Here is a 72,089-nt window from a genome sequence, read left to right as displayed (position 1 = left end):
ACCAAGGCCATAGATGAAGGGAAGGTAGTCCACACTGCCTACCTGGATCTCGCAAAAACCTTCGACACAATACCCCATACGGGCATCATAAATAAGCTCACCAGCTTAAATATCAACCCCTTTGTCAAAAGATGGGTTGCAAACTGGCTCAGGGATAGAACCCACATGGTCAGAATTGCAGGTGGCATGTCAGACTCTAAACCAGTTACAAGTGGCGTCCCACAAGGCTCAGTCCTGAGACCTCTCTTGTTCGGTATATATGTCTCTGAGGTGCAGGCTAACACGGGAGGACTATGGCTGACCAAGTTCACAGATGACTGCAAACTGGGTGCCATAATCAACTCACCGACTGACACAAGCATCCTCCAAAAGGGTCTCACAGAGACGGATAACTGGTGCCAGAGCCATGGCCTAAAGCTAAATGCCAAAAAGTGCATAGTCATCCCCTTTGGGAAAAACAGCCCACCTTATCACGAAAGGGTTCACATCTAGATCAAGAGAGGTCATTGTGCCCCTCTACTCATCAGGCCCATAATTGAATACAATGCCCCATTTGGGATGTACCTTACCCGACACCTGCAGCAACTGGAAAGACCCCAAAATACCTCACCAAGAGGATCAAGGGACTCAAACAGATGCCCTACACAGTTAAGCTAAAGAAATTCCAGCTCTATCCAGTTGCTTACTGCCTACTCAGAGGTGATCTGTGCCTGATGTATAAAGCCATGTCCAACCCAGAATTAATGGACATGCTCCACCTCAGGAAATCCAAATCCCTTAGAGCTACATGCTCCAGGGACTTAAACCTCAGCACAGAAATAAATAGGACATGTTGGAGGGACAGATTTATATCCCAGAGGCTCCCCTCACTCTGGAACAAAATTCCAATCCATGTTAGGCAGAGCCCCTCAATGACCCTCTTCAAGAGAAATCTTGACGAGTGGATGGGAGATTGTAGGTTTACCCCTGGGATCTCTTCTGTGTCCCTACTAGACAGAGGCACAGTAAACTAATCTAAAAGGGTGGCGAAAGCCAAACACACTCTGGCTAGGCTTATAAATGCCCTGGGGCAGATAGCCTAGTATCAACCTATGAACCTATGAATGGCCACCACTCTTTAACAACATTGACCCAGTTTACCAATATACACCATAAAAACTTTCATAACTGGAGCGGAAGATGACTCAAAGATACTTTTGTCTAACAACAGATATTAAGAGTTCTCCTAAGACATTTAACCAGGCTTAGAAGTTATCGAATGAAAACTCACAACATAGTAATTATAGATCATTGTGTGTATTGTATCTAGTCAGCCACTGTAGCTGGATAGCATGTGCATATAACTTACTGAGCATGTGCAAGATCAGTGCCATTTTGTGTAGCCAGCGCAGAGTGAATGCAGGCATGAATGGAGATGCACATGCAAGTGTGTTTGAAGTTATCAGTCAGTTAGCTTGAATACATGTTCCACTTACTGCTCCTGATGTGTTTATGTACAATAAATAACTGGAACCCATCACAGTGCCTCAGTGTCTCATTTGAATAGAGAGACATGCGACAGTAAACTCCACCAAAACCTCCTTGGTTTAAGAAAACACAGCACAATAGCAACAAATACTACTGAGGAAACATGCTCCAGAAACAACGGTAGCATTAGAATAAACACAAAACTGTTTTTAAAGGCAATAAAGCATTTGGGATGGCACATAAGCACAATAAATCAGAAAGGTAACTTACATAAAATAATTATTTACAAAGATTATGACATTAGCAAGGGTGGATACATACAATACAGCATTAGCTAAGCTTAATATATAATTCATCTGCTTCCACAAATAGACACAGAACATCTGCATCCAGTCTTTCATCTTAAAGAATTTTAACCAAAAGTCAGCTCTTAAAAATCAGTATGAAAAGGTTCAGTATTTATTATATTACATCTACTCTTCCTCAAAATTAATGTCCCAGTAATAGCTAAATCTTTTACATTTAAGTTCAGCTTTTTCCCCCAAAACTGGAACCGTGCTGTTATGCCTGTATATAACTTTAGTGCCTAAAGTAACCACACCTTCATCTCCGCAAGACTATTACCTTACTATGTATGTCTGCTCAGCCATAAAAGCTTTGGACAAAATGAGAAACATAATGATTCAATGAATATAACCTTATCACATGGACAAGTCTTCAAGACAGTGACTTTTATTAAGCTACATGTTTCCTTTTGCCTCAAGGTTGTGCAACCTATGTCAAAGACTGTCAGTGCAATCCTCCTCAACACTAATGACCAATGTTTCTTTAAGGGCAGAAAAAAAAAAGCATTTACCAAACTTCATTATTTCAATGAGGTCAGTTTGCAATAACTTTGGAATCAATAATTCTTAAGGACGTCAAAAAAATGATATACTGCTGATAGATGTGGGTTAAGAGTGATGAGAGATGGAAATGATTTCTGAACCTGAAAAAGAGTTGAGTCACTGAGCAGTACAGAGAGCAACACCTGAGCAAGTCATACCTGTGGTGAATGATGACTGTGAAGAACCTTTGCATGTGCATGTTGTGACAGAAGAAAAAAATTCCAGAGAAATGCAAGAGTTTCCATTTTCACCTTGGCTAATGCTCTGCTTATGAAATCCCTATCTCCCCTCAGCTAGGCGGCTTATGTTAGATTGTAATTCAACCTTTTTTTTTCCTGGAATGAACAAGAATGTGTTCTGGTTTCACTGAAAACCTGTTGTTGGCTTAGAACTTCTTTACTGTACAATTATATTGAATTATATTGTGGAGCCAGGTATGATAATATACATAATAATTACAGTTTATTAAGGATGTTCGTGGCATAAAAAAGGTAGTATAATATCTCTGATTAATAGTTGCAACTTTTATATTATTTTTCAGTGCACTGTGGAGTACATTTGATTCATATCCAGTCCTAATTGGTTCTGAGCCTTAAACTTTCTACCAGTCTAGAAAAAATGAGTAGGTGACAACTTTACCATAACTTTTGTTCTGCACCCTTTAAAGCTGTTATGATTAGGCCACACTACAGCACACATGAAAGATCATCTGGAAATATACTGTAGTGTACAGCTTTAAACATTGTAATTCACATCATGTCAACACAAATAGCAGCAACATGACAGGGTTAAGACTGACAGCTTTTAAAGCTGTCCAATATGTGTGTGGCAGTGGTAACTAAAGCTTTATATTCAGCAAAGAATTATGACTGGTTCTCTTGGACTATAAGTTACTTATGTATTCCTAACATACTTGTCAAGATTCACCTTTCAAGCTTTGTTTCACTTTACTCTTCAGGTGAATTTCTTGACATTCACATCTTGAACACACAGACTGATTATGTTTAGGAATCTGATCATAAGCCTTTGTATTAACATTGTCTACTTCTCATGATGTGGTAAACAGTTACTATTATGCTTTTCTGATCAGCTTGAACACTACTGTTTGGTCTAGTAGGCCACTACAAGTCTTGCATGCTTTACACACCTCTTAGTACTTCTACCATAATAGTAAAATTGCAGGGTTCACCTGGCACTAAAACTGCTCACTGACCTCTCTTAAGAGAGTACCATAGGACCATGATGTCTTATAGCTGCTGTTTGAAATTCCATTGAAAAACACTGAAATTGGGAGGACCCCCATTTTTGAAAACTGAGGACTTGCATTTAGTTGCAGAAAGATGATGATGCTTCAGGCTCTGTATCGAAATATTGGCACTGAAACTGCTGAGTGCCGACATGATGAAAAAAAAGAACAAAAACAGAAGGAGAATGAATCTCAAAGATCAGTCTTCTCCTTAAAACTTCTTTTTGCAGGGAAGACAAGCCACCCCCTGCACCCTGCTATGTGGGGTGCATGCCCCCCCCGGAACTTATATATGCCAACTCTGAGATCGCCATATCTCAGAGAAAAGGGAATATTCTGAGAAATGGCATTTAAGACTTAGTATATGTTAGTCCAGTCATTAGGCCATTCAGTCTCCATATTTTGGGAGTCACTATAGCGGGTCCCTACATTTCAATTGGTTACCACTGTCCATTGTGGCTATGTAGTGCTGTAGGTGGAGTGCCTAAACCAGAAGCAATGACTGGAATTTACAAATGAACATGATGGGTATGTTTTCAGTTTTTGGATTTTGTAAAATAATTAATTGTACTTTTTGATAAAAGGATAAACTGAAGAGTTTTTTCCCCATCCACTTATGCTATAACTACACATAGGAATGGGAATAAAATGCATTTCTTTCTTTCTTACTTAAGAATAATAAAAAATGTTGCCTGTAATAAAAACGGAACTAAGATAAACTTGTATTGATGCAGTGAACATCACCTTAATGCAAAAAGATAATTTAAGCCATTCTTGTACAGAAATCCGAATGGCAGCAAGTGCTGTGGGGCTAGTAACTAGATCTAGAACGTGTAACTAGATCTAGAACGTGTAACTAGATCTAGAACGTGTCTTGTACTTCTGTCAAAATTCTTCAGGACAGCAAAATTACAACTGCCACTAGACTTAGGTTTTTTTGTGTTTGTATGTGTATATAGCTTTATATCTGACAGTTCAGAAGCATCCATCAGTATGCAGCTGACTCCCACCATGTCACCCCAATCCAACAAATACATGCACTCTGCTACATTTTCAATAAAATAAATTAGGTCTCTGATTCCTAACAAATGCCACCTTCCTTGTTTCATAGGTTCACAGGTTCATACTAGGCTATCTGCCCTAGGGCATTTGTAAGCCTAGCCAGAGTGTGTTTGGCTTTCGCCCCCCATTTAAATGAATTTTACTATGCCCTTTTTCGAGGTTTAGTTTACTGTGCCTCTGCCTAACAGTGACACAGAAGTGATACCCGGGGTAAACCTACGATCTCCCATCCAATCATCAAGATTCCTCTTGAAGAAAGTCAGTGAGGGACTCTGCCTAACCTGGACTGGGATTTTATTCCAGAGTGAAGGGAGCCTCTGGGTTATGAATCTGTCCCTCCAGCATGTCCTATTTATTTCTGTGCTGAGGTTCAAGTCTCTCGGGCGCGTAGCTCGATGGGATTTGGATTTTCTGAGGTGCAGCATGTCCATTAATTCTGGGTTGGACATGGCTTTATACGTCAGGCACAGATCGCCTCTAAGCAGATGGTATGCAACCGAGTAGAGCTGGAGTTTCTTTAACTGGGCAGCATATGGCATCTGTTTGAGCCCTTTGATCCTCTTGGTGAGGTACTTTTGGGGTCTTTCTAGCTGCTGCAGGTGTCTGGTAAGGTACATCCCAGAAGGGGCATTGTACTCAATTATGGGCCTGATGAGGGATGAGTAAAGAGGCACAATGACCTCCCCTGATCTAGATGTGAATCCCTTCATGATTAGGTGGGCTATATAGAATGTTTTTCTAACCACTTTGGCCACGTGGTTGTCAAAGGAGAGATTGCTGTCAACTTGGGTCCCCAGGTCCCTAATTACTTCTTCCGTACTAAATGGATTACCACCTATGTGGTCATTTGTGGGCACTTTGTTTTTGCCAAAGGGGATGACTATACACTTTTTGGCATTTAGCTTGAGGCCATGGCTCTGGCACCAGTTGTCTGTTTCTATTAGACCCTTTTGGAGGATGCTTGTGTCAGCTGGAGAGTTGATTATGGCACCCAGTTTGCAGTCATCTGCGAACTTGGTCAGCCACAGTCCTTCTGTGTTGGCCTGTACCTCCGAGAAATATATACCCAACAAGAGAGGTCCCAGGACTGAGCCTTGTAGGATGCCACTTGTAACTGGTTTGGAGTCTGACATGGTTCCAGCAATTTTAGCCATGTGGGTTCTGTCCTTGAGCCAGTTTGCAACCCATCTAGTGACATAGGGGTTTATATTTAAGCTGGATAGCTTATCTATGATGCCTGAGTAGGGTATAGTATTGAAGGCTTTTGCGAGGTCCAGGTAGGCTGTGTGGACCACCTTCCCCTCGTCAATGGCCTTGGTGACTGTTTCAAAGAAATCAACCAGGTTTAAGAGGCAGGATCTGCCCTTAACAAAGCCAAACTGGGTAGGATCCAGTGTCTGTAGGTCCCCAATATCTTTATTTATGAGTTCCATGATGATCCTTTCCATAGCTTTGCAGACCAAGCTAGTCCGGCTTATAGGGCGATAGTTTCCAGGATCCGTTGAGGCACCACCTTTGTGGAGAGGGACCACTGTTGCTGTACGCCACTCTTTGGGTACATATCCTGTAGTAAGGCAGAGACTGAACAGTAGTTTTATGTTTGGGTTCAGCTCATCTTGGAGTTCATGTAGGACGCAGCCCGGGACACCATCTGGTCCCATTGATGCTGTGTTTTTTGCTTTGGAGAGGGCGGTTCTTACCTGAGCATCTGAGATGTCAGGGGGGGCAGCACTCTGCTGGAATAGATATTAGCTCTTTTGGTAGGGGGGGGGAGTTTGCGCTGAACCTGTTGGCCAGGATGTTGGCAATGTCTGTGGGTTCAGTGTATTTTTTGTCATTTTGGACTAATTCTGACCATATCTGGGAATTCCCACCCAGGTTCCTAACATAACTAAAGAAAGCTTTGTGATTATCTTTAGTGTCCTGTGCAATTTTTCTCTCGAAGCTGGCCTTAGATGATTTTATGAGTGCCCGTAGTTTTTTGTTAATACTGATCAGAGATGACTTCCCTTTTTGGGATTTTGCTCTATCATGTAGTAACTTCCTTCTTCTATTGTATAGTTTGTTTATGGCTGGGGTCCACCAGACAGGATGCCTGCCTTTGGGGGATTGGGTCTTAGTTTTATTTGGGATTGCATGATCCATGCATTCCTGAAGGTGTTCATAGAATGCATTTATAAAGGATTCTGCGGTCTGGGCTGTATTTTCCATAGGCCCGGAGGCTTTGAAGGATTCCACCTCGGTTTTGAGTAGTGTGAAGTTTGCTTTAGAGAATTTTTTCACTGTGGTTTTCTGGGCAGGGGGTGGGGTCGGGATGTGGATATCCAGTGAGATTAATTTATGGTCTGATCTTACCAGTGAGGGATACACTTCTGGTCTGGAGCATAGAGTCCCCATGTTGGTGATGATCAGGTCCAGTATTTTTTCCCCTCTTGTGGGAGTGGTCACAAGTTGTTCCATAGCATTTGAGTTTATAAATTCTAGGAACCTTTGGGCTATGGTGTTGGAGCTAGAGTAATGCTCCCAGTCTATGTTTGGGTAGTTGAAGTCGCCCAATATAATGGTGTTTGGAGAGACCTTAATATTTTCCAGTGTTCTCAGGAAGGCTGAGTGGGGTTCCTGGGTTTGGGAGGGTGGTCTGTAGCAGGCTATAAACTGGAAGGCAGTTTTACCCACTGTTAGTTGCACATGGATAGTCTCTGATGCTTCGTGCTGTGCCACCAACCTGGAGATGTGCGTATCTTTGATGAATATTGATACTCCCCCTCCTTTTGTGGTTCGGTCTGAATTTTGGGGCCGAAAAGCATGGTATGAGGTATAACCTGGTAGTACTGGGGTGCTCTCGGGAGCCTTGAACCAGGTTTCTGTTACTGCACAGATATCGATGTTCTCCATGCTAAGAAGAGTTTTGAGTGCGTGTATCTTGAGGTTTAGACTTCTGGCATTGAGTAATATTACTCTTAGTTTCTTATCCCTTGTGATACCTATGGAGGTGGGTTTGTCTTTTGAGCCTTGCCTAAAAAAGGCACTATGGGGGTGGCAAGAGCCTTTGCCAATATCCAAAAGCCCAGGGGTGACAGGTGCAAGTCATCCCTAGCGAAGCAGCGTGGCTTGTCGAGTATGTCATCCCAGGCTGACAAGCATTGGATCCCCTTTGAATGACACCAATACTTAAGCCAATTGTTGAATTTGATCATCTTGTCTTCATATTGTGGCATCATTCTTTGTGAGGGTAAGATGCTACTCAAGGTCAGGGTCATACTGGCCTGGGCTACATGCTCAGAAAGCTCCTCTATGTCTCTTTTCATGTAGTCCAGGGAGGTACGTCTCAGGTCATTCACACCAGCATGGACAATGACTGAGTCATATTTGTACTTGCCTTGGAGTGACCTGAGTGCTTGTGTTATGTGGCGGATCCTAGCGCCTGACAGGCAGCTCACCGTGACCTTCTCCTTGTTCAGCCTGGTGAGCGGGACGTCAGTCTGCCTGACGATAGAATCACCTATTGCAAGTGTATCAGGTGTGTTGTTTAGCCTTAAGGGCTGTGACTGTTTGGCACACCGGATTTGTGAACTATGTGTTGCACGTGTTTTGTTTTGGGGTAGCGGTTGCTTGGGTGTCTGCTTTGGAGGTCTCTGCTGCTTAGGCAGATTTTTATTTAGAGACTCCGAGTATGTTTTTGTGTGTTTATGTGTTTGGTTTGCTGTCGTGGTAGGTCTATGTGAGATTGGAATTGTAGTGAGTGTGGATACCTTCTCCTTCTGACTGGTTACGCGAGTACTGAGCTGAGAGTGCTTAGCGTCCAGTTTGGCTATATGGTTGCATCTCTCACATATGTTGGAACTTGTTGGGAGGAGGAGAGGGTTGTCTGTGTACATGAGGCAGTTGTAACATTGCCTCAAGATTCCCAGATTTACCAGCTGGACCAGAGAGGAGACTGCCAACTGACCTTTGGACATGCTAGAATAGTACAGGGAACTCCTTTAAAATTGAAAAAAGGGCCAATAGGGAATATGGTACTCAAGGGGAGTTTGTGAGGGTGTAGTGCTTTTCATTTTTTAGTGTTGACTTATATAATTGCTTTAGTGAGCAAGTGCAGGCTTTAGAGTAGGAATAGGGTGTTTATTATGAGAACTAGAGCAGTTCTAAGGGAAAAAGTGAAGAGCAGACTTTGTGGAGCCAAGAATGGTTTAAACCCAATTAAGCGGTGCTGCCCAATGCTGCGCTATGCGCAAAATCGTGCAAAGCCACGCTAAAGCGGGTTTTATACAGGGGGACTTGAAAGAGCTAGAAATTGGCCCAAAACGGCCAATAGACTACCAGATTCTTGTGCTGGGAACACTCCTCCAAGGATAGATAGGCTGCTCTAAGCTCCCCACTCCCACTGGTGAACAAAGAAGCCTCCTTTTATCCAAGAAAGGAAATGGGCAACACAGGAACTTTCCAAAAGTCCAGAATACAGCAAAGCCTGTATTTGGACTACTCTAGGTCAGGAAAGGTGGGAAACAAGGATATTTTTTTTGTTTTTTTCTTTTTTTGCAAATAAACAGCAGGAAAATGCAATAACTATTTAACACAGGCTAGCGCACTTGAGTGTGTAGCCTCAACAGGTAAATGCAACAAACAGGACAACCTTTAAAAGTGCAGGTGCAAAAACAACTTTAAACAATTTAAAACAGTTAAAGAAGCAGAAATACTTGCTATTTAGCTAGATCGGACAGTCGCCCAGGTAGTAGCAGGAAAAAAACACTTTTATCAGGTAAGCAGTCACTCTTTTAGCCTCTCTGCTGCTAGCACCACTCTGCAGGACCACGAGGAACTTGGCTGAGTAGTAACAAGTGCAAAAAACGGGCCAAAGTGGGTTTTATACAGGGTGACTTGAAAGAGCTAGAAATTGGCCCAAAATGGCCAATAGACTACCAGATTCTTGTGCTGGGAACATTCCTCCAGGGATAGATAGGCTGCTCTAAGCTCCCCACTCCCACTGGTGAACAAAGAAGCCTCCTTTTATTCAAGAAAGGAAATGGGCAACACAGGAACTTTCCAAAAGTCCAGAATACAGCAAAGCCTGTATTTGGACTACTCTAGGTCAGGAAAGGTGGGAAACAAGGATAATTTTTTTTGTTTTTTTCCTTTTTTGCAAATAAACAGCAGGAAAATGCAATAAATAAGCAACACAGGCCAGCGCACCCGAGTGTGCAGCCTCAACAGGCAAATGCAACAAACAGGACAAATTTTAAAAGTGCAGGTCTAAAAACAACTTTAAACAGTTTAAAACAGTTAAAGAAGCAGAAATACTTGCTATTTAGCTAGATCGGACAGCCGCCCAGATAGCAGCAGGAAAAAAACACTTGCATCAGGTAAGCAGTCGCTCCCCTAGCCTCTCTGCTGCTAGCACCACTCTGCAGGACCACGAGGAGCTTGGCTGAGTAGTAACAAGCGCAAAAACCGCGCCAAAGCGGGTTTTATACAGGGTGACTTGAAAGAGCTAGAAATTGGCCCAAAACAGCCAATAAACTACCAGATTCTTGTGCTGGGAACACTCCTCCAGGGATAGATAGGCTGCTCTAAGCTCCCCACTCCCACTGTTGAACAAAGAAGCCTCCTTTTATCCAAGAAAGGAAATGGGCAACACAGGAACTTTGCAAAAGTCCAGAATACAGCAAAGCCTGTATTTGGACTACTCTAGGTCAGGAAAGGCGGGAAACAAGGATAATTTTTTTGTTTTTTCTTTTTTTGCAAATAAACAGCAGGAAAATGCAATAAATATGCAACACAAGCCAGCGCACCCGAGTGTGCAGCCTCAACAGGCAAATGCAACAAACAGGACAAACTTTAAAAGTGCAGGTGCAAAAACAACTCCAAACAGTTTAAAACAGTTAAACAAGCAGAAATACTTGCTATTTAGCTAGATTGGACAGCCGCCCAGGTAGCAGCAGGAAAAAAACACTCCCATCAGGTAAACAGTCGCTCCCCTAGCCTCTCTGCTGCCAGCACCACTCTGCAGGCCCACGAGGAGCTTGGCTCAGTTTTCTTAAATAATCATTTCCTTAGTGCTGTCTAACAGTTCCTGGAAGTGAAGTTATAAACCAGTGATTTAACTCTTGATGCATTGCAAGTCTGCATAAATGAACTTACAAGTAGAGAATTGAGTGTTGGGAAGACATTTTTCCATGGGAGGTAGTATGGCTTCACTGTATTACTAGCATATTTGTGTATTCAGTCTGAAATTTGAAACAGTAATGCTCATGGTATGAAGACATCATTAGATGTTATGGAGCTGCATGCAGAATCTTGTATATATTGCAAAAATATCAGTGAAGTCCTGTCAGTGAAGAAATCTAATGGCTTGGACTCATAGGTGTACATATATATAGATGGCTCTACATGTATGTGTGATGTATGTCAGTTGTATGTCTAAATACATACATATATGTAACACTTGCACTTATATAAGTGCATGTTTGTTTAAATATTCATGTATGTCTACAGTAGTCTTCAGGTGAAACCCGCAGACCAAGTTTTACTAATGCTGGACTGTTCTCTGAATAAGGAATGACTGAGCGCTTCAGGTAAACACAACATATTATTACTCTCTTGAATACAGTTTTCAGCCGAGCTCTGATCCACACTAGAAACGTTCTCATCTGTGAGGTGTAATTGGTCCCCTAACCTGATCCTCTTCTAATATAAAACATAGTTGTGAATAATTATTGAATTGTCAAAGCCCCGACCCCATGTAATACAAAGCATAATATCACAGGATTTGCTACCCAGTCCTTGCCCTTCTCATGTTATAAAAAATTGCTTATTGGATGTTGTAACAGATTGACCCATTCAGACCAGTGGGTTCAGATCACAATTTATCTTTCCGTAGTTGTACATCTCACCCTTTCCTTATTATAATATTTCATCTCAGTTGAGTGCCTTAACACCTTTGTGTATAGCTATCCAATATATATGTATGTGTGTGTGTGTGTGTGTGTGTGTGTGTGTGTGTAATCCATATATACAAATGATTAAATACAGATGCCATCACTCAACAAACTATAGACAAAAAATGATAATGCATACAAATGAAGTCACAGACAATCAAAAACAGGCAACAAATGCTTTAATGAATCCAAAACAGAAAACATTGCAAATAAAGACAGCAACACATTAAACATAACTACATCATATCAGAAACAAAGACTCAGGACAATGACATGCAAAAAGTAGAGCAGATTATAGAACTATTACTCTCAAAGCATGTACTTCTTTGTGACCAGCCTCATTCTCTGTGCACTAAGTTGTACTCCAGGAGCTGACTGAAGCCTCAAATCCTCAACAGTGGTCAATTCCACATTGAGTATTTTCAAAGTAGCCCCCCATTCTGCTTCAAGTGGACCAAGAAGACAGCAGATCCCACCTGTGTCATCTGGCAACTGTATTCTGGGTTTGAAGCAGGCCATAAATGTGCAAATTTTAGATGCTTCAAATTGTTGAAGGAAGGACAGGTGGAAACCATGTGGTAGTTAGAACAGCGAGCTAAAACTCTGATCTGTTAATGAGTAACTTACTGATTTAATTCTTCCACCTCAATTTACCTATATGTGACTCTGAGAAAATTAATTAACCAGACAATGCTTCCAGGTTGCTCCTGAAAACAGATTAAAAAGGGAAAAAAATAGTGGAGTTTGATTACCTGATGGTAAACATATCAAATAGATAATATTGTACAATATATACTATGAAAGCATTTGCAAAGCTGGGAAACTTGGCTTTAAGCTCTGTGTATGCAGAAGTAATATCTGAAGAAGTCAGAAAGTCTAAAGCCTTCAGCTGTCCAACGGAAGGTGTAAAACTGTGCAGTTCCATATATAATAACCATTCTGTAGCTCGGTGTGAACCATGTGCAGTTCTATATATAATAACCATTCTGTAGCTCAGTGTGAACCATGTGTAGTTCCATATATAATAACCATTCTGTAGCTTGGTGTGAACCATGTGCAGTTCTATATATAATAACCATTCTGTAGCTCAGTGTGAACCATGTGCAGTTCTATATATAATAAGCATTCTGTAGCTCAGTGTGAACCATGTGCAGTTCTATATATAATAACCATTCTGTAGCTCGATGTGAACCATGTGTAGTTCCATATATAATAACCATTCTGTAGCTTGGTGTGAACCATGTGCAGTTCCATATATAATAACTATTCTGTAGCTCGATGTGAACCATGTGTAGTTCCATATATAATAACTATTCTGTAGCTCGATGTGAACCATGTGTAGTTCCATATATAATAACCATTCTGTAGCTCGGTGTGAACCATGTGCAGTTCCATGTATAATAACCATTCTGTAGCTCGATGTGAACCATGTGTAGTTCCATATATAATAACCATTCTGTAGCTCGGTGTGAACCATGTGCAGTTCCATATATAATAACCATTCTGTAGCTCGGTGTGAACCATGTGCAGTTCCATATATAATAACCATTCTGTAGCTCGGTGTGAACCATGTGCAGTTCCATGTATAATAACCATTCTGTAGCTCGGTGTGAACCATGTGCAGTTCCATGTATAATAACCATTCTGTAGCTCGGTGTGAACCATGTGCAGTTCCATATATAATAACCATTCTGTAGCTCGATGTGAGCCATGTGCAGTTCCATATATAATAACCATTCTGTAGCTCGGTGTGAACCATGTGCAGTTCCATGTATAATAATCATTCTGTAGCTCGGTGTGAACCATGTGCAGTTCCATGTATAATAACCATTCTGTAGCTCGGTGTGAACCATGTGCAGTTCCATGTATAATAACCATTCTGTAGCTCGGTGTGAACCATGTGCAGTTCCATGTATAATAACCATTCTGTAGCTCAGTGTGAGCCATGTGCAGTTCCATGTATAATAACCATTCTGTAGCTCGGTGTGAACCATGTGCAGTTCCATGTATAATAACCATTCTGTAGCTCAGTGTGAACCATGTGCAGTTCCATGTATAATAACCATTCTGTAGCTCGGTGTGAACCATGTGCAGTTCCATGTATAATAACCATTCTGTAGCTCGGTGTGAACCATGTGCAGTTCCATGTATAATAACCATTCTGTAGCTCGGTGTGAACCATGTGCAGTTCCATGTATAATAACCATTCTGTAGCTTGGTGTGAACCATGTGCAGTTCCATGTATAATAACCATTCTGTAGCTCGGTGTGAACCATGTGCAGTTCCATGTATAATAACCATTCTGTAGCTCGGTGTGAACCATGTGCAGTTCCATGTATAATAACCATTCTGTAGCTCGGTGTGAACCATGTGCAGTTCCATGTATAATAACCATTCTGTAGCTCGGTGTGAACCATGTGCAGTTCCATGTATAATAACCATTCTGTAGCTCGGTGTGAACCATGTGCAGTTCCATGTATGATAACCATTCTGTAGCTCGGTGTGAACCATGTGCAGTTCCATGTATAATAACCATTCTGCAGTTCTGAACCTTCTGCCAGAGATGGAAATAGCATCTCATTACTGCTGCAATGGATGCTGTGAACTCTAGGATTTTTATTGCTTTGGGCTCAAATATCACTATCATAGTCACAAATGATGGTCTGGCAGTTACATTGCAGTTCTTCTATTTTTTCTCCCTCAGGAATGTCCCTGCCCTACCCAAGCATTTGTCACTGTCACTTTCTGTAGTCACTCCTAGTACCTTTTTGGCATTGGTCTCTTTCTCCAAAGTGCATTGATGTCATTCAGTAAAAGTCTTGCTGCATTGATTTTTTATATTTGTATTGCAACTGCCAACTACTGCTGGAACACTAGTAGATAAGGAAGCACTTGCATTGAGGACATTTCCATCAATCACAAACTGGTGAAAAACAAGCTAAGTGAACTGCTAAAATGCAGTGTTTCAGTCTGAAACTTAGATAACATTTATTTTTAAGTGTCTTTTCTTTCCAGGAAGAAGCCCTCTGCAGCTGCCGCTATCCCCGTCCCCAATACACACACCCACACCCAAGTGAATATAATAACTTTAAGATTGCACAATACTGGGGAAAAGGGAAACTCCTTTAACCTCAGCATTCTACAGTCTTACCTGTTTTGAAGCCTTTTGCTTGATTAAAATGTTAGCTAGTGAAAACTCACATTGCATTTCCAGTTGGACTGTTTGTTTATTCATTCATTCATTTCTTTATCTATCCTTTTATTGATAGGGTAGTCCCACTAGGCTAGTAGGCTCTCTTCAATGGATACCCAAGGTGGTATTTATACTGCTGGGGGAAATTTGGCCAGGGCATCAGGAACTACCCATACTCATTTAGTAAGTGCCATGAAATTACCACCACCAACTCAAGCAGATGGGGCCTCAGTTTAACATCTCATCTAAAGGATGGCATACCCAGGAGTGCAGCACCCCCTTATGCTGCACTGCAGTGTCAGCAATCAGTCTGCCTGATGTGGGTATAGAACCCACAGCCTTCTGCACCAAAGGTGAGTGTGCTACCTGTTGTGCTACTGACATGCACTTTGATTGAAAGAAGGGTAAAAAACACACACTTCTGTGTCTGTATATTAAATATAAAAATATGTACATAAACAGTATCTCACTCTGTCTCTCGTGTGTGTGTGTGTGTGTGTGTGTGTGTGTGTGTGTGTGTATGTATGCATATTTGTGTGTGCGTCTGTTCTGAGAAAGCAACAGTCCACACAAACCACACATTATGAAATAAAACTTAAAATATCAAAACAAAAGAAATGTATATAGATAGGTATAGATACATCAGTACACACACATGCACAACATACCTTTCAACCTATAAACACAAAAAATCTGGGCAAAGCCAAAACTTACTACGGGGACTAAGGCCAAAAATTAGATACAGATATTAAACATTGCTTCTGTAAACTTAGAAAGTTGCTAGAGTAATAGGATTTTTATTACCATGCATTTTCTGTTAAGGATATGATGTCTGAAACTGAAATGTATGCCATCATTTATTAACTTCAATCATTTGCCAGAAAATCCCAAATTTTATGCGAAAGAAAAGCAAACCAATTTGGTAAAAATCTGGACATTCTACAAAAATCTGATAGTTGATAGATATGGGATATACAAACACGTATCAATATCTCTCTAGAAATACATGGTCAGAAATGACTGTTATATGAATCCTAGTTTGGTAAGGAAAGCAGTAGATAGTGCTGGTGAGCACACTAAATTCCAGGCAACATGCTGTGGTATGGATCCTAGTTTGGTAAGGAAAGCAGTAGATAGTGCTGGTGAGCACACTAAATTCCAGGCAACATGCCAGTATCTTCTCTTCTCATTGATTATACAATGCTTTTCTTAATGCAACATCCCTTTGCTACATGTGTGCGTTTTAACTGTTTTATATTTAGGTATCAAATGACAGACATTATCTGGTGAAAAATAACCACAAACAGATATCATAAAAAAATTGTCAGAGGAAAAGTATGTTAGTCCATGATATTACCCATAATTTATTGATATATCCCCTCTGAAACCTACCATACATGTTGTTTTTATATCCTGTTGCCACCTTTAGTCAGCAAGGTAATTTTATTAGCTTTACCCACTTTGTTTCACTAATTCGCTCAAAGTCAAATGATTTAGCTGTCTGTATGTGTATACCTATCTATTTATATGTGTGTGTAAAGATATATATATATATATATATATATATATAGAGAGAGAGAGAGAGAGAGAAGTGTTATTAGGCATAAGTTCCCCTTTCTGAAAGGATCAGGAACTACTGGTTGAATCGTGACATGCTACAAATCATACATTATGTAAACAAAAGTCATAGGAAATTGGATAGGTTGACAGGATCCAGCATATTTTCAACTCATTGCTCAAATGTATAGTGTTACACTATCAGGTTGCATTCATATATTCCACTTTTGTTGCCTTAAGTCATTGCTTAATGTATTCTGTTTTCTGCTACCTGCTGCGCTAAAGATAGCCTGTGCTTATTCATTTTCACCTTAGCTGAAAAAAAACTATAAAAGATAGTTTGTGTTGCGCTTATGAGCAGCCACGATTTGATTTCTACTCACACAATTTGTTCTCTACAGAATTTATGATATGTTCATGTGGTTATTATAATCTGCAATTGTTTGCACTGTGTTTTATATAGAATAAATCATTTGCTTGAATTTAGAAAGGTTACTGTGAAGTGTAAACCTGGTGTGCACCTTGTGGTAGCCATTGCCGATTCAGAGACTGCCCTACCACTGGGCTGCATCACTTTGTGACATAACTCCAGTAGGCTGTTTCTGCAACCTGCTGCATATGCTAATGAGACATTACTTTGGTGTAGCCTGTGCTAATTAGCTATGTGCTCTCCCCTAGAAATGACTGAAGTGAGGTTTCACAGAATTGCTCGTCTGTAAAAGTTACCTCAGCCACCCATGTTAATGAACACTGCTGAAAGTTTCTGTTCCCCTGACTGCATTAGAGATAAGTGCAGGGTATGTAATGTACAGTTAGTGATGGGATATGTGCAAATGTGTGTATGTTTATGGTTGCATGAGTGAGTGAGGGTACGTAGAGGTGTGAGTGGTATAAGGTGTGTGTCTCTGCTGGGAGGTCACAGTAGGGGGTTAGTTAGGGCACAGTAGGGTAGGTGGGTGTTAATGGCTGTGTGGGTAAATAGATGAGTGGGGCTGTATGTGTATAGATTGTGTGTGTGTGTGTGTGTGTGTGTGTATGGGGGGGGGTTATCATACCTAAGCACCCCAGTAAATTAATGAGAAAATCATGCAACAGTTGGGGGGTGGGGATCCTAGACACCAGCAATAACTCTTTATGTTGTACTTTAAAGGTATTTAAAAAAACATTAGAACACATGTTTGTGGCATGAAGCAAGTGGGGAGTGTGGAACATTAGACACCAAGGACACGTAGCGGAGCATGTATCCTCAGCATTAGCACACAACGTATTAGTCCTGTGCACCACCACTAGACATCAGGGATATTTCTAAAATGTTACCCAAGTATTTCAAAATGCCATGCACCCTTAAAACAGAAAGCAGCATACATGTCTGGCATTATTCAATGATTGCAAAGGTGCATGCATTTTGAGGGACAGGCTACCTATAAAAGGCAACATCAGCAGAGTTGTGTAAAATCTCTGAGAGTTGAGAAGGATGGGAGATTTGTCCATGTCAGGGGAGGTTTCAGTATAAAGTTGGGAAGAACACTAGATGACACAAGGGAGAATATTTTAACTGGTACTGGGACTCATACAAATTTAATAGAACAGCAGGTTTAGCATCAGGATGCAGTCCTAGAACTCTGAAACAGTATGAAGTATAACATTGTAATATCTGGCATTATTGACTGACTAAGGATCTGTGACCTGTTAGATCAGGGACAAAAAAAAGGCAAGACACAGGGGATTTCTATCAGCTCAGGTACAGGTAGGAGGTATGTGTGTGTGTGTTTTTGTATGTTTTCATGTGTGTGGGACAGTGAATGGCGACGGGTGTTTGAGCCAAACCAGTGCATGCAATGCTAGTGTTGTCTACCACAGGAAAGTGCTGATTTGCTCTCCTGCCAGTTAAGGGCACTTCAGACACATGCAAAATTAGTCAGTAATGAAGCTTTTCATCACTGTTTATCATGTCTCTGAATTACATTTTCCTACATCACAGAAGCCCTCCTTTTTTGGCTGCAGCTCCATCTGCAGGCAGTAGAGTCTTTCTAAATCCCTGAAATTGTCTTTTTGCTGTAATTGATCAGCATATGTTTTAGTCCATTTAAGGGTCCATTGACTAAAACTTACAGAAATGACTGAATCAGTTCAATGAAGTTCTTGTTTATTGTTTCTGTTCTTTTTAATAACCAAACTAATTTTACTTAGTCCAGAATTCTTTTTAATTTTTGTGTGTTAAAATTATAGGTACTACTTATCTAATAGCTTATTTAGTCTTTCAACCCAGGCTAAAAATCAGCTTAATGTCTGTTTCATGCATTTTGAGTTCTGTCAGTGTTAGTAATGTTGCTGTCTCTTTGCAATGACTGTTCCAGTAATCCAGCACTTTTTGAGAAAAAGAGAACCACTACTTCAGTGTATCCTCATTGATTTTCCACTTTGGAGCATTAAAATGTCAGTTTTATTTTTCTTGTATACATAGCTAGATCGATAGATAGATAGATGAAATATATTTTTCACAAGATGCACCCACATAGAGATTCTTTTTTTTGAGGTACTTAAATGTTTCTTTAATGCCTCTTGGTCTCTTTTCTGCAAAGCCATGCATATTAGGTCCTACTATCTTCCTTTAAATCACTTCCTGTTAAGAAAATATACCCTGTTTTCTGCTCTCCTATCTACATCTTGCTGAAAATGAGTTTTCCATGCCTTCATAGATGGCTGCAGTTTGGGACATACAAGCTGTCTCTACAGAAGCATAATAAGTAGTGTTTAAAAAAAAGTCATACCTCTATGCATACCAGTTCTTTCCTTGACTTCTTTGCCGGTCTTCTCTCTTGCCTTTTGATCATCTGATAGCATTATAATCAGGGCCCTTTCTACTTTTATTAATACTGTTTGCCTTCTAAACAAAATATTCATTTGGCAGGTTATTTTTCTCAGATGCATTATTTCGAATTTTGTGCATTGAATTTAATCTGTCATGTTTAAAACATGCAAACTACAGTGTGTTTATCAAGCCTATTGTATATCTTTGTTATCAGCAAAATAACGTAATTGGTCTTTCGTGCCTTTATGCACATAATGCTTTATAATGTTAAACATGTACTTAAAAGTTACTGAGTATAAAAACTAATATGCCTTTGTTTAATATGCCTTTCCAGTAACCACAAAAAATATGTAACGCGGTTACTGCGTATGCTGCTGCAGATTCATTTAACTTTTTTTGATCAATGCTTGATGTCGAACACAAGCAGCATCATAAAGATAATGCTTTGAATCCATTTCTGCTTCTTACTTATGTTACTAGTCATTGCCCATAAGATATTTTACCAGCCCAACAGCACTCCAATACTATCCGATCTCATAATCCCCTATAAAAACTTAAACTCCCTACGCTCTTCTAGTAAACTTCTAGCTAGCATTACCAAGACTAACAACATAGCTGGTGACTCCCTGTTTTCTAATACAGTGGGAAAAGACTGGAACCTACTTCCCAATGACTTAACATCACTTTCCTCCTTGTCTCTCTTTAAACAAAAACTCAAAATTCACCTTAAGACACACTGGTTATGCCCCTGCAGTAACCCAGACTAACCATCTAGTTCTGCTAATATTATCTCCACCTCCTACAAAATTTCCTATACTTCATTCTATACTTCTTGCTGCAGAGCTGGAACTGGTGAACACACTCGAACATACTAATGTATTTCTTCCTTCTGACTATCACAAAACATATCAGTTCATAGTTCTATAATCACCTTCTATGACTGGTATTAGTGTAAATATATACCTGTATAATCCCTTCATTTAATATAATACCAACATTTATCTCTATTTTTATTATGCTTCCTGCATTTTTATTGCACTGTTATCGTTTACTATGTAACAACTATGACTCACATCTTGGTATTGTTTTGTATTGTAATGTAATTTCCAATTTAAAATCAAATTGTTTACTACTGGAGCTTTTCTCCCCAGGCCTCTACTGAAAATGGAAATATATCCAGTTAGACTAGCCCGGTAAACAAATGTAAAATAAAATAAATAAAAATAAATAAATTGTTAAACTGCCACTTACAACTTTTCTGTGCATATCTTTTTTCTAAAAGACATTTCCATGCTGCTACTCCCACTGTTGTATATTTTTGTTTGTGCTGTACTGTATGTCTTTATTAAATTTCTCTCATTCAGTGCCTATCAAATAATGCTAGATAATATACTTTATAAGGCAGCAGGCAGTGTAAAGTTCCATCATATTCAAATCTGATTTTGTCCTTTTCATTCTTCCTTATTGTATAGGTTAAAGATCTGGTCTTAGAATCCCATTTGGCGACTTACTTCAGATCCAACTCTTGAGCTCCTCCTCCTACCCATAATACCCTAATCCATCCCCAATACCTCAGATCTTATTTGCTACCTCATGCATGGATGTAGGATCCTCTCTCGTAGCAAATATTTTCTTGCACTTATAACAGTAAGTGCATTTATCTCATTCTTTTTAAATCTATTATCTTTACTTTAATATGCTGTTATGCCTTGTATAATTTTTCAACGTCCATCTCGGTTTTCCAGATTTTCTCCATTAGGTCTTGTGCTATTCTCATAGTAGCCTTCTGTAACTACCATTGTTGGTAGTCTTCTTTCTATTTATCTCTAAATCCTACCCTTTCCCACGGGGTATTCTTTATTACCATTGGTGGTATTTTTTATCTAAAAAAAAATACCTTTTCTGCCTATTTAGTTTTTTTTCTGTCGATTTTTCTGTCATGGCTAATAAGCCAACAGGTTTTAAGAAATGTACTTTCTGTGGGCATAAAATCCTTAACTTGGATGCCAACAGCGAGTACATTTACCACTTAGGAGCGGCTCACTTGAATACAAATAGTATTATTTGTGCAAGGTTCAATTCCAGAGCCATAGCTGACAGGCATAACAAGCTTGTCCTCAAAGGACTGCTGCCACCTTCATCTTCATCCTCCTTAGGGGCTTAAACCCTCACCAAATCTTCAAAAGCTCCTTCGGAAGCACAGGAAACAAGCACCTCTGAAGTTTACAAAACTTCCTCAGAGCCGCCATAGGAAATTCCAAAAATTTCGGATCTGAGTTAGTCAGATATGAAAAAACAATCTATGGATCCAAAGCTTCCTAAGCCTTCAGATCCCATTCTTATTTCCACCAGTCCTACCATACAGACTATGGATTCAAAGCCGTTGGATCCTATACCTAGTACATAGTACACACCAAGGACTCACCCACCCAAGTTTACAGTGGATCCTATCTCCCCTCAGCTATACTCCCCATTTATGCAAACACCTAAAAAGCATTCCTGACATCATTCGACTACATCATCCGTCAGGTCCTCCAAGAGTCTTTCTGAAGCAGATGTGGATAGGATGATACACAAGCTTCTCAGAGTTCATATCCAGATGGAGGTTCTACTGGCTCCATCTTTCACTGTATCTGTGAGGCTTCCTGCCACTACCCATATGGTCTTATCTCCTCCAATCCATCCTTTGGTTTTTGAGTCCAAGGATCCAACAGTTCTGAGAGTTCCGTTGTTTAATTTCAAGAGAGTTACTACTTCTACTCCAGCAATGTCCCTGATCAGTTCTGTTCCATTGTCTTCAGATCGGGATGATTCCCAGACCTAAAGCATTGGTGCCAGATCCATGGGGCCAGGATCTACTCCAATTATGTCAGATCCAGCCCTGGCCCTCCGAGCCCCGGCTTTAAACAGCTCCGGTCTGGTTTCCTTCTCGAAGCACAGACTGGGTTGGAGTCATGATCTGCCTGTACTGGAATGTTTAGCTCTGGTGCAGCCACTGACAGATTCTCTGGGTCCATCTGCCTTTGAGGTTGTGGAGAGGGTCTTATCTCATTCTAGGGAAGAGGTCTGTTATGCCTCTTTGGATCCTACATCCTTTCCCGCCTGTGGTTCAGAGTTCTGACCCCATTAGGCCTACTCCGGTGGGCACAGCGAGTTCCATCTAGTTTCCAGTTGGTTCCCATAGAAGAACTACCCCTTTCTTCAGACATCTCTCCACAACATCTCACCGAGGAGGTTCATCAGAAGAAAACGTGCTAAAGGAGACACATTGATTCTCCTTTAGAATCTCTCACTGATGATAGTGATTTTGAGCAAGAGGAAGGATTGCACAGATTATCACCAGATGATGGCTCATTTGGAGACATTTTAGAGATTCGTAAGCAGAAAGGTGGTTGGTCCACTGATGATCCTTCTAATGAGGAATCAGTATTTCTGGAAGCTTTTGGTTGTGGCCCATCTACGTCTTTGGTGATTCTCTTGTCTGAGATTATGAACCTAGATTCTCACTGGGCATGAAAGGAACCAGATTCAGTTGAACCTATCCTGTGCCACCCAGACAAGATTTTAGCACCTCAAAAGTACAAACCCCACTGGAGTAAAGGAGTCCCAGTTGATGCAATGGTTCTGGTGGCAGCCACCAAAAAGGAGCTAGTGGAACAGAATTCCTCTGTCCATCCCCCTAACACTGAATCTAGGGAGCTGGGTAGATTTGGAAAGCAGCATGTATTTGCTTCAGCAACCTTTGCACTGACATCCCTGAATTACCTGGCACACTTCACAAGACTACAGAAAGATCTGACGAAATAACATTCAAAATCCCTCTTAAAAGAGACCATATCTGCAGAGGATTATAAAAGATAATCTTCTCAGCTGGCCACTCCTTTATCTATTTCCACTGCATTCATGAGGTTAATCTCTCATGTAGCACAAGGTACCTCATGGGCAGCTGGTTCAGGCATTGCCATATGGAGACATGCCTGGATGCGGCTATGCAATTTTGTGGTGGCTTACAAGTCTTATTTAATTAATGCCCCTTTTGATGGAACATCCTTGTTTGGCTCTTGTATGAAAGATGCTTTCCCACAGTAAGCAAGAAGAAAAGACACTTTCTGCCATAGGGATTTGATTTTCTACCCTTCAATGATTCTTTTCAAGGAATCAGAGAGGTGACAAGAAAAAGTGGTTCCATAAATCCCAGGGATATTTCCAAGACCCACATGGAAACAACTCCTTCAGGGGCAGAGGAGGGAGTTCAAGTGGAAGATGCTGTCCTCATGGCAAAGGAGGTCCACAAAATCAGAGTTCCAGAGTCTCCTTTCTGGAGAGACCCTTTCAGCGTTCCTGAAGTGCTGCCTGACTGCCAACCTCTGGAGGCAGTTGGAGGGTGCTTGGCATTGCACCCAGAAGCCTGGACTGCTATAACTAATGAGTCTTGGGTGCTAAAAATAATAACCAGTGGTTACTTCATACCCTTTTCCCATATCCCCACTTCCAAACAAAGGATGCTCTCCAATGTCCCACCCAGTAAGCGAGAACTTCAGCACAAGAAATTCAAAAGCTGTTAGACAAGAGAATCATTCAGGAGGTCCCATCAGATCAAACGGGTTTCAGAAATTGCTCAAGATTCTTTTTACTGACAAAGAAGACAGGGAACCCGAGACCAATTTTGGATCTAAGCAATCTAAACCAATTTGTGAATAAATTAAACTTCCAGATGGTCATGGTCCAGTCTATTCAACCTCTTCTACACAATGATGATTGAATGTGCTCCATCAGTCTTCAGAATGTGTACTATCACATCAAAATAGATGCTCCCAGAGATATTTACTATTTTAGCTGGGAGCCAGTCACTACTAGTTCAGAGCCCTGCCTTTTGGACTCACCACAGCCCCCAGAGTGTTAACAAGGTATATGGCAAAGGTAGCAGCTCACCTGAAGCTACAAAGATTCTGAGTGTTTCAATATCTAGATGATTGGCTTCTTACTGCCTCAACCATGCATCTCCTAGAAAATCCAGGGACTATTTGCTCCAGATTTTTTGATCAGTAGGCATAACAATCAATATTGCCAACTCCAAATTAACATTAGTACAGAGCCTGGAGTTTATTGTGGCCCATCTAAACTCAAGAAATCAGATTGTTTTCTTACCAGCTCACTGTATATGCACTCTTGGATCTCAAGTTGATCAAATTCTTTCTCACCCTGCTCCTGCTGCCAAACGTGTTCTACAAGTATTCAATCCATGGCAGCGTCCATGCTATTAATTCCATTATTACTTTACCCACATTTTTCAATGGACTCTAGCTGCTCAGTGGCTTGTTCTTTGATAGCCCCCATCCTTTCCAATCAAACTTACTCAAATTTGCAAAAAACATATTCATTGGTGGATACAGTCAGACAGCATTGGATTGGACACACTACATTGGCCCTACGTGTGAGTGTGTGTGGTACAGATGAGCTACCGTAGCAGGGCTAGCCACCCGGCAGTGTAAACCTTGGCATTAGATGATTGCCACTGTTGAAGTGACACCATAACCCTATATGCAAAAATGGGAAAAGGAGTTAAGGATGGATGGATAGATGGATCTTTTGTGCTATCCTCCCCAGTGGCCACAGTGACCACAGACACCTCCCAACTTGGGTGGGATCTTTATAGGGAAGGATGATTCAAGGCACTTGTTCCCCCAAAAGACCAATATCACTATTTCTACCTTACAGAAAGGCTCATCCAGACTCTGCTACACTTTGCTGTGAAGGAAAGGTTAGTTTGCTTTTATTTTTTGTATTACTGTATTGCCTTTCTATATTTTGAATACTGTAGTTTGTTTTCTTTACCTTGCGTTTTGCTTGCATTCTGTTTTAACAGCATATTAAAACTTCAGAAGAGACCACAGCTCTCTCTGTTCTGAGTCAGGCAGAATTTTTTCCCGCCGTCCCACCCATTTAAGTTGTCTTGTTAAATACCACTGTCTTTCTAGTTGCCCGCCTCTTATGTTAATCTGACCATATATCTCATTTCTCTCTACTTTCACTGGCTTATGTGAGTAATCACAAAATCATCATTTTTGAAATCCCACCCCTTCAATTATTTAAATTTATTGGCCATCCTACAGTATTTCATAGTACCAAAATACAAAAGTGACCACCCCTTTCAATCCATCTTGCTGTTTTAAAAATAGTAACTCTCCACTAAACCTTAACTTTTTAAACAGGTAAAACTCAAGTTACCTACTTTCACATCTAACTTCTCTAGTGCACACTGCAGAGTGCATTCTTTTCAATCTTACCTTTAAGCATCCCTGTGACTAGCACTTTCTCTAATACCTGCTGGAAAGCACTAGGAAGCCTTAAACTCATACAAACACTGAACTCTCCTTGTTAACAAGGAGAAATTAATAGTAGGCACTAAACAGCCTATAATTGCAAAGTACCTTGCTAAGGAAACAGCTCCTATACTTTACAAAGAAAAAAAAAAAGCCCCAAACCAGGCATGTCCAAGGATCAGCTTCCGGTGATTTCTCCTGTCCACCTGGTGAATCTGGGCATACTGGGGCAATGCAGCAATTGCCTCATGTACACAGACAACCCTCTCCTCCTACCACCCAACACTACAACCTGTGAGAGATGTACTTACATAGCCAAAATGGAAGCAAAGCTCTCTCCACCCAAGATTGTGCTAAACAGTCAAGAGGAGAAGGTTAACACCCACACTACACCTCAAGCAACACATAGCCCTTCTAAACCCGCACCACCAACACCCACATATAGCAACACTAAATCCACATATGCAGAGGCCCTTAACTGTAACCTGCCCAAGCAACAAAGACCTCTGAAGCTGAAACGCAAACAAACACCAATCACAACCAGTGTGTCACATAGTTCACAACACCAGTGTGCCACCCAGCAACAGCCCCTAAGGCAAGACAATGTACCTAACACTTTAGTCATAGGTGACTCTATAGTCCGGCACACTGATGTCCCTCTCACCAGGTTGAATAAGGAGAAAATTACAGTCAGCTGCCTGTCGGGTGCCAGGATCCGCCACATAACACATTCACTCAAGTCACTCCACAACAAGTACAAATATGACTCTGTCATTGTCCATGTTGGAGTGAATGACTTGAGACGTACCTCCCTGGACTACATGAAAAGAGACATGGAAGAGCTCTCGGATCATGTGGCCCAGGCAGGTATGACCCTAGCCCTGAGTAGCATCCTGCCTTCGCCCAGAATGATACCACAATATAAGGATAAAATGATTGACTTCAACAATTGGCTAAGCTTATGGTGTCATTCAAAGGGGATCCAGTATCTGTCTGCCTGGGATGACATGATTGACAGACCACGATGCTTTGCCAGAGATGGTCTGCACCTGTCGCCCCTGGGATTCAGGTTACTGGCTAAGGCTCTTGCCACCCCATAGTGCCTTTTTTAGGCAAACTTCAAAGGACAAAACCACCACCGTAACAGGTACAAGCATGCAAAATCTGAAGATAATGCTACTCAATGCTAGAAGTCTAAACCTCAAAATGCACTCCCTCGAGGCACTCCTAAAAATGGAGAACATCGATATCTGCAGTAACTGAGACCTGGTTCAAGGCTCCAGAGAGCACCCCTGCAATACCAGGCTACAACTCTTACCACACTTTTCGGCCACCAAACCAGGACCGAAACACTAAAGGTGGAGGAGTGTCAATATTCACCAAGGATATTCACACCACCAGGCTAGTTGGCCAACACAATGTGTCTGAAATTCTCCAAGTGCAACTAACACTAGGTAAGACTGCAATCCAAATTGTAGCTTGCTACAGATCCCCCACCATACCCCAAGATTCTCACTACACCTTTCTAAACATACTGGAAAATATTAAGATAGAACCAAACACCCTAATACTGGGTGATTTTAACTACCCTGCCATTAACTGGGAAAACTACTCATGTCCCAACACCTTTGCACAACGGTTCTTGGAATTCATAAATTCCAACGCCCTGGATCAACTAATCCATAGTCCCACCAGAGGCTCCAATATCCTAAACCTGGTCATTACCAACATGGGAAATCAATGCTCCATACCTATGGTCACCCCCTCGTTAGTCAGGTCTGACCATAAGCTAATCACCCTTAACATCCACATCCCACCCCCCCCCCAGTAAAGAAACCACCATAAAAAACTTCTCCAAAGCCAACTTCATGCTACACAAGTCAGAAGTGACAAACTACATGACAGCCATGCAGACGGGAAGAGAAAGATCAACTGCTGAATCCTACACTAAGGCACTGTACGAGCACATCCACTCATGCATGAATCGTGGCATCCCAAATAGAACCAAAATGCTCTCATCCAAAAAAAGGAAGCCAATCTGGTGGTCCCCTGCCATAAACAAATTTTACAACAAAAGGAAGAAACCTTTGCAGAAAAGAGGAAAATCCCAGGATGCAAAAAACTCCCTTACTAGCCTCAGTAAGAAACTGAGATGCCTCATAAAATCCTCCAAAGCTAGTTACGAAAATAAAATTGCCAAAGATTCCAAAGACAACCACAAAGTATGCTATAACTATGTCAAGAATCTAAATGGCAATGCTCAGATCTGCTCTATGCTAAAACAGAATGGCATTAAATATACTGATCCGAAGGATATTGCCAATATCCTGGCAGATCGATTCAGTGCCAACTTCACCCCCCTCTCACCCCCTAAATGGCCCATCTCAATACCGGAAGATTGCCAAATTCCAGTAATAACGGCCACACAGGTACAAAACACACTCTCTAAAGCCAAGAATACAGCATCCATGGGACCAGATGACATCCCGGGCTGTGTACTACATGAACTACAATATGAACTGGCACCTCACCTAAGTGTCATGTTTAATCATAGCCTCACCTCAGGTTTCGTGCCCACTGAGTGGCGCAGAGCTACAGTTATCCCAATCCACAAGGGGGGGATCCACCTTAGATCCCGGAAACTACCGTCCCATCAGTCTGACAAGCCTTATCTGCAAGGCCATGGAGCGTATTATTATGGAACTTATAAACAAAGACATTGGCAACCTTCAAACACTGGACCCCACCCAGTTTGGGTTTGTGAAGGGCCGATCTTATCTCCTGAACCTGATTGACTTCTTTGAATCAGTCTCCAGAGCCATGGACAAGGGTAAGGTGGTCCACACAGCCTATCTAGACCTTGCCAAGGCCTTTGACACCATCCCCCACTCTGGAATCATAGATAAACTTACTAAGTTGGGCATTAATCCCTATGTCACCCAATGGGTTGCTAAATGGCTTACTGATAGAACCCACACTGTAAAAGTAGCCGACTCCAAATCCAGCTCCAGACAAGTGACAAGTGGAGTACCTCAGGGTTCAGTCCTGGGGCCACTCTTGTTTGGCATCTACTTCTCTGAAGTACAGGTCAACACTAAGGGACTCTGGCTAACAAAGTTTGCAGATGACTGCAAACTGGGAGCCATTATTGAATCCCTAAATGATGTGGATACTCTACAAAGGGCCTTACAGAAACAGATGCTTGGTGCCAGAGCCATGGGCTCAAGCTCAATGCCAAGAAATGTAGTGTTATCCCCTTTGGGGAAAAAACATGTATCCATGAATTACCATATAGGTGGCAGTACACTAAACACAGAAAGTGTGATAAGAGACTTAGGGACGCAGGTGAACAGTGGTCTCACCTTCGATAACCACATCGCCACAACAGTCAGGAAATCCTTCTATGTGGCACACCTCATCACGAAGGGCTTTTCATCCAGAAAAAAAGAGGTCATTGTCCCACTGTACTCATCCCTCATTAGACCCATTATAGAATACAATGCCCCATTTGGTATGTACCTCTCAAGACATCTGCAACAACTGGAAAGGCCTCAGAAATACCTCACTAAAAGAATCACAGGCCTAAAGCAGATGCCCTACGCTGACCACCTTAAAAAACTCCAGCTATATTCTGTCGCATATCGTCTACTCAGAGGCGATCTCTGCTTAACATACAAGGCCATGTCAAACCCAGAGCTGTTGGACATGCTACACTTAAAGAAATCCCAATCCCTCAGAGCTACACGCTCCAGGGATCTAAACCTTGTCATCATAATAAACAAAACATGCTGGAGGGATAGGTTCCTGACCCAGAGACTCCCCAGACTCTGGAATAGATTGCCCATACATGTCAAGCAGAGTGCCTCTTTGGACCTCTTCAAGAGGAACCTTGACGATTGGATGGGAGAAAGGAAATTCACCCCAGGGATCACGTCAGTCGCCCTGCTAGACAGGTGTCCAGGAAAGTAAATAATGTGGGAAGAAATAGCCAGGGAATTGTTATGGCTAGGCTTGTATAGGCCCTAGGGCTGATAGCCTAGTACCAACCTATGAACAATTATTTACAATTAATTATGTATTTATTTACTATTTGGACTTAACCTTATAGCATTCAACAGTTTTATGTGTTAGGCTGTCTCAGTAGTTCCAACAGTAATGAATTTTATCAGAAATATTGTGTTCTTTTAGCTAATAACTTTGGTGCTTTTTTAGCTAATATTTGTGTTTTAGCTAATACTTGTATAGTTGTTTATAGAATTTTAACTGATTCATTTAAACTTGTAAAGTTTTTTTTTAAAAAAAATGATACTATTGTGTATTCATGTCACTTTAAATAAAGTACAGCCAGGGTATCGTGATCAATGGAGGGATATTTACAAATGTGTTTTTAATTTATACTGTTATCTGATGAAGTCCTGTAGGTTATGGAATGAAAGTGCTCATTTAATGGATTATTAAAAGATTTATGCAGAGTCTACAAGGGTTTGTGGTGTCCTTTGTAGAATTTTATCCATTACTAGGGAAGGATGGTTCAAGGCATTTGGTCCCCCCAAAAGACCAATTTGCATATCAATGTCCTGGAGATGAAGACATTCCTTTTAGCACAGCAGGCATTCCAAGATGCTCTCCCTCTAGGACCATTGTAATTCAGACTGATAACATGCCTGCATTCTGACACATCAGCAAACAAGGGGGAACATGATCTTACCCCTATATTGTAATAGGTGACTCTATCGTTAGGCACACTGACGTCCTGCTCACCAGGCTGAACAAGGAGAAGGTCATGGTGAGCTGCCTGTCGGGTGCTAGGATCCACCACATAACACAAGCACTCAGGTCACTCCAAGGCAAGTACAAATATGACTCAGTCATTGTCCATGCTGGTGTGAATGACCTGAGACGTACCTCCCTGGACTACATGAAAAGAGACATAGAGGAGCTCTCTGAGCATGTAGCCCAGGCCGGTATGACCCTGACCTTGAGTAGCATCTTACCCTCACCAAGAATGATGCCACAATATGAAGACAAGATGATCAATTTCAACAATTGGCTTAAGTATTGGTGTCATTCAAAGGGGATCCAATGCCTGTCAGCCTGGGATGACATGCTCGACAAGCCACGATGCTTCGCTAGGGACGGCTTGCACCTGTCACCCCTGGGCTTTCAGATATTGGCAAAGGGTCTTGCTACCCCCATAGTGCCTTTTTTAGGCAAGGCTCAAAAGACAAACCCACCTCTATAGGTATCACAAGGGATAAGAAACTAAGAGTAATGCTACTCAACACCAGAAGTCTAAACCTCAAGATGCATGCACTCGAAACTCTCCTTAGCATGGAGAACATCGATATCTGTGCAGTAACAGAAACCTGGTTCAAGGCTCCCGAGACCACCCCAGCACTACCAAGTTATACCTCATACCATGCTTTTCGGCCCCAAAACTTGGACCGAACCACAAAAGGAGGGGGAGTATCAATATTCGTCAAAGATACCCACACCTCCAGGTTGGTGGCACAGCACGAAGCATCAGAGACTATCCATGTACAACTAACAGTGGGTAAAACTGCCTTCTAGTTTATAGCCTGCTACAGACCACCCTCCCAAACCCAGGAACCCCACTCAGCCTTCCTGAGAACACTGGGAAATATGAAGGTCTCTCCAAACACCATTATATTGGGCGACTTCAACTACCCAAACCTAGACTGGGAGCATTACTCTAGCTCCAACAACTAGCCCAAAGATTCCTAGAATTTATAAACTCAAATGCTATGGAACAACTTGTTACCACTCCCACAAGAGGGGAAAACATACTGGACCTGATCATCACCAACATGGGGACTCTATGCTCCAGACCAGAAGTGTATCCCTCACTGGTAAGATCAGACCATAAACTAATCTCACTGGATATTCACATCCCGACCCCACCCCCTGCCCAGAAAACCACAGTGAAAAACTTCTATAAAGCAAATTTCACACTCCTCAAAACCAAGGTGGAATCCTTCAAAGCCCCCGGGCCTGTGGAAAATACGGCCCACACAACAGAATCCTTTATAAATGCATTCTATGAACACCTTCAGGAATGCATGGATCATGCAATCCTAAATAAAACCAAGACCCAATCCTCCAAAGGCAGACGTCATGTCTGGTAGACCCCAGCCATAAACAAACTATATAATAGAAGGAGGAAGCTACTACATGATAGAGCAAAATCCCAAAAAGGGAAGGCATCTTTGATCAGTATTAGCAAAAAACTATGGGCACTCATAAAATTGTCTAAGGCCAGCTTTGAGAGAAAAATTGCACAGGACACTAAGGATAATCACAAGGCTTTCTTTAGTTATGTTAGGAACCTGGGTGGGAATTCCCAGATATGCTCAGAATTAGTCCAAAATGACAAAAAATACACCGAACCCACAGACATTGCCAACATCCTAGCTGACAGGTTCAGCGCAAACTTCACCCCCACCAAAAGGGCAAATATCTATCCCAGGAGAGTGCTGCCCCCCTGACATCTCAGATGCTCAGGTAAGAGCCACCTTCTCCAAAGCAAAAAACACAGCATCAATGGGACCAGACGGTGTCCCGGGCTGCGTCCTACATGAACTCCAAGATGAGCTAAACCCAAACATAAAACTACTGTTCAATCTCAGCCTTACTACAGGATATGTACTCAAAGAGTGGCATACAGCAACAGTGGTCCCTCTCCACAAAGGTGGTGCCTCAACAGATCCTGGAAACTATCGCCCCATAAGCCTGACTAGCTTGGTCTGCAAAGCTATGAAAAGGATCATCATGGACCTCATAAATAAAGATATTGGGGACCTACAGACACTGGATCCTATCCAGTTCGGCTTTGTTAAGGGCAGATCCTGCCTCTTAAACCTGGTCGATTTCTTTGAAACAGTCACCAAGGCCATTGACGAGGGGAAGGTGGTCCACACAGCCTACCTGGACCTCACAAAAGCCTTCGATACAATACCCCACTCGGGCATTATAGATAAGCTCACCAGCTTAAATATAAACCCCTATGTCACTAGATGGGTTGCAAACTGGCTCAAGGACAGAACCCACATGGTTAGAATTGCTGGAGCCATGTCAGACTCCAAACCAGTTACAAGTGGCATCTGACAAGGCTCAGTCCTGGGACCTCTCTTGTTCGGTATATATTTCTCGGAGGTACAGGCCAACACAGAAGGACTGTGGCTGACCAAGTTCACAGATGACTGCAAACTGGGCGCCATAATCGACTCTCCAGCCGACACAAGCATCCTCCAAAAGGGCCTCTTAGAAACAGACAACTGGTGACAGAGCCATGGCCTCAAGCTAAATGCCAAAAAGTGTATAGTCATCCCCTTTGGCAAAAACAAAGTGCCCACAAATTACCACATAGGTGGTAATCCATTAAGTACAGAAGAAGTAATTAGGGACCTGGGGACCCAAGTTGATAGCCATCTCTCATTTGACAACCACGTGGCCAAAGTGGTTAGAAAAACATTTTATATAGCCCACCTAATCATGAAGGGATTTACATCTAGATCAGGGGAGGTCATCGTGCTTCTTTACTCATCCCTCATCAGGCCCATAATTGAGTAGAATGCCCCTTTTGGGATGTACCTTACCAGATACCTGCAGCAAATGGAAAGACCCCAAAAGTACCTCACCAAGAGGATCAAAGGGCTCAAACAGATGCCATATGCTGCCCGGTTAAAGAAACTCCAGCTCTACTCAGTGGCATACCGCCTGCTCAGAGGTGATCTGTGCCTGACGTATAAAGCCATGTCCAACCCAGAATTAATGGACATGCTGCACCTCAGAAAATCCAAATCCCATCGAGCTACGCGCTCGAGAGACTTGAACCTCAGCACTGAAATAAATAAGACATGCTGGAGGGACAGATTCATAACCCAGAGGCTCCCTTCACTCTGGAATAAAATCCCAGTCCAGGTTAGGCAGAGTCTCTCATTGACTCTCTTCAAGAGGAATCTTGATGAGTGGATGGGAGATCATAGGTTTACCCCGGGTGTCACTTCTGTGTCACTGTTAGACAGAGCACAGTATACTAACCTCAAAAAAGGGCATAGCAAAATTAATTTAAAATGGATGGTGAAAGCCAAACACACTGTGGCTAGGCTTATAAATGCCCTAGGGCAGATAGCCTAGTATGAACCTATGAACCCTCTCTGTTCAGAAGCTATGAGACTGTGGCATTAGGCACTGTCTTCCAAATGCTTTCTAGTAGCAATGCAAATTCCAGGGAAATACAAACTCGGCAGGGTCCATTCTCTTACCTCACGAGTGGTCTCGTAGTCAATCAGTGGCAAAAAATTTTTCTGCCATTGGGGCCAACCATGCTGAGATTTTTTTGCATCTCCCCATAACAAGTGCAGCAGGTATTTTGCCCTGATCTCCCTTCGGGGGGGGGGGGTGCAGAGAGATACTCAAGTCCACATTTGGCCTGCTGATCTCCTTTATGCCTATCCTCGGTATATCTAATTCCAAAATTCTTACAGAAAACCAGTTGGTGGAAGAGCTCTGTCATCTTCATTGCCCCTTTTTGGCCTCATCAGGTGTGGTTTCCTTCCTCTGGTCTCATTTCTGCTATCCTGCTTGGATACTGGACCCAAGTCCAGACCTTCTGTCACATTCTTCAGGGATGAAACATCCCAGAATTACAGCCCTCAAGCTAATAATCCATCTATTCTAATAAAATAGCTTGGAACTTGAATCCTGTCCCTCAGCATGTACAAAACTCTCCCAACTATTCTTCTTCTAAAACAAAACCAAAAGAATATCTCAGATTTACCTGGCTCTGCCACTGTAGTTCTCATTGATAATCTTTCCTCCCTCCCAGTACTTTCATAACTTCCTCTCCATACAAGTTTAAAGTTTGGCACAAGCCCTGTTAGATTTTTAACTACTGCGATAATCAGTGTATCTCTGTATTGTGCTATGACTTATCTCACTGTGTAATGCTTCTTTGTTGGTCATTTTTGTTAATTATGTTTCTTGACTTTGTTTTGGTCTCTGTCCATATTCAGATACTCATCTATCTACAGTTCTATACATATGCTCTATGATTACCTTAGTGTACATAATTCTACCAATGTATACATTTTAGATCTTACTAGCCAGACAACCCAGGCTCTCTTCCCCAGTATGCACCATTCTTTTATCCTCAAAAAGTCTCCACCAGGAAAATTTGCAGAAGCAAATGGAAAAGATTTGCTTTTTGGGCTCTGAGAAATAACATTGATCCATTTACTGCCCCTGTCTCTGCTGTACTAGACTTTTTAGCTTCCCTCTTTCAAGAAGGTGCTAGGTTTTCACCAATAAAAGCACAATTAGCAGCCATATCTAGTTTTCATTCAGGGGGCAAGAAGTCTTGTTTGGCTGCTTCAGAGTTATGTAAGGTCTTTTTAAAATGCACCTTCCTGCTTAGACCTCCATTGAAAGATCTATCCCTTCATGGCCTTATGTACACAGACAACCCTCTCCTCTTACCTCTCAACACTCAGACTTGTGAGAGATGCACTTGTATCTCCATATTTGTAAGCCATGCACTCTCCACCCAAGACTGGAATAGCTGGTGGAGAGCAGAAGGTCAACACCTGCACCACACCACACCACATGGAACACATTGCCCTCCAGAACACCCGCCATCACAGCCCTCACATAAAAACACAAACCACACATCCACCTTTGTGGAGGCTCTCAATAGAAATCTACCCAAACAGTAGAGACCCTCAAGGCATTAATGCACTCTACCACCACAACACAACACAAACCACAAGACTTATAGATCACCTACGTAGTATGCCCCTCAACCTAATCCCCTAAGGCAAAACAGCTTGCTCAATACAATAATCATAGGTGACTGAATAGTGAGGCACACAGATGTCCCACTCACTAGGTTGAATTAAGGAGAAGGTAACAGTCAGCTGTCTATCAGGTGCCAGAATCCGACACATAACACGTGCACTCAGGTCAATCCACAACAAGTACAACTCTGTCATTGTCCATGTGGGTGAGAATGACCTGAGACGCACATCCCTGGACTACATAAAAAGAGACATGGCGGATTATGTGGCCCAGGCAGGTATGACTCTATCCCTGAGCAGCATCCTACCATTGCCCAGAATGATACCGCAGTACAAACAGAAAATGATTGACTTCAGCAATTGGCTAAGCTTCTGGTGTCATTCTAAGGGGAATCCAGTATCTGTCTGCTTAGGATGACACGATTGACAGACCTCGATGCTTTGCCAGAGATGGCCTGAGTCTGTCACCCCTGTGGTTCTGGGAACTGGCTAAGGCTTTTGCCATTCCTATAGTGCCTTTTTTAGGTGGTGGTCCAAAGACCAAATTACCACTGTAACAGCTATAGATAAATGCAATCTGAGGGTCATGCTGCTCAATGCTAGAAGTCTAAATCTCAAGATGCACTCGCTCGAAGCACTCCTTAAAATGGAGAACATTGACATTTGTGCTGTAAAGCAGCAGAAAGCACTCCTGCACTACCAGGCTATAACTCATTCCACACCTTTCGGCCCCATGGACCGAAGCGCCAAAGGCAGTGATGTCTCCATATTCATAAAGGATATGCACACCTCCAGACTAGTAGCCCAGCATAATGCATCTGAGATACTCTAGGTACAACCAACATTGGGTAAGATGATGATTCAGGTTGTAGCCTGCTGTAGGTCCCTAACCATGTCCCAAGACTCTTATTTGACATTCCTAAGCACCCTTTAAACTATTATGTTCCAACCCAACACTCTCATATTAGGTGACTTCAACTACCCCTCCATCAATTGGGAAAGCTACTCATGCACCAATGCACTGGCACAATGCTTCCTGGAATTCATCAATTCCAGTGTCCTGGACCAGCTTATTCTTACCCCCACTAAAGAAAGCAACATCCTTGACCTATTATTACAACATGGGCAACTTTTGCTCTACACCAATAGTCATTTCCTCCCTGGTTAGATCCGACCACAAACTAATCACCATGGAAATTCACATCTCACCCACACACCCCACAAAGGTATCCACCATGAAAAACTTCTCCAAAGCTTACTTTGGACTCCTAAAAACAGAGGTAAATAATTTCACATCACCCATGCCAATGGAAAATAGATGCATGACTGCCAAATCATTAACTAATGCACTGTACGAACATTTACATAAATGCATGGAACTAGCCATACCCAACGGAATCAAGATCCTGTCCAAAAAAACAGAAGCCAATCTGGTGGTCCCCTGCCATTAGCAAACTCTGCAACAGAAAGAAGAAACTGTTGCAGAGAAAGGTAAAGTCCCAATACTGGAAAAATTCCCTTATCAGCCTCAACAAAAAGTTGAGATTCCTCATCAAAACCTCCAAAGCCAACTATGAAGGTAGAATTGTGGGAGACACTAAAAACAACCACAAAGCCTTCTTTGTATATCAAGAATCTCCATGGCAATAGCCAGATTTCCTTTGAATTACTGCACAATGGTACCTATCTGAGCCAACATATATTGCCAGCATACTGACTGACAGATTCAGTGCCAAATTTACCCCCCCCCCCAAAAGGAACAATCTCAATACCGGAGGAATGCTAGGCACCCAGCATTACTGCAGCACAGCTTAACTCTGCATTGTCCAAGGCCAAGAACACAGCTTCCATGGGACCTGACAATATCCCTGGCTGTGTTATACATGAATTATAAAGTGAACTGGCACCACATCTGTGTGCCCTGTTCACTCACAGCCTCACCTCAGGCTTTGTCCATACCAAATGGTGCACTGCTACAGTCATCCCTCTCCATGAAGGAAGAGTGACTACAGCCCCTGGAAATTATCGCCCCATCAGCCTGACAAATCTGATATGTAAGGCTATGGAGTACATCATCATGGACCTAATTAACAAGAATGTAGGGAATCTTCAAACTCTAGATCCCATGCAATTTACTTTTATGAAAGGTAGATCATGCTTGGTCAACCTGGTTGACTTCTCTAAGTCATTCACCAGAGCTGTGGATGAAGATAAGGCAGTTCATACAGCCTACCTCGATCTGGCCAAGGCCTTTGTTACCATTACTCACTCAGAAATGATTGATAAACTCACCAAAACTAGGCATCAACCCCTATATCATTTAGGTGGGTTGCAAATTGGCTCACAGAACCCACAGTGTAAAAGTAGCATACTCCAAGTCAGACTGCCTACCAGTCACGAGTCGAGTCGCACAGGGATCGGTCCTGGGTCCTCTCCTGTTTGGCATCTACTTCTCAGACGTCCAGGCCAACACAGAGGGGACTCTGGCTGACCAAGTTCACAGATGACTGCAAGCTGGGAGACATTATTAACTCCGCAAGTGATGCAGACATCCTACAGAAAGGCCTCACTGAGACCAATGACTGGTGTCAAAACCATGGCTTTAAGTTTAATGCCAAAAAATGTGTTGTCCTCCCCTTTGGGAAAAACTCAGTTCCCACTAATTACCACATCAATGGAAGCCACTGAACACTGAAAACATTATAAGAGATCTGGGGACACAGATTGACAGCAACCTCTCCGACCACCACATTGCCACTGTGGTCAGATAGTAATTCTATGTGGCACGTATCATTACCAAGGGTTTTGCATCCAGGAAGAAAGAGGTCATCATTTCTCTCTATTCTTCCCTCATTAGACCAATCATGGAGTATAATGCCCATATGCTATGTACCTCATTAGACACCTGCAGCAGCTGGAAAGGCCACAAAAGTACCTCATGAAGAGAATCCTAGGCCTTAAACACGTCCTACATGGACAGACTCAGAAAAACTCCAGCTATTCCCTGCCTCATATCGTCTACTAAGAGGTGATCTCTGCTTGACTTACAAAGCCATGTCTGACCCAGCTCTGTTAGAAATGCTACATCTAAAAAAATCCCAATCCTTCTGCACCACAGGCTCCAGAGACCTGGACCTCATTACCACAATCAACAGAACATGCTGGTGGGACAGTTTCATAATCCAGAGACATGTCAAGCAGAGCACCTCACTTGAAATCTTGATGAGTGGAAGGGAAGTCCCCAGGGATCACTCCAGTGGCTCTACTTGATAGAGGCACTGGGAACTAACGTTGGGTGGCACAATGCCAGGGCACTTCTGTGATCTAGGCTTGTAAAGGCTCCAGGGTCATTAGCCTAGTACACATCTATGAACCTCCCTGGGATTTAATAGGTTCATAGGTTGGTACTAGGCTATCAGCCCTAGGGCCTATACAAGCCTAGCCATAACAATTCCCTGGCTATTTCTTCCCACACTATTTACTTCCCTGGACCCCTGTCTAGTAGGGCGACTGACGTGATCCCCAGGGTGAATTTCCTTTCTCCCATCCAATCGTTAAGGTTCCTTTTGTAGAGGGCCAAAGAGGCACTCTGCTTGACATGTATGGGCAATCTATTCCAGAGTCTGGGTAGTCTCTGGGCCAGGAACCCATCCCTCCAGCATGTTTTGTTTATTGTGATGACAAGGTTTAGATCCCTGGAGTGTGTGGCTCTGAGGGATTGGGATTTCTTTAAGTGTAGCATGTCCAACAGCTCTGGGTTTGACATGGCCTTGTATGTTAAGCAGAGATCGCCTCTGAGTAGATGATATGCAACAGAGTATAGCTAGAGTTATATCAATAATATTGCTAAGCTTGAATCAAAAATCCTTTGAACCTTCAGTGAAAACTGGCTTAAAATATCTGTCTTGGAAACAGCCCTTTTAGTGGCTATTACTTCAGCAAAAAGGATTTCCAAACTCCAGACTCTGTCATCAAAAGCTCCCTATGTTATTTTTCATAAAGACAGACTTATCTTATGAACTAATCCCTCTTTCCTACCAAACATGGTTTTAAATCTAATATTAACCAATCCATTCATTTCCAGAATTTTAAAGGTAGGAGAATACATGCTACATCTTTTGGATGTGCATAGACAATTACGCTCCTACTTACACAGAACAAAAGAATTAAAAAAAAAAGACCATTTTTTGTCTCTCTTTCACCCAGTAGACTGGGATCTCCAGTTTCTAAAGTCACATTGGCCAAATGGATAACTAACTGTATTTCCTGGATTGGTATTCAAAATGAAACGCTGTACAACAATGGCCAATGAAGTAAAGTTCTCTTGGAGAATAGGTAGTGTGGTTAAATGATGTAAAACTTAAAAGTGCAACATATATAGCAAAAAACTTGCATACATTTCCAGTACTTAAATTAAATGCACTTACAAGATATTCACACTGTGAATGCAGTTATACCATAGCGAAATGATGGCTCCAAAGTATCCAGTCTTATGATGGCTTCAAAGTATCCAATCTTTTTGGTCTGATATACAAAGTATCCACACTGAAGATGTAGTAGCTGCTATGTGACTGTGATGAACTGTGATAACAGCTTAACCAGTCTAACAGATCAAATAAAAGCTTCTAGCTTTAATGGCAGTTAAAATCCTTTTATTGTAGGAAAAGTTAAAATCTTCATGTCAAGTTAAGGACGATCTGAAGAAGATATCGAAAGCGCTTATCATTTGGCATACATAGGGACTGTTTTATTCTACATCAAGATTTTAACTTGACATGTGGATACTTTGTTACTTGTTACTTTACTTGTTACTGATAGCTGTACTTTAGCATTAGGAGGTACCCTTTCTTTATTATGCATTGTGCAAGGCCTTTCTCTACCAAAACCTTCTAAGGCCCATTGAACTAGATCAGTGGCTACTTCATCTGCATTTTGGTCAAGAACTTCTATTGAAGATATTTGCACAGCAGCCACATGGTCCAATGCTCATACCTTTGTTACTCGTTACAAATTGGACTAAATTTTCAGAAGTAGAGCTGCTTTTGGTTCAGCAGTTTTCCAGAATATCCTTCCATGAGGGCCACCCAAGATTCGCATAGCTAGGGACTCTGTCCCATACATTAAGAAACAATGAAAACCAGCATCAGATATCAAAGTTATGCACTCACCATGACTAGACATCTGTGTTGTCCATTTTAATTTTTCTTCAGCTTCCCCTTCCTGTCATCTTTTTGAGTGACCTGATGGATTTTGTGTTGAATTTAGTGTTGGAACCTACAGTTCTGGGTTTTATTCTTTCTCTAGTTACTATTTTTTTTTCTATTACTTACTGAATGCTATATGGCAACAAACCCTAGCTGAGGTATGGGGTATGGACTAGAGCATTATGGGTACAGGGTGGAGATTGAGAGTTTGATCCAAAGTCTATAGTAAGTGTCCGAGTCGGATCCGGGAATCAGATCCATAACCCATTGCACTGAGGAAGAATGAAGATGGACAACACAGATGCCTAGTTATGATGAGTACATAACTTTTATTTTTAAATTCATAGCACTTCCTTTGCCAACTGTATAAGCATATTTTCTCAACCTTTGAGTTCCCTAAGTTTGGAATTCTTTCTTCTAAAGATTGCATGATGGCAGCAATGCTTCCATTGGGTTCCAAATAACGTATAGCTTTCCATTCTTTGTGTGACACTATATTCCATGTCAGTGTATACACATTAAGAAAACTTTCATGTCTGCTTACATCTGTGGGGAAATATCATTCTCACAGTGTATAGTATTGTGTTGTACTATTGACTGATGTGTCAACATTACTGATATGCATTGTGTTAACATGTTATAATTGTAATGTGTTCAAAATGCAGGCCACAAATCACACAGAGTTAATTTATGTAATTTCTCTTTAAATATTTTGCTGTTCATCTTTTTCACTTTCATTTTAGACAGAGGGAAAAAACATAAAAATATATTGCATCGTTTTCACAGTGCACAAGGTATTCGCTAATTCTAATTTAATCTTTTTAGTATTGAGAATTTATTTTCCATTTACTCCTCAGACAATAACTTAATACTGTAAGGATGACAGAACTGCTTTTACTGTCTAACTACAATATGGGTTTCTCGAATATATTGCCAAATGTCATAATGTTAGGTCTGTGTAACAGATACTTAGAAATATTTCTGCTGATATTTTCTGTAACATATAAACAGGTGGAATGATCAGACAGGGAAGAAACTATAGTGCAGTTATAGGTTAGATAACCTTTGTTAGGGGATGGATGGGCTGTGGTGTACACCTTCTTATAGAGGACAGAACCATTGTAGCAGCAGGAGTAAAAATGGCTGTTTTCATGAGCAAATGCAAACACAGAGGCATGATGAGAGATGATTATGTTAACAGATACCACTGCACTTTAAGGATGTATGATAGAACATACACATTCTCAACACATTATTATAGGACCCTCCTGCCTCTTATCATATGTATGGTAATCCAAATCCTGGTAGCCTACAAAGCTTCTATCTTTGGAAACAAGAAAGCCACATGTTAAAGGAACACACTCAGATTTGACTATAACAAAGAACAGAATTTCAGGAGTGAATGAATCAGCTGGGAGTATCTTATTATAGTGTTAGGTGGCAAAATATAGGAGACAAAATTAAAATGGTGACATTGGCGTGGAAATCAGTTTTTTCTTAATGTCCATGATGGTCTTACTTTTTACCTTGAAAGCCAGGCTATAACATATAAATTAACTCACCTCATATTTCACCTTATCCAGATTACTTCATTCACATTGTCAACAACAGCTAATAATCTATATCCAGTGATTATTCTGGAAACTCTGTTTACTCAATATGTATTGCTGAATTATGGAACAGTCTGCCTGCTGAGATCAGACTTGAGCAAAATAACAAATCCTTCCTAGCAAAATCAAAGCTTCACTTATACTCCAAATGGCAATTCCAATGCACAACTTCCATATTTATTGTTCTATCACAATACATCCATTAATGTGCATTCTAAATTCATAGCAGTTTCCTTTCAAAATTTATTTTCTACTTTTCTCCTCCCTTACTTTCTCCTACATAGTCTCTAGCCTGCCTTCCCTCTTTTATATCTCCACTTTCCTTTTCCCTTCTTTTCTTTCCTGCTACCTGTTCTTGATAAACTTGATCTTGTTCGTACATTCCTTCCTTGTATCTTCATCTCTTCTGACCATATTCCCTGGCCTCTCTGCATGTCATATACATTGTTCTTACGAAGATATGCTCAACTGTACTTAACATTAATATTATTTTTCAAAAAAAAAATCTGTATTCTTTTCATTTATGTTATGCCATACAGACCTCTTTTTTGATACATCTAATGTCATTGTTACATTTCTCATAGAGCTTTTCTCCCCAGGCTTCCTCTGAAAAAGGGCTTTGGCACGGTTGGATTGCCCCAGCTAAAATATCTGAATGAAAGTCTGAATAAATGATTAATGGACAAAGGCAGCTTCTAAATACTTTCTCCAATGCATGGGTCTTCTTAAATTATCTGTGGCATGAACCTAGTAAGTCTCATTAGGGATATAATTATCTACCACAGAATGGGTAAGGGCAGTCTCTGACCATATGGGAGAGATTAATTCGAGCATAGAAAGGGAAACTGGCTAGACTTCAAATAGCCCAAAAGGGCAGGTAGCCTAGTACTTGCCTGGGTTCCTTTGAATGAATGAATGAATGAATGAATGAATAAAATAGAACCAGATCATCTCTGTAAGCCATAGCTTTTTAGTTCTACATCTGAAATCTTGACAAAATGACAATATATTTTTAAGAACAGGCAGAGTGCTCCCTTACTGAAGGTGAAACAGATTTGGAGGTCTATGGTATTCCTTGCCTTATCTCTTTTTTGAATGCTGACAGACACTTAAAGCTTATCACAGGTACCTAACTTACTCCATCTGAATACAGAGCGTGCATAATTACAGCTAGTTCCTTGCCTTCATTAGCAAAGTTTAGTTCTGATAATAGTCCTGATATTGCAGCACAGAAGGCTAAAGGAGTGTTCTCTCCAGGTGGAGTTTTCATTAGCATAAATACATTTCTTTATCTTAAATCCAGTCTCATGTATGGCACATGAAAAGGAGATGTGAGTGTTACTTATCTCTTTCCTACCTACATCTTATTTTCTGAAGTTTCTTTGAACACTATTTTGGTTTATTATGAAACCTCACCTAATTTCTTCCTGACATTTGTCACATCTTTTACACCACATAGACAAGTATAAAGGGGGTCCGAATAGAGAGATGATAAAATCAGCAAGCAGTGGAGAGTAGTATTGTTGGAAATTAATTAATTATCATGTCTTGGTGAGTACCTTCATGAGGTGGACTCTGTTTTCACAAACTCTAACCAAGTCAACACTGATATATAGACTGTATTTTATATAGCATATATCGTGGACAGAAGTAGGTTAAAAAATAAAAAGACAGCTGGATGTACAAGGCCCAGGGAAAAAGGTACCCAATCCTGGTATGCACACTGGTGCCAGGACTGGAAAAAATGATAGTGGAGAATCCTTAAGACATGGAAACATTCCTACAATGGGGTTAGGCCAGTTGAACAGGGAAGATTCCCCCTCATCGAAGAAGGAAACTGACAGACCATAAAAAGAGCTATAAAGACAATAGAGTGGACTATTAAGGATAAGAAAGAAACTATATATTGTTACTGTTATACAAGAAGCACAGAATTTCCAGCTAGAAGATATTCAAAAAGATTGAGAGAGATTAGAGGAAGGAGAAATACTTGCATAAGAAAATAGTCAAAAGCTTAAAATGCAAATGTGTCTTCTTTAATGCAACAGATTCATGAAAAATTTTATATAAACCAAGAATCCTTGGGCCATTTAGAAAAAGAAGCAACTGAGGAAGTGTGAAAAAATAAAGAAGAAAATTTAGAGATTTTTGAAAGATATAAAAAAAGAAACACGGACATGGGAAAGAAAGTTTGATATGGTATGATATTTATGCAAAGGAGTAAGCCAAACTAATCAGTATTAAAAAAGCAGCCCAAGAGATACTTGAAGAGGAATACAGGTAAATGCATCTGGATATGAAAAATTTCACAATACCAAAAATATCATAAAGGGGGACTGTAGAACAGAAGATTAATAAAACAGAAGTTAAACACGCTGAAGCTGAAGTTATAGAACACCTGTGAAGTGAAGGATTTTGTGTAGAAAGTGTAACACAGGTTATGTCATAGCATGATGGAACATTGAGTTCCCAGATTAAGGAAAAAAAGGAGGAGCAGGAGATATCGGAAGAAGAAATATGGACATGGGAAAGAAAGAGATTTAATATGGTGGTATATTTATACAAAGGAAAAAACAAAACTGATCAATACAAAAAGTAGCATCAAAGATATTTTGAAGAGAAATACAGGGCAAAGGCATTTGGATATGGAAATGTTTACAATACAAAACAAGAAAACATAGGGGGAAGTAGGAAAGAGGATTAGTATTGGAGAAGTTAAGCATTACCTGCAAAGTGAAGGATTTAGAGTAGAAAATCCAACTTTGGTAACGTCACAGCATGATAGAACAATGAGTCACAAACTGAGAAACAGGTGGAATGGGAAGGATCTGATCAGTTACATATGAAGATACTCTGGAGTCTTCAGTAGGAAAACAGTAAAAAAAAAAAAAAAAAAAGTTCAGCTAATGTTGCACAGCAAGGGAAGGAGCAGGATAACTGTGTCAATTCTGATGCAGTCAACGTTGCTGAGTGATAGGCCAGTGAGTTCCCATCTGACAGAGCAATGGATGATGCAGGATGCAGCTGAATAGAATATGTAACAGGAAGATGTTCTGGAACTTTCTGTAGGATACCCACAGGAAATGGAGAGTAACGAATGTGCCCTCAGTTTAGAAGAAAAAGATCTAAGGGAAGAGTTCCTTGATTCAAGAAAGCTTGATGAACATATTAAAATCTATGAAAGAAACAGACTAAAGAAAATGAATAAGACCCAAAATGTTAGAAGCCGGATAAACACAGTAATCAAGACTATTAACAGGAATTCATGTGGTATAGCAGAAGTAAAGAGGATACATTACTCTGCAGCTAAATCAATAATGGATGATGTCTTACCACAAAAATACAGGGCAACAAGAGAAAGAAGGGAAGAAATCAAATGCCATCATGGAAGTATCGAACAGAGAAAACAATGATGCGATAAAGACAAGAAGTGTCACCGTTAGAGTATAGAAGAGGGAATACATAAACAGAAATACAGAGAAGGATAGATCTGATAAAAGCAATGTGGTGTATTATAACAGACGAGCATCAACGGTACACTATTGCAAAGCCTAAACTAAAATATGAAGTGCAGATAGGAAAACTTAGAAGATTAGCAGATAAATATAAAGGAAACGTGCAAACTAAGCAATTCATTGATGACCCAAAACATTTTATAGAGAATTGAAAAATAAAGCAAAAGGAAACACCACTAAAAAAGAATAAATAGACACATTTTGGAGAAATATCTATGAAGACCCCATGGAACATAACAAAGATGCTGAATGGGCCAGAAGTCAAAGAAAAAGCAATAAGTTCAAACTTACAGAATATGAAATGGGATGTAGTAATGGCCAAAGAAATTAAAACAGAATTAAGAAAAGCTTATAACTGGAAAACCCCAGGCCTAGATGCAGTACCTGACTTCTGGTTAAAGTGTTAACACAAATATTTAGTCCTGCTTATATGTGCATCCTGAACAGACAACTATCCTAAGAACTATAGACCAACCTGCCTTCAGACAATGCTTAAACTATATACTGGAAGTGATACTGACAGTGTATAGTCATTTAGAAGAAAACCCTATCATGGAAACAGATTAGTACATAGGGGTAACAAAAGCCATATGGAACAAAGAATCATTTGTTGTTACATAAAGTCATAATGGAGAACTGTAAAAATGGGAAGACTTTAAGTATGGCATGGATAGATTAAAAAAAAAGCATTTGACAACATCCCACATTCACGGATAAAGGAGTGCTTACAGAAAGATGTACAAGATGCACCCTACATTGATCAATTATCCTGCAGTGACCATGAAACAGTGGTAAAGGACAAATTATCCCAGTGATAAAAAGTTATTCATGTGATTAATTTAAAACTACACAGCTCATCAGACGAGGAGCTGAAAGCACAACTGCAGATGGTCAAAACTTTCTCAGATGAAATAAGCATGTAATTTGGTCTTGACAAATGTGCAAAAGCAACATTTAAAGCAGGAAAGCTGCAGCACCAAGAAAATGGTGTGATATAAAAGAACTTGAGCAAGAAGGAATGTATACATATTTTGGAAATGATAAAGGATTGACAATATAACTTGAACAAATGCCAACAAAACTCAATAAGAAATACTTCAGATGACTAAAATCAATATTGAAAACAGCCCTGACATCTAAGAACAAAGTCCAAGGTATAAAACAATTTGCTCTTTTTGTTCTAACTTACGTTTTTGGAGTGATTGACTGGCCTCAAAAGATAGTGGATTATTTGGACAGGAAAACAAGAAAAATACTTCACACTTATCAAATGATACATAATAATTAAATGTATACAAAGATTATATATTCCTCATTCTGAAGTGGGGTATAAGCCACCTCAAAATTGATTTTGTGTATAGATCTGCAGTCGTAGAACTGCATATGTATCTGTTGACTTCACCAGATCCAAACATAGTGAAAGTTTGTAAACATAAGGAGAACAAATCTAAGATGACATCCCCGCTTAGTTTAGCAGAAGCATATCTATGTCAGGTGGGAATGGAAATCAAATCAGAAGTAGACAAAAGTCAGGCAGTAACTGTATGTGCCAAAAAAAGTAAGAATATAAGGGGAAGGATCAGATGAGAAGGCTAGAAATTTGGAAAAGGCATAAATACAGTTGCTAGTTCAGAAAACTCCTGGAACAGTCTCATGTGGCTCAGAATATGATGCAGGAATGGTTAAGGAGAGGTGAATTTAAACCAAAAGAGGAAATTTTAATATTGGCAGACCAAGATAGTGAACTATGTACGTGTTGGTTTATTAAGTCCATTGAACATGTGAGAGAAACAGACAAATGCAGATTTTGTAAAACAGAACTAAAAACAGTTACTGGGTATGATACACTAATGGCAGAGTGCCTGTATACTGAAATACATGTTGTGGCAAGACTGTTGCATTTGGATTGAGCAAATCTTACAATATTGAAATAGCCAAGAAGCGTTGGAAAAATGAGCCACAAAGCATTTTAGAGAATGATGAAGATGATATCACATGGGATCACCCATTACCAACATTTCAAAAGGTAGATGAGAGGAAACTAGATATAGTAGTCAACAGAAAGAAGATGAAAGTAGCATTGATCATCGACATTACTACTCCTAGCGATTACAGTGTTTTATGTACAGAGAGACACAAAATGCCAGGATTTGCAGGCAGAAACAAGGGCAATGTGGCAAAAACGATACCCAGACAGTTCCAATAGTAATCGGAGCAATGGGTCTCATATAAATAAATTTAAAATTATATTTAGTTATGCTACTGATACATGTAACTCCATATGAATTGCAGAAGGAGTCGATTCTGAGCACATTGCGAGTGTTGCAAAGAGCACTTTTGGCTAACACCAAAGATTGAAACAATATTAATTTCAAAACTTTAATCATACGCTGACTTAGAAATTGGGTCTATTCCTGGCATGGTACTAGAAAGCCAAAGGACTTGTAGAAATTAAACCATTATAATCAACTGGTTAAAACTTTCTCAGATGATATAATAATTATGTTTGGTCTTGATAAATGTGCAAAGGCAACATTTAAAAATGAAAAGCCACAGCACAGGGAAAACATCACCTTAGGACAGAATGTGATATAAAGAAACTTGAACAGGAGGTAGAGTATAGATATTTGGGAACAGATGAAGGATCAGCAATAAAACTTGAACAAATAAGAATAAAGCTCAGTAAGAAATACTTCAAAAGACTAAAACTAATATTGAAAACTGCACTGACAAAAATCAATTTGATCTTGCTGTTCTAACTTGCAGCTCTGGGGCTATTGACCATCTCCAAAATGTATTCAGTTACTTAGACATGAAAAGGAAAATGCTTTTTGCTTATCAAATGGTATATAAAACTTAGTGTGTACCAAGATTTTATATTCCTAGTTCTGAAGGAGATATGGGCCTCCTCAAAATTGAATACATGTATAGAACTGCAATCTTTGGAATGCATGCATATCTGCTGACCTCATCAGAGACAAGCATAGTGAAAATTTTAAAACATAAAGAGGAGAAGTCTAAGATGGCAACTTTGCTTGCTTTAGCTGAAACATTTCAGAGTAAAGTGGGAATGGAAATCAGACAGCAACTGAATGTGTCAAAAAACAAATGAAAGAGTATAAAGAAAAGAATCAGAGAAGATGGGGGAAAATGGAAAGTCCACAAATATAGTGGCAAGTACAGAGATCTTCTAGAACAACCTCTTGTTGACCAAAATTTGACACAGGAATGGTTAAGGAGAGCTGAATTGAAACCCAAAGATAAAAGGCTTATAATGGCAGCCCAGGGTAGCAGACTGTGTCATGCCTCTCAAACTGTCAAATTTTAGCAGAATGGCCATATTCTTGCCTCATAATTTTGGTCTGTTCTTCATAAAATGTGTGCTTTTCTGACAAATCATTGAAGACTGGCATCACTAAATGACATAGATTTGAGTTTTAGACTTCTCAGTTGTAAAACGTATGGTAATACAAAATGTGCTATTCTATCATATTTAAAGCCTATAAGAGCAGTATTTACAATTTGTCCCTGATTATAGGCCATTGTCACCCCATTACTTATGGTTTTGTCCAGATTTCTTGTGATTAGAGGTTTAGAGGTCTGGACTATGTAGACATTGGTTTACAAAGTCCATTAAAATGTGTGAGAAAATGACAAATGCAGATTCTGTAAAACAGAACCGGAAACAATTGCATATCTTGTTGAAGGGTATGATACAAAGAGAGCCTGTGTACTGAAAGGCACAATAATGTGAATTGTGTAGATACAGTAGTACAGAAGTAGCTGAGAAGTACTGGAAGCATGAACCGCCAAAGCAATAAAGAGAATGATGAAGTTTGTCACATGGGATCGACTATTAACAGTTCACAAAGCAGGTACAAGAAAACTAGATACAGCAGTCCATGAAAAAAAGAAAAACCTAACACTGATCATTGAAACTGGCACACGCAGTGATTACTGTGTCTTACATATGAGGAGACATAAGTCATAGAATTCCAGGATTTGCAAGCAGAAATGAACATACAGGTGGTACCTCACAATTCAACCATCTCACAACTCAACCATTTCGCAATTCAACTGTGCTTTCAGCTGCCCGGGCTTCCCGCAATTCAACTGCCATCTCTCAATTCGAACTGGAAAGGAGGTTGAAAAGTTATTCATTGTTTCCTGTTGTAGTTGTGTTTATGCAGTGCAGTTCTTTCTTTTAAGTGTTGCGAAGAAGTAAAGAAAGTGGGCCAAAGAAGAGGGATCCTTGCAGGACAAATAAGTGTCTGAGCATTGAAAAGAAGAAGGAAGTCATAGGTAAAATTAGGTCAGGAGGTAAAATAGGACAAATAGCAGAATCGTATGGCGTGCCTAGGTCTACCATCTCAACATTTTGGAAAAATAGAAACAGCATTATGGGTGCTAAGGTGTCAAAAGGAGCAACAAAGGTTTTGGACAAACAGAAAAAACAATTCATGAAGATATGGAGAAGATGCTTCTTGTTTGGATCCAGGAGTGGCAGATGAAATGAGATCCAATAACTCAGACCATGATCTGTGAGAAAGCTAAGTTAATCTTTGAAGACCTACACAAAAAAACCTCCAGGAAGTAGCTCACAACAAACAGAGGAATTTAAAGCAAGTAGGGGATGGTTCCACAGATTAAAAAAAAGTGGCATCCACAGTGTTCTGAGGCAAGGTGAGGCAGCTAGTGCTGACAAAGAAGGTTCACAGAAATTTGTCAAGGAATTTGAAGAAGTGATAGAAAAGGCTATCTGCCAGAACAGATTTTTAATTGTGATGAAATGGGGTTTTCCGGAAGAGATTGACAAGTAGAACTTGCATAACCCAAGAAGAAGCTAGGATTCCAGATCACAAGCCCATGAAAGATAGGCTCACACTCCTCCTAGCAGCAAATGCTAGTGGAGACTTCAAGCTGAAGTCTCTGCTTGTGTATCACTCAGAAAACCCAAGATGCTTTGGAAAAAAGATTATAAAATCAAAACTACCTGTATTGTGGAAATCGAACACCAAAGCTTGGGTAGACCAGTCAGTTTTCAATGATTGGATTTTCAAGGAGTTTGCTTCAAGTGTCAAGAAGTACCTAACAGGAACAATTTGCCAATGAAAGCAGTTTTGCTTCTGGACAATGTCTCTGCCCACCCATGAGAGTTAGAGGAAATTCTTCAGGCTATGATTTCATCAAGGTTCAGTTCCCGCCTCCTGACACAATTTCTCTCATTTAACCTGTGGATTAACAATTCAATGCCTGCTTCAAAAAGCTGTACACAAAAGCATTCTTCTCAGCATGACCCATTCTTCAGATAAACACTGAAGGAATTCTGGAAGACTGAGTTAAACATTTTTCATGCCATATCATTCATCAAATGTGCCTGAGATGGAGTTTCTTAGAAAGCCCTTCGTGCAGCCTGGAGGAACTTGGTTTCTTCCTTTTCCCAGGCAAAACTGGGGATGAAGCAGCTGAAGATGCTGAAGTGCTGCAAGACATTTCCACAGCAGACCACCTGGACAGAGGGGAGATGGTTTTGGTGCATGTGGAGGAACTGCTACAAGACCATGATGACAAGCTCACAGTGGAGGAACTTACATAACTTTGCAATGAGCAGTTCAAAGAAAAAGAAAGGAAAATTTCTTCTGAAGATGAGGACACCAGGGAAAAAGGACCTATGCCAACAGCTTGCATTAAAGAACTTTTATCCAACAGGGAGAAGGTGCAGGCTACAGTCTTGGAGTAGCACCCCAGCACAGGTGACATCAACAGGATGATGGACTTGTTTAACAGCACAATCATGCACCACTTCAAGACCATCCTGAAAAGAGGAAGAGAAGTTAACCTGGACAAATTTTTTTATGTACACCTGCCAAAAAAAAAGAGAGAACAGGCAGGACAGAGTGAAGAAAACTCCCCTTCAAACAACTAAAGACTAAGTGGACTTTCTAAATAGTGTAAATATGGTGACTCACGTTCAGTTTTTGGCATGGACAATGGTGGGGCTGGGCAGAGAGAATGGGCACAAATGTATGATGACTGCAAACCTGAGAGAATGATGCAAATAGGGGAGTCACTGAGCAAAGTCCTGGAGAGGAATTAAAAAAAAAAAACGGACACACTAGTATATACTGTGTTGTGTGCTGCTATTTCTTTAGTGGGTGTGGATAGGAAACTGTTGTAAGATGTTTTAAGTTATAATGTTACTGTTTATTTTGGGGGTGTGGATAGGAAAATGGTAAGATGTTTTACATTATAATTTATATCACATTATTAAAGTGAACTAAATAAAACTTTAATCATAATAGGAGACAACAGATATTCCTTTCATAACTGCTATCATACATTGATATGAGCATGCATTTTAGCTCAACAAGAAACATGTTAGTCTGCATTCTTAGATGGATTTAACATCAAATAAATTTGTCATTGATATATGAGCCATAGTTTTAGGAATGTGCAGCAGTCCTCCATTCCTCCTCCACATTCAAATCATGGTGAGCTACTTTTTTTTAAATTTTTTAGAATATTTTTTTTAATTTTGTTTGGGCCAGAAATTAATTAAACCATTTCACATACATTTATATGTGAAATGGCTTCTCACAATTCAACCATCTTTTTGGAATGGATTACATATGAATTGTCAGGTACCACCTGTAATATGGAAGAAAGATGTCCAAACAGTTCCAATAGTAGTTGGAGCAACAGGTCTAATAAAAAAGCATCTAAAACCATGCTTAAATATGCTACCAATACATGTAATTCCATATGAACTACAGAAGAAAGCAATTTCAAGCACATTGTAGATGCTGAGATGAGCACTATTAGCTAACATCAAAGACCAAGACAATACTAACTTTATGAACTTTAATCATATACCGTCTTGGGAATGGGGTCCATTCCCATTGTTTTATTAGAAACCCAAAACACTTAAGAGAAATTAACAGTTTTTGCCAGAGTATTTAGTCATAGACTCTTGTTACAGCAAACTAGCTACAGGGTCAGTAAAATAGGGAGAGACCTCAGAGTCAATTTGAGTGAATTGCCAGTCAAAAAGGACGAGATTCACACCTTAACCAGAAAGTTCAAATTGAAAATACAGTTCTGAACTTTAAGAAGAGAAATTACGATAGCAGCAAATTCCGACAAAACATCCAAAAGTACCTATGTTCTGTATGCTTATACACATGTGCAGCATTGAGAGGTATGTTAACATGCCAGTTAAATTGAAAGTAAAGGAGCATGGAAACAAAGCTCTGGACTCTATGTTTATGCAACCCTTGGTGTCTAGCTCAGTTACACAGCAACCAGCAATAACATTGTCATGTGTGCAGAAACTATCCCTGTTTGTAAAAGTAGGCACATTTCTTTAAAAAAAATACATTGTGATACATCTGGCGAGAAAAAACCTGAGGCCAGCCAAGAGATAGACCAGGTTGTGTGATGTGCATAATAGAAACACATTCAATAACTATATTTTTGTGAAATAACAAAGGCAGTTTCATTTTGGGGCACAAAATATAGATATTAACAGAATATTTAATATTATTTGGTGATGTGTGTAGAGTTTTTCAAGTTAATAATGAATTTAAACTATATGAAGGAATTATAACACTATAAACAGCAAATTAGTGGGCATCAGGAAGCAGTGTGTACATAGCAGAGGAAATTGTCAAGAGTCAAATATTGCATCAATTAATGTACATTGAATTTTTATGTATCATAAAGGAATGTGCATGTATATTTATTAAAAATGAATTAATGATAAAAGGAGAAACACACAATGATGTTATATGCATTATTCCCATTTGCTGACATAACCTGACCTGCTCTTCTCTTCTCTTTTTGTTCCTGGGGTTATTTGAGACCTAAACAAAAGGAACAGAGAATAGAGGAGTGCTCAGCATAAGCAATTTTATGTCTGCATGTATGTATGTATTTACGTTTTGATCACCAGAGAAGAACATTGATAACAGCAGGGCTAATTGCACATTCAAGATACGCCAAGAAAAAAACCAAACCATCCAACAAACAACAGCTGCAGAAAGCAAACGTTCAACTTCTTTACTTGAATAAACAACAAAACTGCTCACAGTTGAACCAGGCTGTATATGTTCCAACCACCACAAAAAGGCAGTATAAAACCTTGCAGATAAATAAATTTCAGTTGTGTCTATTCAGACCAGTTAGAACATCCAGAATACGAAATACCAAAGTCCAAAATATGGAAAAAAGCCCCAAAATGAGTCCAAATGCGATGAATAAAAAGCTCTTTATTAGGATCCAAAAGTGGTGAGCGCTTTCGCTAACAAGCTTTATCAAACCCAAAACCAGCAGAAAAGAAACAGGGTTATATAGTGTAAGCAATTAAAACAATAAAACAATCAGGCTTAGGTTAAACCTATAAGAAACCTTAAAGGCATAACATACTTATAAAATAATTACAAAATATAAAATAGCCTATACAGTAACCTAAACACCCTAATATAAACTTACAGTTTAGGGCAATCACTATATAAATAAATAAAAAATAAAAAATATATAAAAATAAAGATATAAATGCATTAACAAAGTATGAAATGTGTGCAAACAACATAAAATCAAAGAATCGAAAGTGTCTAAGATAAATCACTTGGTCAATACTTTACATCTTCTGTTCTTAAGTGCAGGTTTAAGTGGTATTCCATCATTTAGACCTGGATGTACATGAGCTTGAAGTTTAACTATCCAGGTTGTTCCTACCTCCTCAGTATGATTAGCAACATCACCTCCTCTAATACTAGGAATATTGACATATAGGACGGAGAAAGTAAAAGTATGCTCAGCTCCATTTTGTAAAACATGCTTGGATAAGGCATTAACAACAGATGTGATACGTATCTGATAAAGACGTTCTCTTATCCTATCTTTCAACCTCCTATCAGTCTTACCTATATAAAATGAGGTACAGTGAGTGCAGATGGCAATATAGACAACATGTCTAGTGTCGCATGTTGCATTAACTTTAAATGAAAACACATGATGTGTGACTGGGTGTACAAAAATATTAGAGTTGGTAATAAAGCTGCAGTAGTTGCATGCACCGCAAGGCTTGGTACCTTCAAAAGAAGGTAATTCCTTGCTAGATGTCAAAGTCGTGTAACATAACAACCTATGCAAATTGTTCTTATTCTTAAAAACATAATGTGGTTGTTCACCTATAAGATCCCTTATCATCGGATCTAACGTAAGTACAGGCCAATGTTTATGAATAATATCCTTAATAGATTGAATATCTTGTGTATAAAAAAGAGACAATTTATGTGTTTGTGCCCTAATAGAAGAGGTATCATTCCCTCTAAAACTACCATAGGATGAAACTCCTGCTTCAGAGAAAATAGGGCAGGCTCTATCATCTCTGATGCTCCTAACATGTGTAAAAGCTTCCTCTGTTTCAGCTTGTCTGTAATTCCTAGCTCTTAACCTATAACCTAGGCTGTGAAGCTCTTTCTCAAACTCGGTTATGAATGGATTAAGCCTAGAAACCCTGATACCTTGCCCTCTAACAATATTTGAGAAGACATGTCTGGGGTGCATACTGTCCCTATGTAACAAGGTGTTTTTATAACAGGACTTCCTATGCACCCCAGTGTTAAAATCACCATTTGGTAGGCGCCAGATTAAAACATCTAAGAAAGAAATATTACTATCAGAATAAATCATAGTAAATTTTAAAAAAGGCATCAAACTATTAACCTGCTCTTCAAAACTCTTTAACTCAGCTAGACTACCTGTCCAGAAAAGAAACAAATCATCGACAAATCTCCTATAGAAAGGAACATATTTCTGGAAAGAAACTAAATCAAAAAGCTTATGCTCCTCCCAGTGGGCCATAACTAGATTGGCGTAGCTATTGGCACAAGAAGTGCCCATAGCTACACCATCTTTTTGTAAATAAAAATTAGTATCAAAAAGAAAAACATTACTTTCCAAAATAACTTCTATCAAAGAACAGAAAAACTCTATCCGGCTCAAAGGCAAATCAGAGTGTGTAGCCAAATATGAATGTACATACTCTAGCCCTGAAATATTAGGGATGTTGGTAAACAAAGATATGACACCCATAGTGACCAAGATAACTGTTTCATGGCCTGATAAGGAATGAAGTGCTTGATAAAAATCAAGTAAAAATTCCTTGGAATCCCTAAGTACAAACCTATTCGAATCCACATAAGGTCTCAGAATTTTCTCTATATAAAAAGACAAATTATCAGTAACCCACCCACGGCCAGAAACAATAGGTTTCATAGGTGGGTTAACTGAATCCTTATGTATCTTAGGTAATCCATGTATAATAGGAATAACAGGGTTATCAATCAACAAATAATCATATAACTTGAATTCTAGAGCACCAAGCCTGTATAGGTCCTCTAGGCTACTATAAACTCTGGTAATAATGCTCTGTACCTCTGCTGGGGTTATGGGTCTACAATACCTTTCATTGTCCAGCATCTCTACCATAACCCTATGATAAAAAGACCTATCCAGAACTACAATAGACCCTCCCTTATCAGCAGGCCTAATGGAAATATTAGCATCATGCATAAGATCTTGTAAAGCTTTATTCTGTTTAACACTCAAATTTTTCTTGGTCAGAGTGAAAGCCATACAAGAGGAATAGATGTCTCTTTCAACAAGCTTACTAAAAGTATCAATTAAAGGGTGTAATACTGGAGTGTAGACACTAGGTTTCCTGAACTGCATTTCTGGCTGAACAAAACTAGTGCCAGAATACATTAACTTGAGCTGCAAATTTCTAGCAAAAAGCTTAACATCAAGAATAGTATCTATATGATTACTCTGAACAGAGGGGATGAAAGACAAGCCTCTATTTAATAATTGAAGCTCATAACAACTCAGTGGCCTATGTGAGAGATTATAAACTATGTTAACTTCTCCCACATCTTCTTGAGTGTGGGTTCTTTCACTTCGCTGGCTATAAACTTCCTTTTTTGTCTTCCCCTGCTCACTGAGCGGTGCCTCCCTCTGCGAAAAGTATCCGCTATGGGGAAAGGGCTGCAAGGACCAATCTCCCTACTAGAACCATCGGTATTAAAAACCTTACTACGAACAACAGGTCCTTCATCAGTGGAAACATTACTATTTAAACTTTGAGCAGGTTGAAAAACTGCCCCATTAGACTGTATATGTTCACCTGTTTGTAACACAACTGTGGAGCAGGAAAAACTATGAATATCAACATTATCACTGTTATTAACATCACTAGAAGGCTTGGCAATAGTCACAGGACCATTAGACTCAGCAGACATAGTAGATGCATTCACAGGGTTACCAACAGTTCCATTAACATGACCATTGCTAGAATTCAAGGTAGAAACTCCTACCTGTCTAGCAGCAGACTGACCAGAAATATTGTTCCTAGGCCAAGTAAAGACCTGGCCATGTGTAAAATCAAAAATATCCCTAGACAACTTATGTTTTTTCTGCTCCAATAACCTCTTTTCAAAAATAGTAACATTGTCCATCAAACGATCAAGTTTTAAATCTACAAAGTCACTATTAAAATCTTTGTATAAAGATGACTGTTTGTCCTTGACTGATGCCTGTAACAAGAGTTCCTCAGGAAGAAAAAACTCATTTAAAAGTTTCATGTAGCTGATGCTCACCTCTATGTTAAGGTTGCCATCGACTAAGCAGTTCCGGATACCTATTGCCAGAAGTTGGCATCTTAAGTACGCTCAAACCCCTCTCAAACTTTAATTAAGTGAATCAGGTGATGTCACAGGAAGTTATATTTAGAAGGATTGTAGGAGAAAGTAATTAGTCTGAAGAAGTCTTCACATTGTGAAGACGAAAAGTGCTTAACAGGTACTTTGTGTTTTATTTATTTTAATAGTTGGGTTCGCTTCACACTTATTTTTTAAATAAAAGGCTTGCTGATTTTATTAAGTGGATGAATTATTATTTCAACAGAAGTGACCACACGATATACACAATTCAAGTAAAGAAGTTGAATGTTTGCTTTCTGCAGCTGTTGTTTGTTGGACGGTTTGTTTTTTTCTTGGCGTGTCTTGTTTGTGTTATTATGGCGGCAGAAGGCATTGACAGCTCTCAGTTACCAGGGACACAAAACAGTGATGCTGGTAACTTAACTCTTCTAATTAATTTGTTATCCCAATGTGTGGGGAACTTGTCTAATAAATTAGACATGTTGGGTGGAAGTGCATTAAGTAACCAAGCTCACAATGGGAACGTAAATTTGTCAAATCAATCTGGAACTAACCAAAGTAGTTCCGATAGGTTGGATCCTAGCACCAGTTCTGTTTTAGTTTCTCCTACAACTTCAAATAATCCAAATGTGACGGGACCATTACACAATATACAAGGAGGAAATGGTCTTAGAACTTATACAAACAATTTGGCAAATCCATTATAAGAGTTTTTGTATTCTACTTTTTCAACAAATTGGTTCAATAATTGGTTTCGCTCATATATTGAGCGAAGGTATGTAAACAATAATAAAAACATCAGCAAGCAGATTTAAGGTACCAATAGTAATATCGGACCTGTACAAAATGGTGCAACTAATATGCAATTAGAAGTTGCCATGATGTGAAATGTGGACGTACGTATGTAATTGTGTGTGTATATATATATATATATATATATATATATATATATATATATATATATATATATATATATAAAACAGGAATTTTGTGTTTTAATTATTTTAATAGTTGGGTTCGCTTCTATGGAACTGCACTGTTTTTGCGTTTACTCTTTGTTTTTGCATTCACGTGCAGTAAGCGAATGTGGTGCATAGTGTATTTGAATGGGAAAGGAGAGTAGCAAATTGGTGTAACAGAAGGAGAGCAGCGAGTAACTACAGAGTGCAATTGTATTATAATTAATTAAGTGAATCAGGTGATGTCACAGGAAGTTATATTTAGAAGGATTGTAGGAGAAAGTAATTAGTCTGAAGAAGTCTTCACATTGTGAAGATGAAAAGCGCTTAACAGGAACTTTGTGTTTTATTTATTTTAACAGTTGGGTTCGCTTCACACTTATTTTTTTAAATAAAAGGCTTGCTGATTTTATCAAGTGGACAAATTATTATTTCAACAGAAGCGACCACATAATATATACTATTCAAGTAAAGAAGTTGAACGTTTACTTTCTGCAGCTGTTGTTAATTGCAGATTCAGCCTGAGTTGCATTCAAAATAGGAGCAACAAAAATGTAATGTTACAACCAAAAGTAGAACACAGTTAATACAACCTAATCAAAAAATGCGTAGAAGACAAAGCAACAGATAAGAAATGTTGAAGACAATCCAAGGAGACAGAAAGAGTGAGACTGAGAAAAGTAAAGGCTGCAAGATGATGGTGAACAATGCAAAAGAGAAGCCACATACATATTTACTGGAAGCAGAAACAAAGCAATAACCAAGAGAATAGCAGTCTTAATGAACTGGCATGCAGGGAAATTAACCTAGTGCAGAGTAATGATTAGGTGATATGTCCTGTGTTCTGCCAGAATAATGATTAGGTGATATGTCCTGTGTTCTGCCAGAGTAATGATTAGGTGATATGTCCTGTGTTTTGCCATTCACAGTAATGATTAGATGATATGTCCTGTGTTCTGCCATTCAGAGAAATGATTAGGTGATATGTCCTGTGTTCTGCCATTCACAGTAATGATTAGGTGATATGTCCTGTGTTCTGCCATTCAGAGTAATGATTAGGTGATATGTCATGTGTTCTGCCATTCAGAGTAATGATTAGGCGATATGTCCTGTGTTCTGGCATTCAGAGTAATGATTAGGTGATATGTCCTGCGTTTTGGCATTCAGAGTAATGATTAGGTGTTATGTCCTGCATTCTGGCATTCAGAGTAATGATTAGGTGATATGTCCTGCATTTTGCCATTCAGAGTAATGATTAGGGGATATGTCCTGCGTTCTGCCATTCAGAGTAATGATTAGGTGATATGTCCTGCGTTCTGCCATTCAGAGTAATGATTAGGTGATATGTCCTGCGTTCTTCCATTCAGAGTAATGATTAGGTGATATGTCCTGCGTTCTGCCATTCAGAGTAATGATTAGGTGATATGTCCTGCGTTCTGCCATTCAGAGTAATGATTAGGTGATATGTCCCATGCGTTCTTCCATTCAGAGTAATGATTAGGTGATATGTCCTGCGTTCTGCCATTCAGAGTAATGATTAGGTGATATGTCCTGCTTTCTGCCATTCAGAGTAATGATTAGGTGATATGTCCTGCGTTCTTCCATTCAGAGTAATGATTAGGTGATATGTCCTGTGTTCTGCCATTCAGAGTAATGATTAGGTGATATGTCCTGTTTTCTGCCATTCAGCGTAATGATTAGGTGATATGTCCTGTGTTCTGGCATTCAGAGTAATGATTAGGTGATATATCCTGTGTTCTGGCATTCAGAGTAATGATTAGGTGATATGTCCTGTGTTCTGCCATTCAGAGTAATGATTAGGTGATATGTCCTGTGTTCTGGCATCCGGAGTAATGATTAGGTGATATGTCCTGTGTTCTGGCATTCGGAGTAATGATTAGGTGATACGTCCTGTGTTCTGGCATTCAGAGTAACGATTAGGTGATATGTCCTGTGTTCTGCCATTCAGAGTAATGATTAGGTGATATGTCCTGTGTTCTGCCATTCAGAGTAATGATTAGGTGATATGTTCTGTGTTCTGCCATTCACAGTAATGATTAGGTGATATGTCCTGTGTTCTGGCATCCGGAGTAATGATTAGGTGATATGTCCTGTGTTCTGGCATTTGCATTTTGTATTGCTCATGCAAATACTGTTTGAGTTGGCACTTGATGTTAGCATTAATTAGTATGCTTAATGAAATAGTGGGAAATGGACTGCCATGGTTTTAGAGCAAGTACAGAGAAGTTAGAATCAGAGTTTATGTACTTTAGGAGATGAGATTTGCAAAGTAGGATATACGGTACCCTGACTTTGACATTGTAGGTTGGAGTAGTACTAGTAAGTTTCACTGTAAGTGCAGAAGGGGCATTTTGGAGAATAGTTCAGAGCCCAGTAGTGGGTTTATTTATTTAAATTTGTTTTCCAGTGCAAAGCATTGACTATCTTTGAAGTGTAAACCATTGACTATCTTTGACCAATTTCAGTCTTGGACTAGGATGCACATTACAATAATAATCACCATTGTATCACAAATTAATGTAGAATATATACATATGTTAGAATATAAAAGTGACAAAATGTAATCTCAGTTTACAAATAAAACAAAGTAAATATTGCTGGAGGCTTGTCATTCCAATGTAAGCTTAAGTCAAATACTGTCTACAATAGGGCAAACACACACCTTTTTCATCAACCTGGCTTCTGGGTAGGAAAGAACACACTGAGTGCACTTTGGACAGTAACTGATGACATACTCACCAGTATTGATGAAAATCTTATTGCATAGTCTAAAGCATGATAAGTAGAATTTACAGTTGTAATAAGCTCAGTCTTTTAGGCTGGGGTGCATAATTGTGTCCTGCAATAACAGTTATGCGTGGTGTTCTGAGCAGGAAATGTCTCAAGAACAATCTGACTAAAATAATCAAAGTTCAATTGGGTATCACTTAGCTAAGTACAAAGCAGCTGCTTTTTTGCAATTTCATGTGTCTCATTATGTACTGCCTTGTTAAAGTAAGCATAACTCTCTTACTTACCATGTTTCGTAATATGATTTAGCCGAATACACAACACTTGATCAAATGGCATTTTCATCTAAAACAAAAAATATCAATTACATATCATCTAAATCTACATTATTTCAAAAAAGAAACCAAGAAAAAAATAAATTAATGTTTCATTGACCTTGCATGAATTTTTTAATATTCTCATATGATGCTAGTGGTCATTTGCAACTATGACAATCTTATGTAGACTGTGTGTGTGTGTGTGTGTGTGTGTGTGTGTGTGTGTGTGTGTGTGTGTGTGTGTGTGTGTGTGTGTGTCTTTCCGCTTATCTCGGTTAGGGGCCGCTACAGCGGAACTCCGGTCCACTACTGTTTGGTAGTGGATTTTTACATGCTGAGTTACCAGCCCTGATGCACAACCTTCAACGAAGACACGCCCATTCACGCATGCCTCCACACAGAAGACGCTCTAGGTGAGAATCGAACGCAACGTCTTGCTGTGAGGTGACAACGCTACCGCAGCACCACCACTGAGCAATATTCAACTGCAGACAGGTGTTCCAAAGTAATATATGAGTATCTAGTTGTAGAAATCTATTGAAGTTTTCCTCCTTGCTCTAGTCAGCTCTTCTTATAGGCGATGGTCGGTATTCTACTTTAAGGCAAATACAAAAGGTCATCAGTCCTTTTTTGTTGGTCAGCACATACATAACTTCTCCAATGTCTTTTGCATAATCTACCAAGCACCGATAGGTAATACCTATGAGAACCTTCCACATAATTCTATGTGCATGGCATGCTGTACTGCAGTAAATCATGCATACACCATAGACAGAGCGCGGACACTGAAAGAAAATGAGGAACTGTCGCTGACCTGTTGCAAGATTGTCATGGTCTGCCTGACACGAACATCTTCTTAAAGTATTCTAGGAAAGACTGATCACTCTCAAAGAATGCATTCTTAAGCTCAGAATAAGCACTTTGTATCTCCATGGAATCCATAAATGTGTCATCAGATATTTAACATCATATTGAAAGTTTATATCTCTGTTATTGATAGGAACAAGACCCAGGACTTGTGTTTTGTGCCAGAAGTTCTGGATGAAGTGCAAAAAAAACATCCTTTTGGTAATGCAGATGGAGCATTTGAAGTAAAACTACATATGACACCCAACTCAAAGTCTAGCAGTACAAACTTTAGATCATTTTGCAAGCCATTACTCTTAAGCTCATACAGTTGACTCTTGACATGTTTATGTGCTTTAAGGTATTTCCTTGACAGGAATGTAAAAAGTAAGGGGTACACTTTCCATGATGATGTGTGCATGTCTGAAAAGAATCTTAGATGAAATTCTTTTGACATAAGGTATATGCCATTCATCATCCACAGTGTTGCTGCACATAAGTCTGTGAAATTCTCAGATGTAGAAAAAAATTATCACAGTTATTCTTGTATCAACGTGACTGGCTTTCTTTATGACAAAGTCTGCCATGCGTGACTCTCGCACACTTACATCATGTTGTTCAGTGCACTGTGGCTGAAAATCATGACCTTCCAGTGGATTTACTTTACTACACAGCACTGTTCTGATTACCCTGCTTGTGAGATTTGCCGATTGGTGTCTCAGTGGAAGTGGTAGCCATCAAATCATCAATCTGCACTGCAGGTGCATCAGAAGAAAGGGCGGCATGTGAATGTATGTCATCCTTGGCTACATAGCATTCCACTTCACCCATGTCAGGTACACAGGGACGTGTTATGCAGAGGCTTAATTACTCTCCATTGGTTGTGAAAACTGGCACAGCTCTTCCTTTGCATCTGCCATTTAATTTACACTTGCAACCGTAGTAATGTTTTCTGTTAGCTACTGTTTTAAAATCGTATAGATATCCATCCAACAGCACTGGCTTTCTTCTTTGGTCTGTACAGTGCTATAGAATGCATCAACAGCTCCAGCAGCAGTTGTGCATGGAGGCTATTGATTCCATCCTGCAGGAAGCAATGTGCGAGTACTACTATGAATGTGCTATTCACAAATACAACAGTCACACTTTTAAAACTATTTAATAACTAATCAGGAAACTCCACTCTGTCATACACATCAAACAGGAAGAGTCAGCAGGAGTGCACTGCTCTAGAACACGAGTAGATTTATCATGCTTTTCTTTCGTTTCTCTTGAGTTAAGCATATATTTGTGTTACAATAGCATAAATGTTTAATACCATAGGAAGAAATGTGAATAGCACCATAACGGCTGCAAAAACCTGCAGTGTGTTAAACAGATGTGCAGCATTCCACTTCAGTAGTTGTGTCACTCCATTTGCCTGGCAGAATTTAATCATATTGTAGAGCAGGTTAGTACAAATCTTTTACATGTATATTGCTTAGTGTACAATGTAGATGTGTTGTTTGCTGCGTATTACTTTTTACTGCATCATTGTTAATGTACATTATTAAGAAGTGACATTTTCTTTATGCCCTGTATTGTAAAAATGTCTGTATCCCTTTCTGCAAATAAGTAATTTAAGCTTCAATACAAATGTTATGCATCAGCATGAGGTAGGAACCCTGCAAGATTAAGCACTTGGTATTAAACACTTAGCATCACACAGCTCATCATTTTAGGTGTAGATATTATGGAGGTATAACTCATGGTCACCTCAATTACCTGACATTGATTGTAGATAGTGCATAATGAGGTGACACTGCAGCTGTTTAACCATACAGCTAATGTCATGCATAACTGCTTACTTTCATATCTGTCCTTGAAAAGTATACATTTTAAATATGTTCTAGATTTATACTGCTGGTGCAGAATTAAGTAACACAGTGTAATCAATATTCACCAGTTGTCGAAAATGTACCTGTTGTCAGCATTAGTCTTGTCCTACATACACTGTGACTGAATTTGGTGATGCTTTGCACCAAGGTTTTTATGCCACTCTCATTTTCACTTCTTGTTCCAGTGCTATTTAAACATAATGACTTGTAGCGCATTATTTTTCCTTCTGTGAAAAGAGCGCTCTGTGATATTGTTTAAGTAATAATGAAAACACCATACCAGATCTTCTGCTCTTTGTTTATGTTTACTCTGTACTGCTAATAAACAGACTTGATGAAAGTAATTATCTTAACTAAACTAAACATTGCTGGATGTTGCCATAATATTCAAGCTAAGTATGCAATGATATTCTGTCTCAGTAGTTTGCATTTATTCCCTTGGTTTGCACTACTGTTCTTTGGGATGTCCTCCTCCTCAGAGTCCTGTACACCTTCATTGACAACATCAATAAACTACAAAGATCTGATCTGCTTGAAGGTAACATTTTTGTATAATTCTTTTAAACATTTGTATTTGATTTTTTTTTTAAATGAAAACAATCACTAATTTGAAAATTAAACTGTCAAAGGCTGAGTGGAGAAAGATAGAAACTGCATTGGTATAATTTAGTTCCTTCTGAAATGTAAGAAGTTCAGGCAACTTGTGTCTTGATATGAAATGCACAGCAACATTACAAAAGATAAAGAACAGAGGCTGCTGTCTCCAACCTGCAGTATAGTATCAGTTTTAAGATGACCTTTTTACAAGAAAAAATATTCTAATTATACCACAACTTTGTTTAAAAACATCTGTGTGATGGCCATACAGATGCATAGGCTACATACCTAGGGCACAGCAGGAGGCAGGGCAGAAGGGGCATTGTTTTTTGGCACCAGATGTTACAGGGCTCGATCAGCAAATAGCGATCTGTCTGTAATGCAGTAGTGGCATCCAGAAATGCTGATACTTTATTTGTGTATAATATACATACTGTAGCTTGTTACAAGTGTATAGCAGGTGGACTGCAGTTCTCAAAGGACAGAGTGTTTCTATTTTTTTTTTTGTCATTCAACTTAAAGTTGAGGGCGTGCCAGATCACAGAATGTCACAGCGTACTAGAATAACTAGCTATGACAAAAAAAGAAAAAAAAAAGTCACCTAATATAGAGTGTAAGGGTAATGCTGGGTATGAAAGTAATTTATTATAGGTCAATGGGCAAGTGCTAGGCTAACTGCCCTTATGGCCCATTTCAAGCCTGATTGAGTTTCCTTCCAAAGGTGAAAATCAAACATTGTTCCTTGCATCTGTGAGGTTAACACCTTAACCATTATACCAACCCCGAACCATATATTAAATGAGGATGTTAAATAAGTCTAGCTATTTTATGAATAAACAACACAAAGCATTTACTAGCATTATTATGCCACGGTGGTATGGTGGTAGTGTTGTTACCTCACAGCAAGAGGTTCTCCCGTTCGATTCTCAGCTTGGGAGTGCCTTCTGTGTGGAGTCTGCATGTCTTCCCCTCGGTTAGGTAGCATTCGAAAGACATGCGTGCGTAAAGGGGCGTGCCTTCATTGAAGGTTGGGCGTCGAGCTGGCACCTCGGCATTTCGTAAAAAAAAAATCTACTGCCAATCATTAGTGGACCGGAGTTCCGCTGTGGCGACCCCTTACCAGGAAAAAGCCGAAAGACAAACAATAACATTATACACAGTACTAAAACTAGATTTTGCCAGATTGTACCTTGTGCTCCCAAAAAAAAACTAAAGTTAAAATTCTTTTTACTCACCATTTTAAGTCAGATGAACAAAGGTTACAAAATAGAGAAGCAGTTTAAGAAAATAGAAAATGAAATGAAGAAAAATGAATAAAAAGCTAGTGTCTCTAATGGTAAATATTTTCAGAAAATACAAATAGCTAGGCATAATGTATACTTTAATTTAGAAAAGAGCTAAAAAGAAGAGACTATGAGCAGAGGTTAAGTTATGCACCTACCAAAAATTATAGATTTAGTAACAATCAAGTTGTCACTTAAATCATAAAAAAATGAATTGAGCTAGGTAACTGGATTAAATATATTAAAGGGGTCCTGAACCATTTATATAGGGATGGTTATATCATTATTCACAACAACCTTGCTACTATTGTGTAATAAAAACACACCACCAAACATGCTAGGAAAACAAGGTAATGTGGGAAATTATACGATGTAGGCTACAACAGCCATAGCTCTCAACCATTCAGTCTATAATTCTAATTATTTTCATTATTTATTAAGTGTAATGTATCACCTTTTCTACTCGCGGTGGTGGTGCTGCGGTAGCGTTGTCGCCTCACAGTAAGACGCTGTCCGGTTCGATTCTCAGCTAGTTATGACATCAGCTGCAAACTTGTCTGGATTGACATAGCAGGGATGGAAATGGATGCAGTCTTTGACTAGGATGCAAGACTTGTTCCCTCAGTATGAATCAAACATTTGAAATATTATTAATCAGAGTATTGACAAGATGTTGGTAACATTTCTAAAGTTTTTGGCTGATTAAACATCAGCTGAGTACACACACACACACACACACACACACACAGAAACATACTGTATATACCAAAAACAGTAGTTGGAGTGATTCACAATTAAGGCTGCCACCTGTCCCATTGTCAGCGGGACACTCACAGGTTGAGCTGCCTCATCCCGTTACCCACTGTGCGAAGTAGTTGGACTTGAAAAGTCTCGCTTTTCAATTGCACTGAATTGCCATGGAAAAGCCACAATTACTTCCGGCTTTTCCACGGCAATTCAGTTACATCACCAACCTGGACCTGCAGGCAAAGCTGCTGCCTGTTAGGTCCGGGTGCTTTAATCCATGCAGAAATTGGCTGAAATTCATGAAAGGGGTGGGGATTCGGGCAGGAAGAGCCCTGCAAAGATTGCGCCTGTAGAAGCACTTTGTTTTAAGCACTTCTACAGCCACTAAAAAAATGACCGAGATTTGTTTTTCTCCTAACAAGCCATTCATTCATCCAGCCATCCATTCATCTAGCCAGTCAGCCATCCATTGATTCATCCAGCCAGTCAGCCAGCCAGCCATCGATTCATCCAGCCAGTCAGCCATCCATCCATCCATCCATCCATCCATCCATCCATCCATCCATCCATCCATCCAAGCCAGCCATCAATTCATTCATTCAGCCAGCCATCCATCAATCCATCCATTCATGCAGCCAGCCATGCATCCATCCAGCCAGCCATCCATTCATGCAGCTAGCCATGCATCCATCCAGCCAGCCATCCATTCATGCAGCCAGCCATCCATTCATGCAACTAGCCTGCCAGCCATCCATTCATGCAGCCAGCCATCCATTCATGCAGCCAGCCAGCCAGGAATCCATTCATTCAGCCATCCATCCATCCAGCCAGGCATCCATTCATTCAGCCATCCATCCAGCCAGCCAGCCAGGCATCTATTCATTCAGCCATCCATCCATCAAGACATCCATCCATCCAGCCAGCTGCTACTGCCACCAACCAGTTAGCCACTCCAGCAGCCAGCCAGACAGTCAGATAGCCACTCCAGTAGCCAGCCAAACAGTCAGCTAGCCACTCCAGCAGCCAGCCAGTCAGCTAGCCACTCCAGCAGCCAGCCGGCCAGTTAGCCACTCCTGCAGCCGGCCAGCTAGCTACTCCAGCAGCCAGCTAGCTAGCCACTCCAGCAGCCAGCTATCTAGCTAGTCACTGCAGCAGCCAGCTAGCCACTCCAGCAGCCAGCTAGCTAGCCACTCCAGCAGCCATCCATCATACCCATAACTGCATCTCCTTCACCGCTCCTGTGGTGACATCATGGTAGAGGGTGTGGCCCGTGTCATATTGGCCACACCCCCATGGCCCACTTAAAAGGTGGCAACCCTACTCACAGTTCTCTAATCAATTCTACTCTTGCTTTTTTTTTTTTTTTTTTTTTTAATATACCTATATTGATACTTTCTCATCTAAATAGTAATCTCAGCCAATGTTTTAATTGTATGTAAAAACAAGTCCGACACAAATACTCAAAATGACTATAGAAATAATTGAGGTCAACAACTAATATAAAAACAATTACAGCTGACAATCCAGCACTCGGGGCAGTTAAATAACTTATTTTTTATTCATTAATCTTGCTGCAAACTTAAGACTTCTGAGCTTGTTCTTGCTTCTCATTGGTGTCAGACAAAATATCAGAAGTAAAAGATTAGGTTATAAAAACATGAAAGTAAGAGAAAGTTGTGGTAATATCTGTGAAAATTTGTATTAGGAGGAGAACATGTAATTAAGCATAAACTGATTTAAACTGGATGGAAAATCAAGTGAAAAATGAGGGCCACTTAAAAAAATATTTTAAATTATGTTGCTATATGGTTTCCATTTGGCATTGTTTAAAGCATTACAATTGTGTTGATAGTGTCTCTGTTGCATTTAAAACTTTATGCAAGTGTGCATGTATGTATGCATTTAAAACTATTAATAGTGCTCAGGCATAGTCCCAAGCTGTGAAAGTGGAATGAATACAGAAAGTGAGAGAGAAAGAGGGAACTGTTAGGAGTGCAGCTAAAGTAACCTGCATGTGAAACTTTTTAGTGTGCTTGTGACATAGAGCTGTAGGAGGGGGGGGGACGACGACTGTCATTTAGACACCAATGAGAGGTGCTTGTGTCCTCCTTGGTGTCATCATATGACGACATTTGTATTTGACCTAACCCATACTGTGGGCTAGGGACACACCATCTCCATCACCATGAAACCCACAGCATATTCCCTTACACAACCACATGCTCCTATGCACTTACTTGATGAAAGCTACCGAAAATTAATATAGTAGTATGCCACATATATGCCCCCAGTTCACAAACCTGCCTCCTTCCTCCAAAGAGCTGCTGCCACTTTCAGCCTTCCCCTTAGTACTAGGACATCCATCTTCCCTGCCAGCACCAGCAACTACCTGAGTTACTTTTCAAACTTGGGTCACCTTGGCCATGGGCAGGGCTCTTTGCTTAGATCCCTCTATGCCACCAGGCTGGCAGTCACTGCATTAACTTAGTTGTGTCAGTTATGTCATGTTTTTAAGACAGCTGAATAAATAGTAATTTAATTTAAAATACGCAGCCTAAGTGAGCAGTTGCATGTTTTTACTCACCTCCTGATAATATTGCAGGGTGGTTTATTTACCAGCATGGCAATTCACTACTTTACAATGAAATTTACAAGACTGAAGGATGCTATGAATTCTATCAGGTGTGTAAAATGCTTTGAATATGAAACATTGTAACACATGCACTGATAACAGAAATGCTCAGTTATGCACATGCAATCATGAGCATAACATTGAAGTAAATGCATTTACTCAAAACAAATCTTTTTTTTTAAGGAGGCAAGTTCCCACCTCCCCATTAAGGAAAGCATAAAATTCCCAAAACTGCAAACAGAGGTCTTAAGTAATCCACGCTTTCACTTTTTTATGACTAATCATCTTAGTTTACAGATATGAAGCAGCTAGCACATGCAGGGATGCTGCCTACAAGATATAAGTCAATGGACAGCACATAAATAACTTTTGCATCAGTGGCATGTTAGCTCATCAAGTAAAACTCAGTCCTTTAATTCCCTATGAGGTACAATGGCCCCCGAATTCCTATAACCTTGTGAGAACACTATGGTCCATTCATTCCATGGTCTGGTTGAAAACCCTTAAGACTATTCATTCCTCACTGTGACAAGAACTGGCTGTATAGAGGTGGAACATCATCCTAGCAGAGGGCTCCCTCCCTAACATTCTTTCCCATGCTACACTTGTGACTTCTGCCAATTGCTGGCTTGGGGGGGTGGGGGTGGTTCTGCATGCATTTATGTATGCTCTCACGTGTACACATCCTTGGAAAGTTGGACAATCCCTCTGCAGGTTCAGCTACCGACACTTACAGGGGAACTAACTGTAGTCCCCCTCCTATACATTTTCCACCAATCCCCAGTCAACTCCACTAGAGAACAGGCCTGTTTAATGAACCTCTGTCATCTGGGCCAATATCAAGGCTTTACTCTCTTTGTCATAGGAGATAGCTAAAATTCTTTTAGATCTTTAAATACACTGTATAGTTCTCTTCCTTTTTGCAGTAAAGAAGAAAGGCTCATTTCAATTTTTGGAAGCGTGTCTTCTATAAATTAGCAAAATCATTAATGCTAACGATCTAGGGTCAAATCTCAACCCGAGCAATCGTTTGTTATGATTTTAATTTTTTGTAAAAACATGATATTCACAGTTAGTAGGATCATTATATTACAGCCTTTTATTACTATGTGTAGTATATTTGTTTATTTTATTTTTAGCTCACTCAAGCTTACATTGGGTTTTTCGTATACTTCCAGTTCATACCCATACCCCCTTATTCTGCCTAGAACTTTTTTGGGTCTGGCTTCTTTAACTATGTGACTTGCTAGTAAACAGGCAGTATTAGAAAGGGCAATGAGTTATTAAAAATGACATTGACTGTTAGTCTAGGATGTCCTGAAGTGGAGAAATGAATCTTTGTTTGCCACTTGTTCATGTTTTCATATTTATGTTCATATTTTCATAAGTGAGAGACTTGCATTTTGTTGCGATATATGGTGTGAAACACTAGTGGGGGAGACGGGACAGTTTATTACAAATACTGGTTTATATCACACTGTACTCAAAACATTACTAGTTGTTTGTTAGTAATTATGACAATAAGCAGTATTTCCATATGTGCTTAATACTTTAAAAAACAAGGGACTTATAAACTAGTGCATGATGATGCTGCTGAAGAAAACTGTCTTAGATATTTACACTCTAAGTTGCACATCTTGAGAGATATCCAGTATTATCTGTATTGCTAATTATACAATTAAGCATGTTTTCATATTTATGTAAATATCTAAAAAAATGTACTTTGAGGAATTTCTTGCTGTTTTGAAAACTTATCTCTGGCAAACAAAAATGTTCTAAACAATATATGTCTAGGTTCTATAATTTTCAAGATATGGTAATTTGTGAAAGTTGAGAAAAATATAATTGAGGGTTTGCATGTGTCATAATGTATTTATGGAAAGATTATGAATACACTGACTATTATTACTGTAAAGAATACTTCTCACCGATAACATTGCTATTTGTACAGTTTTACTAGCTTTTATTGTTCACAATATATTTACATTTGTTTATCCTATGCTTTTTAAGTTTATTTTTCAGAAAGTGCCCTAGAATGGAAGATGTGTGTAAGCTGCTAGAGTGTGACATTCCACGTTGCGTAGGTCTTAATGAGCTAACCAAGACAGGCTACCACTCCAGCATGGACCATTTTCAGACTCAACCCAGTGAGTACATGATATTCATCCAATGAAATAAGTCAGAGGTGAGAAACAAAAATACAGCAATATGCAAATAATCTAATACAGTAATTAATGAAAACAAATACTGATTTTAAATACCAAACAGCTCTATACTAACACACCATGGTTTAAACCTTTTGTGTTATGGATTGAATGCAATTCAGATATTTTAGTTGTGTGTAGATACAATATGACATTATATAGTTCTTTTTATGAATTGGGGTGTAAATTATTATCATACAGTGAACTTAAAACAGGAAATAAAGATGCTAAAATGCATAAATTAATTGCATTGAAAGTAGTCCAGTAGACCCTTAAATGATTAAAGGTAGAGGGCTTTTCTTCCACTTTACATAACATGTTTTAAAAATTCACCTCAAAAATATATGCAAAACTTGTAGCACACGTCATTTAATATTACACATAAATATAATATAATTCTGCATGCAAAATTTGATAACACCTTTTGTTTGTTTTCTTGCAGTTTATAGCAAAAAGAAGAATGAGTTGCAAAGTATTCTTCCAAGTAAAGTTTTAGTTCTAGACCTTACGGAAGTAAAGGTGCATTA

The sequence above is a fragment of the Protopterus annectens genome, chromosome 15.part0 (assembly GCF_019279795.1).
Source record: "Protopterus annectens isolate FY-2018-M chromosome 15.part0, PAN1.0, whole genome shotgun sequence".
Classification (NCBI taxonomy): Eukaryota; Metazoa; Chordata; order Ceratodontiformes; family Protopteridae; genus Protopterus; species Protopterus annectens.
Note: the sequence above shows the minus strand (reverse complement) of the source record.